Source organism: Rutidosis leptorrhynchoides, chromosome 3 (genome assembly GCF_046630445.1).
Source record: "Rutidosis leptorrhynchoides isolate AG116_Rl617_1_P2 chromosome 3, CSIRO_AGI_Rlap_v1, whole genome shotgun sequence".
Classification (NCBI taxonomy): domain Eukaryota; kingdom Viridiplantae; phylum Streptophyta; class Magnoliopsida; order Asterales; family Asteraceae; genus Rutidosis; species Rutidosis leptorrhynchoides.
Window position 1 is genome coordinate 598082689 of NC_092335.1, and position 72089 is coordinate 598154777.

Below are 72089 nucleotides of genomic sequence, written 5' to 3' on the forward strand. Positions count from 1 at the left end.
TCAGCTGTCCTCGTTAGTAACCTACAACTAGTTGTCCACAGTTAGATGTACAGAAATAAATCGATAAATATTATCTTGAATCAATCCACGACCCAGTGTATACGTATCTCAGTATTGATCACAACTCAAACTATACATATTTTGGAATCAACCTCAACCCTGTATAGCTAACTCCAACATTCACATATAGAGTGTCTATGGTTGTTCCGAAATATATATAGATGTGTCGACATGATAGGTCGAAACATTGTATACGTGTCTATGGTATCTCAAGATTACATAATATACAATACAAGTTGATTAAGTTATGGTTGGAATAGATTTGTTACCAATTTTCACGTAGCTAAAATGAGAAAAATTACCCAATCTTGTTTTACCCATAACTTCTTCATTTTAAATCCGTTTTGAGTGAATCAAATTGCTATGGTTTCATATTGAACTCTATTTTATGAATCTAAACAGAAAAAGTATAGGTTTATAGTCAGAAAAATAAGTTACAAGTCGTTTTTGTAAAGGTAGTCATTTCAGTCGAAAGAACGACGTCTAGATGACCATTTTAGAAAACATACTTCCACTTTGAGTTTAAACATAATTTTTGGATATAGTTTCATGTTCATAATAAAAATCATTTTCTAAGAATAAAAACTTTTAAATCAAAGTTTATCATAGTTTTTAATTAACTAACCCAAAACAGCCCGCGGTGTTACTACGACGGCGTAAATCCGATTTTACGGTGTTTTTCGTGTTTCCAGGTTTTAAATCATTAAGTTAGCATATCATATAGATATAGAACATGTGTTTAGTTGATTTTAAAAGTCAAGTTAGAAGGATTAACTCTTGTTTGCGAACAAGTTTAGAATTAACTAAACTATGTTCTAGTAATTACAAGTTTAAACCTTCGAATAAGATAGCTTTATATGTATGAATCGAATGATGTTATGAACATCATTACTACCTTAAGTTCCTTGGATAAACCTACTGGAAAAGAGAAAAATGGATCTAGCTTCAACGGATCCTTGGATGGCTCGAAGTTCTTGAAGCAGAATCATGACACGAAAACAAGTTCAAGTAAGATCATCACTTGAAATAAGATTGTTATAGTTATAGAAATTGAACCAAAGTTTGAATATGATTATTACCTTGTATTAGAATGATAACCTACTGTAAGAAACAAAGATTTCTTGAGGTTGGATGATCACCTTACAAGATTAGAAGTGAGCTAGCAAACTTGAAAGTATTCTTGATTTTATGTAACTAGAACTTGTAGAATATATGAAGAACACTTAGAACTTGAAGATAGAACTTGAGAGAGATCAATTAGATGAAGAAAATTGAAGAATGAAAGTGTTTGTAGGTGTTTTTGGTCGTTGGTGTATGGATTAGATATAAAGGATATGTAATTTTGTTTTCATGTAAATAAGTCATGAATGATTACTCATATTTTTGTAATTTTATGAGATATTTCATGCTAGTTGTCAAATGATGGTTCCCACATGTGTTAGGTGACTCACATGGGCTGCTAAGAGCTGATCATTGGAGTGTATATACCAATAGTACATACATCTAAAATCTGTGTATTGTACGAGTACGAATACGGATGCATACGAGTAGAATTGTTGATGAAACTGAACGAGGATGTAATTGTAAGCATTTTTGTTAAGTAGAAGTATTTTGATAAGTGTATTGAATTCTTTCAGAAGTGTATAAATACATATTAAAACACTACATTTATATACATTTTAACTGAGTCGTTAAGTCATCGTTAGTCGTTACATGTAAGTGTTGTTTTGAAACCTTTAGGTTAACGATCTTGTTAAATGTTGTTAACCCAATGTTTATAATATCAAATGAGATTTTAAATTATTATATTATCATGATATTATCATGTATGAATATCTCCTAATATGATATATATACATTAAATGTCTTTACAACGATAATCGTTACATATATGTCTCGTTTAAAAATCATTAAGTTAGTAGTCTTGTTTTTACATATGTAGTTCATTGTTAATATACTTAATGATATGTTTACTTATCATAGTATCATGTTAACTATATATATATCCATATATATGTCATCATATAGTTTTTACAAGTTTTAACGTTCGTGAATTACCGGTCAACTTGGGTGGTCAATTGTCTATATGAAACAAATTTCAATTAATCAAGTCTTAACAAGTTTGATTGATTAACATGTTGGAAACATTTAATCATGTAAATATCAATCTCAATTAATATATATAAACATGGAAAAGTTCGGGTCACTACAGTACCTACCCGTTAAATAAATTTCGTCCCGAAATTTTAAGCTGTTGAAGGTGTTGACGAATCTTATAGAAATAGATGCGGGTATTTCTTCTTCATCTGATCTTCACGCTCCCAGGTGAACTCGGGTCCTCTACGAGCATTCCATCGAACCTTAACAATTGGTATCTTGTTTTGCTTAAGTCTTTTAACCTCACGATCCATTATTTCAACGGGTTCTTCGATGAATTGGAGTTTTTCGTTGATTTGGATTTCATCTAACGGAATAGTGAGATCTTCTTTAGCAAAACATTTCTTCAAATTCGAGACGTAGAAAGTGTTATGTACAGCCACGAGTTGTTGAGGTAACTCAAGTCGGTAAGCTACTGGTCCAACACGATCAATAATCTTGAATGGTCCAATATACCTTGGATTTAATTTCCCTCGTTTACCAAATCGAACAACGCCTTTCCAAGGTGCAACTTTAAGCATGACCATCTCTCCAATTTCAAATTCTATATCTTTTCTTTTAATGTCAGCGTAGCTCTTTTGTATACTTTGGGCGGTTTTCAACCGTTGTTGAATTTGGATGATCTTCTCGGTAGTTTCTTGTATAATCTCCGGACCCGTAATCTGTCTATCCCCCACTTCACTCCAACAAATCGGAGACCTGCACTTTCTACCATAAAGTGCTTCAAACGGCGCCATCTCAATGCTTGAATGGTAGCTGTTGTTGTAGGAAAATTCTGCTAACGGTAGATGTCGATCCCAACTGTTTCCGAAATCAATAACACATGCTCGTAGCATGTCTTCAAGCGTTTGTATCGTCCTTTCACTCTGCCCATCAGTTTGTGAATGATAGGCAGTACTCATGTCTAGACGAGTTCCTAATGCTTGCTGTAATGTCTGCCAGAATCTTGAAATAAATCTGTCATCCCTATCAGAGATAATAGAGATTGGTATTCCATGTCTGGAGACGACTTCCTTCAAATACAGTCGTGCTAACTTCTCCATCTTGTCATCTTCTCTTATTGGCAGGAAGTGTGCTGATTTGGTGAGACGATCAACTATTACCCAAATAGTATCAAAACCACTTGCAGTCCTTGGCAATTTAGTGATGAAATCCATGGTAATGTTTTCCCATTTCCATTCCGGGATTTCGGGTTGTTGAAGTAGACCTGATGGTTTCTGATGCTCAGCTTTGACCTTAGAACACATCAAACATTCTCCTACGTATTTAGCAACATCGGCTTTCATACCCGGCCACCAAAAATGTTTCTTGAGATCCTTGTACATCTTCCCCGTTCCAGGATGTATTGAATATCTGGTTTTATGAGCTTCTCTAAGTACCATTTCTCTCATATCTCCAAATTTTGGTACCCAAATCCTTTCAGCCCTATACCGGGTTCCGTCTTCTCGAATATTAAGATGCTTCTCCGATCCTTTGGGTATTTCATCCTTTAAATTTCCCTCTTTTAAAACTCCTTGTTGCGCCTCCTTTATTTGAGTAGTAAGGTTATTATGAATCATTATATTCATAGATTTTACTCGAATGGGTTCTCTGTCCTTCCTGCTCAAGGCATCGGCTACCACATTTGCCTTCCCCGGGTGGTAACGAATCTCAAAGTCGTAATCATTCAACAATTCAATCCACCTACGCTGCCTCATATTCAGTTGTTTCTGATTAAATATGTGTTGAAGACTTTTGTGGTCGGTATATATAATACTTTTGACCCCATATAAGTAGTGCCTCCAAGTCTTTAATGCAAAAACAACCGCGCCTAATTCCAAATCATGCGTCGTATAATTTTGTTCGTGAATCTTCAATTGTCTAGACGCATAAGCAATCACCTTTGTTCGTTGCATTAATACACAACCGAGACCTTGCTTTGATGCGTCACAATAAATCACAAAATCATCATTCCCTTCAGGCAATGACAATATAGGTGCCGTAGTTAGCTTTTTCTTCAATAACTGAAACGCTTTCTCTTGTTCATCATTCCATTCAAATTTCTTCCCTTTATGCGTTAATGCAGTCAAGGGTTTTGCTATTCTGGAAAAGTCTTGGATGAACCTTCTGTAGTAAACAGCTAGTCCTAAAAACTGGCGTATGTGTTTTGGAGTTTTTAGGGTTTTCCACTTTTCAACAGTTTCTATCTTTGCCGGATCCACCTTAATACCTTCTTTGTTCACTATGTGACCGAGGAATTGAACTTCTTCCAACCAAAATGCACACTTTGAAAACTTAGCGTACAATTCTTCCTTCCTCAATACTTCTAACACCTTTCTCAAATGTTCACCGTGTTCTTGGTTATTCTTTGAGTAAATAAGTATGTCATCAATGAAAACAATGACAAACTTGTCAAGGTATGGTCCACACACTCGGTTCATAAGGTCCATGAACACAGCTGGTGCATTAGTTAAACCAAACGGCATGACCATAAACTCGTAATGACCATAACGTGTTCTGAAAGCAGTCTTTGGAATATCATCTTCTTTCACCCGCATTTGATGATACCCGGAACGTAAGTCAATCTTTGAATAAACAGACGAGCCTTGTAGTTGATCAAATAAGTCGTCGATTCTCGGTAGTGGGTAGCAGTTCTTGATGGTAAGTTTGTTCAACTCTCGGTAGTCGATACACAACTTGAATGTACCATCTTTCTTCTTGACAAACAAAACAGGAGCTCCCCACGGTGATGTGCTTGGTCGAATGAAACCACGCTCTAAAAGTTCTTGTAATTGGCTTTGCAGTTCTTTCATCTCGCTGGGTGCGAGTCTGTAAGGAGCACGAGCTATTGGTGCAACTCCTGGTACAAGATCTATTTGAAATTCAACGGATCGATGTGGGGGTAATCCCGGTAATTCTTTCAGAAATACATCGGGAAATTCTTTTGCAATGGGAACATCATTGATGCTCTTTTCTTCAGTTTGTACTTTCTCGACGTGTGCTAGAACAGCATAGCAACCTTTTCTTATTAGTTTTTGTGCCTTCAAATTACTAATAAGATGTAGCTTCGTGTTGCCCTTTTCTCCGTACACCATTAAGGGTTTTCCTTTTTCTCGTATAATGCAAATTGCATTTTTGTAACAAACGATCTCTGCTTTCACTTCTTTCAACCAGTCCATACCGATTATCACATCAAAACTCCCTAACTCTACTGGTATCAAATAAATCTTAAATGTTTCGCTAACCAGTTTAATTTCTCGATTCCGACATATATTATCTGCTGAAATTAATTTACCATTTGCAAATTCGAGTAAAAATTTACTATCCAAAAGCGTCAATGGACAACTTAATTTAGCACAAAAATCTCTACTCATATAGGTTCTATCCGCACCCGAATCAAATAAAACGTAAGCAGATTTATTGTCAATAAGAAACGTACCCGTAACAAGCTCCGGGTCTTCCTGTGCCTCTATCGCATTAATATTGAAAACTTTTCCGCGGCCTTGTCCATTCGTGTTCTCCTGGTTCGGGCAATTTCTAATAATGTGGCCCGGTTTTCCACATTTATAACAAACTACATTGGCATAACTTGCTCCGACACTACTTGCTCCGACACTACTTGCTCCGCCATTACTCGTTCCGACACCATTTGTTCCTTTCGTTCTATTAACCCCTGGTCCGTAGACCTCACACTTCGCCGCGCTATGACCATTTCTTTTACACTTGTTGCAAAATTTGGTGCAGAAGCCCGAGTGATACTTTTCACACCTTTGGCATAGCTGCTTCTGATTGTTGTTGTTGTTGCGGTTATTATTGTTATTGGGATGATTGTTGTAGTTGCTGTTGTTGTTGTTGTTGTTGTTGTTGTTGTTGTTGTTGTTGTTGTTGTTGTTGTTGTTGTTGTTGTTGGGCCGTTTGTTGTAGTTGCAATTGATGTTGCGATTGTTGGGATAATTTTTGCGATTATTGTTGTAATTGCTGTTGTTGTTGTATTGATGATTCTTATCACCATTTTCCTCCCACTTTCTTTTGACTTGCTTCACATTGGCCTCTTCAGCAGTCTGTTCTTTAATTCTTTCTTCAATCTGGTTCACTAGTTTGTGAGCCATTCTACATGCCTGTTGTATGGAGGCGGGCTCGTGTGAACTTATATCTTCTTGGATTCTTTCTGGTAATCCTTTCACAAACGCGTCGATCTTCTCTTCCTCATCTTCGAATGCTCCCGGACACAATAGGCACAATTCTGTGAATCGTCTTTCGTACGTGGTAATATCAAATCCTTGGGTTCGTAACCCTCTAAGTTCTGTCTTGAGCTTATTGACCTCGGTTCTGGGACAGTACTTCTCGTTCATCAAGTGCTTGAATGCTGACCACGGTAGTGCGTACGCATCGTCTTGTCCCACTTGCTCTAGATAGGTATTCCACCATGTTAACGCAGAACCTATGAAGGTATGCGTAGCGTACTTCACTTTGTCCTCTTCAGTACACTTACTTATGGCAAACACCGATTCGACCTTCTCGGTCCACCGTTTCAATCCGATCGGTCCTTCGGTTCCATCAAATTCCAAAGGTTTTCAGGCAGTGAATTCTTTGTAGGTGCATCCTACACGATTTCCTGTACTGCTGGATCCAAGGTTATTGTTGGTATGTAGCGCAGCCTGTACTGCGGCTATGTTTGAAGCTAGAAAAGTACGGAATTCCTCTTCATTCATATTCACGGTGTGTCGAGTAGTCGGTGCCATTTTCTTCAAAATAGTCAAATGGAACAAGTTAATCATACAGAATATTAAGAGTAGTTAATAGTATTTCGTAGCATAATATGAACTCATTTATAAAAGCTTTTTCTTCATATTAGCGTTTTATAAGTTTAAATTCTGGTAGTACCTACCCGTTAAGTTCATACTTAGTAGCTAATATACAATTCAACTACTACAATTCTATATGAAAAACTGATTATAATAATATTTCGCGTTCAAACTTTTACACAATATTTTACAAACTTACAATACCGCTTATTTTACATATAGCATGAAATATAGCACACAATAAATTTGATACAAGATGGTTGTGAAGATAATTCTAGCTAGTACACAAGTCGTTCAGCAAAGACAATAAAGACACGTAATTCATACGTCCAGAAACAAGTCATGCATTCTGGTTTTACTAGGATTACTTCCCATCCTTGATCTTTTGGAACATAACCGTTATGGTCGTTGATAAGACAGCGTGTTGTAACGTCGTCAAAGGGACGAGGGTTACGTAATGTCCAACAGTGCCGTAACAATCTAAAAACCTCATTTCTTACCCCAATTACCGACTCCGTCACTTGTGGGAACGTTTTGTTTAATAGTTGTAGCCCGATGTTCTTGTTCTCACTTTGGTGAGAAGCGAACATTACTAATCCGTAAGCATAACATGCTTCTTTATGTTGCATGTTAGCCGCTTTTTCTAAATCACGAAGTCCAATATTCGGATATATTGAGTCAAAATAATTTCTTAACCCATTGCGTAAAATAGCATTTGGGTTCCCCGCAATATATGCGTCAAAGTAAACACATCGTAACTTATGGATTTCCCAATGTGATATCCCCCATCTTTCGAACGAAAGCCTTTTATAAACCAAGGCATTCTTGGAACGTTCTTCAAATCTCTTACAAACTGATCTCGCCTTAAATAGTTGTGCCGAAGAATTCTGACCGACTCTAGACAAGATTTCATCAATCATGTTGTAGTGACCCGAACTTTTCCATGTTTATATATATTAAATGAGATTGATATTTACATGATTAAATGTTTCCAACATGTTAAGCAATCAAACTTGTTAAGACTTGATTAATTGAAATATGTTTCATATAGACAATTGACCACCCAAGTTGACCGGTGATTCACGAACGTTAAAACTTGTAAAAACTATATGATGACATATATATGGATATATATATAGTTAACATGATACTATGATAAGTAAACATATCATTAAGTATATTAACAATGAACTACATATGTAAAAACAAGACTACTAACTTAATGATTTTTAAACGAGACATATATGTAACGATTATCGTTGTAAAGACATTTAATGTATATATATCATATTAAGAGATATTCATACATGATAATATTATGATAATATAATAATTTAAAATCTCATTTGATATTATAAACATTGGGTTAACAACATTTAACAAGATCGTTAACCTAAAGGTTTCAAAACAACACTTACATGTAACGACTAACGATGACTTAACGACTCAGTTAAAATGTATATACATGTAGTGTTTTAATATGTATTTATACACTTTTGAAAGACTTCAATACACTTATCAAAATACTTCTACTTAACAAAAATGCTTACAATTACATCCTCGTTCAGTTTCATCAACAATTCTACTCGTATGCACCCGTATTCGTACTCGTACAATACACAGCTTTTAGATGTATGTACTATAGGTATATACACTCCAATAATCAGCTCTTAGCAGCCCATGTGAGTCACCTAACACATGTGGGAACCATCATTTGGCAACTAGCATGAAATATCTCATAAAATTATAAAAATATGAGTAATCATTCATGACTTATTTACATGAAAACAAAATTACATATCCTTTATATCTAATCCATACACCAACGACCAAAAACACCTACAAACACTTTCATTCTTCAATTTTCTTCATCTAATTGATCTCTCTCAAGTTCTATCTTCAAGTTCTAAGTGTTCTTCATAAATTCTACAAGTTCTAGTTACATAAAATCAAGAATACTTTCAAGTTTGCTAGCTCACTTCCAATCTTGTAAGGTGATCATCCAACCTCAAGAAATCTTTGTTTCTTACAGTAGGTTATCATTCTAATACAAGGTAATAATCATATTCAAACTTTGGTTCAATTTCTATAACTATAACAATCTTATTTCAAGTGATGATCTTACTTGAACTTGTTTTCGTGTCATGATTCTGCTTCAAGAACTTCGAGCCATCCAAGGATCCGTTGAAGCTAGATCCATTTTTCTCTTTTCCAGTAGGTTTATCCAAGGAATTAAGGTAGTAATGATGTTCATAACATCATTCGATTCATACATATAAAGCTATCTTATTCGAAGGTTTAAACTTGTAATCACTAGAACATAGTTTAGTTAATTCTAAACTTGTTCGCAAACAAAAGTTAATCCTTCTAACTTGACTTTTAAAATCAACTAAACACATGTTCTATATCTATATGATATGCTAACTTAATGATTTAAAACCTGGAAACACGAAAAACACCGTAAAACCGGATTTACGCCGTCGTAGTAACACCGCGGGCTGTTTTGGGTTAGTTAATTAAAAACTATGATAAACTTTGATTTAAAAGTTGTTATTCTGAGAAAATGATTTTTATTATGAACATGAAACTATATCCAAAAATTATGGTTAAACTCAAAGTGGAAGTATGTTTTCTAAAATGGTCATCTAGACGTCGTTCTTTCGACTGAAATGACTACCTTTACAAAAACGACTTGTAACTTATTTTTCCGACTATAAACCTATACTTTTTCTGTTTAGATTCATAAAATAGAGTTCAATATGAAACCATAGCAATTTGATTCACTCAAAACGGATTTAAAATGAAGAAGTTATGGGTCAAACAAGATTGGATAATTTTTCTCATTTTAGCTACGTGAAAATTGGTAACAAATCTATTCCAACCATAACTTAATCAACTTGTATTGTATATTATGTAATCTTGAGATACCATAGACACGTATACAATGTTTCGACCTATCATGTCGACACATCTATATATATTTCGGAACAACCATAGACACTCTATATGTGAATGTTGGAGTTAGCTATACAGGGTTGAGGTTGATTCCAAAATATATATAGTTTGAGTTGTGATCAATACTGAGATACGTATACACTGGGTCGTGGATTGATTCAAGATAATATTTATCGATTTATTTCTGTACATCTAACTGTGGACAACTAGTTGTAGGTTACTAACGAGGACAGCTGACTTAATAAACTTAAAACATCAAAATATATTAAAAGTGTTGCAAATATATTTTGAACATACTTTAATATATATGTATATATTGTTATAGGTTCGTGAATCAACAGTGGCCAAGTCTTACTTCTCGACGAAGTAAAAATCTGTGAAAGTGAGTTATAGTCCCACTTTTAAAATCTAATATTTTTGGGATGAGAATACATGCAGGTTTTATAAATGATTTACAAAATAGACACAAGTACGTGAAACTACATTCTATGGTTGAATTATCGAAATCGAATATGCCTCTTTTTATTAAGTCTGGTAATCTAAGAATTAGGGAACAGACACCCTAATTGACGCGAATCCTAAAGATAGATCTATTGGGCCTAACAAACCCCATCCAAAGTACCGGATGCTTTAGTACTTCGAAATTTATATCATATCCGAAGGGTGTCCCGGAATGATGGGGATATTCTTATATATGCATCTTGTTAATGTCGGTTACCAGGTGTTCATCATATGAATGATTTTTATCTCTATGTATAGGATGTGTATTGAAATATGAAATCTTGTGGTCTATTGTTACGATTTGATATATATAGGTTAAACCTATAACTCACCAACATTTTTGTTGACGTTTAAAGCATGTTTATTCTCAGGTGAATATTAAGAGCTTCCGCTGTTGCATACTAAAATAAGGACAAGATTTGGAGTCCATGTTTATATGATATTGTGTAAAAACTGCATTCAAGAAACTGATTTCGATGTAACATATTTGTATTGTAAACCATTATGTAATGGTCGTGTGTAAACAGGATATTTTAGATTATCATTATTTGATAATCTACGTAAAGCTTTTTAAACCTTTATTTATGAAATAAAGGTTATGGTTTGTTTTAAAAATGAATGCAGTCTTTGAAAAACGTCTCATATAGAGGTCAAAACCTCGCAACGAAATCAATTAATATGGAACGTTTTTAATCAATAAGAACGGGACATTTCAGTTGGTATGCGAGCGTTGGTCTTAGAGAACCAGAATTTTGCATTAGTGTGTCTTATCGAGTTTGTTAGGATGCATTAGTGAGTCTGGACTTCGATCGTGTTTACTTGAAAAATGATTGCTTAACAAATTTTGTTGGAAACTATATATTTTTAACATGTGAATATTATGTGATATATTAATCTCTTAACGCGTTTGATATTATGTGATAGATGTCTACCTCTAGAACAAGTCCCATTGACTCACCTAATAATAATGAAGAGTCAAATGTAAATTGGAATGATTCGTGGACTGATTCACAAGTTCCCGAAGAGGAACCGGAAGAAGAGTCGGAACCGGAAGAAGAATCGGAACAGGAAGAAGAATCGGAACCGGATGAAGAAATAGAATCGGTGGGGGAAATAATAAAACGGTTAAGTAAAAGAAAATCCTCAACCAACCGACCAAGGTTAATTATGGTCAATGGTGTTTCCGCCAAGGAAGCAAAATATTGGGAGGATTACCAATTCTCCGATGAATCGGATTCCGACGAGAATTCCGATGATGTTATAGAAATTACCCCAAATGAATTTAAAAATGCAAAAGAAAATAATAAGGGAAAGGACATAAAAATAGAGAAATCTAATTCCAACCCCGATGAACTTTATATGTATCGTCAACCCCCGAAGTCCTTAAGTTGTAACAATGACCCGGGAACCTCTAAACCACCAGGTTTTTTCTAAACCAATGTGGATAACGACGGCTCGTATTAGGGGAACATCATATATCCCTAGAAACTTGGCAAAACGAACCAAAACCGAAGAAGAAGAAACAAGCGAGTCGGAATAAGATAGTTGTATTCGTGTGGTGTAATATATGTAATATAGTGTGCTTATGCTTTATGACATATGTAAAAATTGCTTGTATTAATAAGTATTTTTTTTTATGAATCTAACTCTTGTCTATTTTACAGTATAAAAACACAAAATGGATAGACAACCCAATATTTTAAGAGACCTACCCGGAGACATGATTGATGAAATCTTGTTTAGAGTCGGTCAGAATTCTTCGGCACAACTATTTAAGGCGAGATCAGTTTGTAAGACATTCGAAGAACGTTCCAAGAATGCCTTGGTTTATAAAAGGATTTCGTTCAAAAGATGGGGGATATCACATTGAGAAATCCATAAGTTACGATGTGTTTACTTTGACGCATATATTCCGGGGAACCCAAATGCTATTTTACGCAATGGGTTAAGAAATTATTTTGACTCAATATATCCGAATATTGGACTTCGTGATTTAGAAAAAGCGGCTAACATGCAACATAAAGAAGCATGTTATGCTTACGGATTAGTAATGTTCGCTTCTCACCAAAGTGAGAACAAGAACATCGGCCTACAACTATTAAACAAAACATTCCCACAAGTGACGGAGTCGGTAATTGGGGTAAGAAATGATGTTTTTAGATTGTTACGGGACTGTTGGACATTACGTAACCCTCGTCCCTTTGACAACGTTACAACACGCTGTCTTATCAACGGCCATAACGGTTATGTTCCACAAGACCAAGGATGGGAAGTAATCCTAGTAAAACCAGAATGCATGACTTGTTTCTGGACGTATTAATTACGTGTCTTTATTGCCTTTGCTGAACGACTTGTGTACTAGCTAGAATTATCTTCACAACTATCTTGTATCAAAGTTATTGTGTGCTATATTTCATGCTTTATGTAAAATAAGCGGTATTGTAAGTTTGTAAAATATTGTATAAAAGTTTGAACCCGAAATATTATTATAATCAGTTTTTCATATAGAATTGTAGTAGTTGAATTGTATATTAGCTACTAAGTATGAACTTAACGGGTAGGTACTACCCGAATTTAAACTTATAAAACGCTAATATGAAGAAAAAGCTTTTATAAATGAGTTCATATTATGCTACGAAATACTATTAACTACTCTTAATATTCTGTATGATAAACTTGTTCCATTTGACTATTTTGAAGGAAATGGCACCGACTACTCGACACACCGTGAATATGAATGAAGAGGAATTCCGTACTTTTCTAGCTTCAAACATAGCCGCAGTACAGGCTGCGCTACATACCAACAATAACCTTGGATCTAGCAGTACAGGAAATCGTGTAAGATGCACCTACAAAGAATTCACTGCCTACAAACCTTTGGAATTTGATGGAACCGAAGGACCGATCGGATTAAAACGGTGGACTGAGAAGGTTGAATCGGTGTTTGCCATAAGTAAGTGTACTGAAGAGGACAAAGTAAAGTACGCTACGCATACCTTCACAGGTTCTGCGTTAACATGGTGGAATACCTATCTAGAGCAAGTGGGACAAGATGATGCGTACGCACTACCGTGGTCAGCATTCAAGCACTTGATGAACGAGAAGTACCGTCCCAGAACCGAGGTCAATAAGCTCAAGACAGAACTTAGAGGGTTACGAACCCAAGGATTTGATATTACCACGTACGAAAGACGATTCACAGAATTGTGCCTATTGTGTCCGAGAGCATTTGAAGATGAGGAAGAGAAGATCGACGCGTTTGTGAAAGGATTACCGGAAAGAATCCAAGAAGATATAAGTTCACACGAGCCCGCCTCCATACAACAGGCATGTAGAATGGCTCACAAACTAGTGAACCAGATTGAAGAAAGAATTAAAGAACAGACTGCTGAAGAGGCCAATGTGAAGCAAGTCAAAAGAAAGTGGGAGGAAAACGGTGATAAGAATCACCAATACAACAACAACAGCAATTACAACAATAATCGCAACAATTATCCCAACAATCGCAACATCAATCGCAACTACAACAAACGGCCCAACAACAACAACAACAACAACAACAACAACAGCAGCAACTACAACAATCATCCCAACAACAATAATAACCGCAACAACAACAACAACCAGAAGCAGCTATGCCAAAGGTGTAAAAAGTATCACTCGGGGTTCTGCACCAAATTTTGCAACAAGTGTAAAAGAAATGGTCATAGCGCGGCGGAGTGTGAGGTCTACGGACCAGGGGTTAATAGAACGAAAGGAACAAATGGTGTCGGAACGAGTAATGGCGGAGCAAGTAGTGTCGGAGCAAGTTATGCCAATGTAGTTTGTTATAAATGTGGAAAACCGGGCCACATTATTAGAAATTGCCCGAACCAGGAGAACACGAATGGACAAGGCCACGGAAGAGTTTTCAATATTAATGCGGCAGAGGCACAAGAAGACCCGGAGCTTGTTACGGGTACGTTTCTTATTGACAATAAATCTGCTTACGTTTTATTTGATTCGGGTGCGGATAGAAGCTATATGAGTAGAGATTTTTGTGCTAAATTAAGTTGTCCATTGACGCCTTTGGATAGTAAATTTTTACTCGAATTAGCAAATGGTAAATTAATTTCAGCAGATAATATATGTCGGAATCGAGAAATTAAACTGGTTAGCGAAACATTTAAGATTGATTTGATACCAGTAGAGTTAGGGAGTTTTGATGTGATAATCGGTATGGACTGGTTGAAAGAAGTGAAAGCAGAGATCGTTTGTTACAAAAATGCAATTCGCATTATACGAGAAAAAGGAAAACCCTTAATGGTGTACGGAGAAAAGGGCAACACGAAGTTACATATTATTAGTAATTTGAAGGCACAAAAACTAATAAGAAAAGATTGCTATGCTATTCTAGCACACGTCGAGAAAGTACAAACTGAAGAAAAGAGCATCAATGATGTTCCCATTGCAAAAGAATTTTCCGATGTATTTCCGAAAGAATTACCGGGATTACCCCCACATCGATCCGTTGAATTTCAAATAGATCTTGTACCAGGAGCTGCACCAATAGCTCGTGCTCCTTACAGACTCGCACCCAGCGAGATGAAGGAACTGCAAAGTCAATTACAAGAACTTTTAGAGCGTGGTTTCATTCGACCAAGCACATCACCGTGGGGAGCTCCTGTTTTGTTTGTCAAGAAGAAAGATGGTACATTCAGGTTGTGTATCGACTACCGAGAGTTGAACAAACTTACCATCAAGAACTGCTACCCACTACCGAGAATCGACGACTTATTTGATCAACTACAAGGCTCGTCTGTTTATTCAAAGATTGACTTACGTTCCGGGTATCATCAAATGCGGGTGAAAGAAGATGATATTCCAAAGACTGCTTTCAGAACACGTTACGGTCATTACGAGTTTATGGTCATGCCATTTGGTTTAACTAATGCACCAGCTGTGTTCATGGACCTTATGAACCGAGTGTGTGGACCATACCTTGACAAGTTTGTCATTGTTTTCATTGATGACATACTTATTTACTCAAAGAATGACCAAGAACACGGTGAACATTTGAGAAAGGTGTTAGAAGTATTGAGGAAGGAAGAATTGTACCCTAAGTTTTCAAAGTGTGCATTTTGGTTGGAAGAAGTTCAATTCCTCGGTCACATAGTGAACAAAGAAGGTATTAAGGTGGATCCGGTAAAGATAGAAACTGTTGAAAAGTGGGAAACCCCTAAAACTCCGAAACACATACGCCAGTTTTTAGGACTAGCTGGTTACTACAGAAGGTTCATCCAAGACTTTTCCAGAATAGCAAAACCCTTGACTGCATTAACGCATAAAGGAAAGAAATTTGAATGGAATGATGAACAAGAGAAAGCGTTTCAGTTATTGAAGAAAAAGCTAACTACGACACCTATATTGTCATTGCCTGAAGGGAATGATGATTTTGTGATTTATTGTGACGCATCAAAGCAAGGTCTCGGTTGTGTATTAATGCAACGAACGAAGGTGATTGCTTATGCGTCTAGAAAATTGAAGATTCACGAACAAAATTATACGATGCATGATTTGGAATTAGGCGCGGTTGTTTTTGCATTAAAGACTTGGAGGCACTACTTATATGGGGTCAAAAGTATTATATATACCGACCACAAAAGTCTTCAACACATATTTAATCAGAAACAACTGAATATGAGGCAGCGTAGGTGGATTGAATTGTTGAATGATTACGACTTTGAGATTCGTTACCACCCGGGAAAGGCAAATGTGGTAGCCGATGCCTTGAGCAGGAAGGACAGAGAACCCATTCGAGTAAAATCTATGAATATAATGATTCATAATAACCTTACTACTCAAATAAAGGAGGCGCAACAAGGAGTTTTAAAAGAGGGATATTTAAAGGATGAAATACCCAAGGGATCGGAGAAGCATCTTAATATTCGGGAAGACGGAACCCGGTATAGGGCTGAAAGGATTTGGGTACCAAAATTTGGAGATATGAGAGAAATGGTACTTAGAGAAGCTCTTAAAACCAGATACTCAATACATCCTGGAACGGGGAAGATGTACAAGGATCTCAAGAAACACTTTTGGTGGCCGGGTATGAAAGCCGATGTTGCTAAATACGTATGAGAATGTTTGACGTGTTCTAAGGTCAAAGCTGAGCATCAGAAACCATCAGGTCTACTTCAACAACCCAAAATCCCAGAATGGAAATGGGAAAACATTACCATGGATTTCATTACTAAATTGCCAAGGACTGCAAGTGGTTTTGATACTATTTGGGTAATAGTTGATCGTCTCACCAAATCAGCACACTTCCTGCCAATAAGAGAAGATGACAAGATGGAGAAGTTAGCACGACTGTATTTGAAGGAAGTCGTCTCCAGACATGGAATACCAATCTCTATTATCTCTGATAGGGATGGCAGATTTATTTCAAGATTCTGGCGGACATTACAGCAAGCATTAGGAACTCGTCTAGACATGAGTACTGCCTATCATCCACAAACTGATGGGCAGAGTGAAAGGACGATACAAACGCTTGAAGACATGCTACGAGCATGTGTTATTGATTTCGGAAACAGTTGGGATCGACATCTACCGTTAGCAGAATTTTCCTACAACAACAGCTACCATTCAAGCATTGAGATGGCGCCGTTTGAAGCACTTTATGGTAGAAAGTGCAGGTCTCCGATTTGTTGGAGTGAAGTGGGGGATAGACAAATTACGGGTCCGGAGATTATACAAGAAACTACCGAGAAGATCATCCAAATTCAACAACGGTTGAAAACTGCCCAAAGTCGACAAAAGAGCTACGCTGACATTAAAAGAAAAGATATAGAATTTGAAATTGGAGAGATGGTCATGCTTAAAGTTGCACCTTGGAAAGGCGTTGTTCGATTTGGTAAACGAGGGAAATTAAATCCAAGGTATATTGGACCATTCAAGATTATTGATCGTGTCGGACCAGTAGCTTACCGACTTGAGTTACCTCAACAACTCGCGGCTGTACATAACACTTTCCACGTCTCGAATTTGAAGAAATGTTTTGCTAAAGAAGATCTCACTATTCTGTTAGATGAAATCCAAATCAACGAAAAACTCCAATTCATCGAAGAACCCTTCGAAATAATGGATCGTGAGGTTAAAAGACTTAAGCAAAACAAGATACCAATTGTTAAGGTTCGATGGAATGCTCGTAGAGGACCCGAGTTCACCTAGGAGCGTGAAGATCAGATGAAGAAGAAATACCCGCATCTATTTCCAGAAGATTCGTCAACACCTTCAACAGCTTAAAATTTCGGGACGAAATTTATTTAACGGGTAGGTACTGTAGTGACCCGAACTTTTCCATGTTTATATATATTAATTGAGATTGATATTTACATGATTAAATGTTTCTAACATGTTAAGCAATCAAACTTGTTAAGACTTGATTAATTGAAATATGTTTCATATAGACAATTGACCACCCAAGTTGACCGGTGATTCACGAACGTTAAAACTTGTAAAAACTATATGATGACATATATATGGATATATATATATAGTTAACATGATACTATGATAAGTAAACATATCATTAAGTATATTAACAATGAACTACATATGTAAAAACAAGACTACTAACTTAATGATTTTTAAACGAGACATATATGTAACGATTATCGTTGTAAAGACATTTAATGTATATATATCATATTAAGAGATATTCATACATGATAATATCATGATAATATAATAATTTAAAATCTCATTTGATATTATAAACATTGGGTTAACAACATTTAACAAGATCGTTAACCTAAAGATTTCAAAACAACACTTACATGTAACGACTAACGATGACTTAACGACTCAGTTAAAATGTATATACATGTAGTGTTTTAATATGTATTTATACACTTTTGAAAGACTTCAATACACTTATCAAAATACTTCTACTTAACAAAAATGCTTACAATTACATCCTCGTTCAGTTTCATCAACAATTCTACTCGTATGCACCCGTATTCGTACTCGTACAATACACAGCTTTTAGATGTATGTACTATAGGTATATACACTCCAATAATCAGCTCTTAGCAGCCCATGTGAGTCACCTAACACATGTGGGAACCATCATTTGGCAACTAGCATGAAATATCTCATAAAATTACAAAAATATGAGTAATCATTCATGACTTATTTACATGAAAACAAAATTACATATCCTTTATATCTAATCCATACACCAACGACCAAAAACACCTACAAACACTTTCATTCTTCAATTTTCTTCATCTAATTGATCTCTCTCAAGTTCTATCTTCAAGTTCTAAGTGTTCTTCATAAATTCTACAAGTTCTAGTTACATAAAATCAAGAATACTTTCAAGTTTGCTAGCTCACTTCCAATCTTGTAAGGTGATCATCCAACCTCAATAAATCTTTGTTTCTTACAGTAGGTTATCATTCTAATACAAGGTAATAATCATATTCAAACTTTGGTTCAATTTCTATAACTATAACAATCTTATTTCAAGTGATGATCTTACTTGAACTTGTTTTCGTGTCATGATTCTGCTTCAAGAACTTCGAGCCATCCAAGGATCCGTTGAAGCTAGATCCATTTTTCTCTTTTCCAGTAGGTTTATCCAAGGAATTAAGGTAGTAATGATGTTCATAACATCATTCGATTCATACATATAAAGCTATCTTATTCGAAGGTTTAAACTTGTAATCACTAGAACATAGTTTAGTTAATTCTAAACTTGTTCGCAAACAAAAGTTAATCCTTCTAACTTGACTTTTAAAATCAACTAAACACATGTTCTATATCTATATGATATGCTAACTTAATGATTTAAAACCTGGAAACACGAAAAACACCGTAAAACCGGATTTACGCCGTCGTAGTAACACCGCGGGCTGTTTTGGGTTAGTTAATTAAAAACTATGATAAACTTTGATTTAAAAGTTGTTATTCTGAGAAAATGATTTTTATTATGAACATGAAACTATATCCAAAAATTATGGTTAAACTCAAAGTGGAAGTATGTTTTCTAAAATGGTCATCTAGACGTCGTTCTTTCGACTGAAATGACTACCTTTACAAAAACGACTTGTAACTTATTTTTCCGACTATAAACCTATACTTTTTCTATTTAGATTCATAAAATAGAGTTCAATATGAAACCATAGAAATTTGATTCACTCAAAACGGATTTAAAATGAAGAAGTTATGGGTAAAACAAGATTGGATAATTTTTCTCATTTTAGCTACGTGAAAATTGGTAACAAATCTATTCCAACCATAACTTAATCAACTTGTATTGTATATTATGTAATCTTGAGATACCATAGACACGTATACAATGTTTCGACCTATCATGTCGACACATCTATATATATTTCGGAACAACCATAGACACTCTATATGTGAATGTTGGAGTTAGCTATACAGGGTTGAGGTTGATTCCAAAATATATATAGTTTGAGTTGTGATCAATACTGAGATACGTATACACTGGGTCGTGGATTGATTCAAAATAATATTTATCGATTTATTTCTGTACATCTAACTGTGGACAACTAGTTGTAGGTTACTAACGAGGACAGCTGACTTAATAAACTTAAAACATCAAAATATATTAAAAGTGTTGTAAATATATTTTGAACATACTTTAATATATATGTATATATTGTTATAGGTTCGTGAATCAACAGTGGCCAAGTCTTACTTCTCGACGAAGTAAAAATCTGTGAAAGTGAGTTATAGTCCCACTTTTAAAATCTAATATTTTTGGGATGAGAATACATGTAGGTTTTATAAATGATTTACAAAATAGACACAAGTACGTGAAACTACATTCTATGGTTGAATTATCGAAATCGAATATGCCCTTTTTATTAAGTCTGGTAATCTAAGAATTAGGGAACAGACACCCTAATTGACGCGAATCCTAAAGATAGATCTATTGGGCCTAACAAACCCCATCCAAAGTACCGGATGCTTTAGTACTTCGAAATTTATATCATATCCGAAGGGTGTCCCGGAATGATGGGGATATTCTTATATATGCATCTTGTTAATGTCGGTTACCAGGTGTTCATCATATGAATGATTTTTATCTCTATGTATGGGATGTGTATTGAAATATGAAATCTTGTGGTCTATTGTTACGATTTGATATATATAGGTTAAACCTATAACTCACCAACATTTTTGTTAACGTTTAAAGCATGTTTATTCTCAGGTGAATATTAAGAGCTTCCGCTGTTGCATACTAAAATAAGGACAAGATTTGGAGTCCATGTTTATATGATATTGTGTAAAAACTGCATTCAAGAAAGTGATTTCGATGTAACATATTTGTATTGTAAACCATTATGTAATGGTCGTGTGTAAACAGGATATTTTAGATTATCATTATTTGATAATCTACGTAAAGCTTTTTAAACCTTTATTTATGAAATAAAGGTTATGGTTTGTTTTAAAAATGAATGCAGTCTTTGAAAAATGTCTCATATAGAGGTCAAAACCTCGCAACGAAATCAATTAATATGGAACGTTTTTAATCAATAAGAACGGGACATTTCACATGTCTCCGGGTAGGTCTCTTAAAATATTGGGTTGTCTATCCATTTTGTGTTTTTATACTGTAAAATAGACAAGAGTTAGATTCATAAAAAAAATACTTATTAATACAAGCAATTTTTACATATATCATAAAGCATAAGCACACTATATTACATATATTACACCACACGAATACAACTATCTTATTCCGACTCGTTTGTTTCTTCTTCTTCGATTTTGGTTCGTTTTGCCAAGTTTCTAGGGATATATGATGTTCCCCTAATACGAGCCGTCGTTTTTCACATTGGTTTAGAAAAACCTGGTGGTTTAGAGGTTCCCGGGTCATTGTTACAACTTAAGGACTTCGGGGGTTGACGATACATATAAAGTTCATCGGGGTTGGAATTAGATTTCTCTATTTTTATGCCCTTTCCCTTATTATTTTCTTTTGCCTTTTTAAATTCAGTTGGGGTAATTTCTATAACATCATCGGAATTCTCGTCGGAATCCGATTCATCGGAGAATTGGTAATCCTCCCAATATTTTGCTTCCTTGGCAGAAACACCATTGAGCATAATTAACCTTGGTCGGTTGGTTGAGGATTTTCTTTTACTTAACAGTTTTATTATTTCCCCTACCGGTTCTATTTCTTCATCCGGTTCCGATTCTTCTTCCGGTTCCGATTCTTCTTCCGGTTTCGACTCTTCTTCCGGTTCCTCTTCGGGAACTTGTGAATCAGTCCACGAATCATTCCAATTTACATTTGACTCTTCATTATTATTAGGTGAGTCAATGGGACTTGTTCTAGAGGTAGACATCTATCACATAATATCAAACGCGTTAAGAGATTAATATATCACATAATATTCACATGTTAAAAATATATAGTTTCCAACAAAATTTGTTAAGCAATCATTTTTCAAGTAAACACGGTCGAAGTCCAGACTCACTAATGCATCCTAACAAACTCGATAAGACACACTAATGCAAAATTCTAGTTCTCTAAGACCAACGCTCGGATACCAACTGAAATGTCCCGTTCTTATTTGAAAGGACCCGTCCTAATCCATCCGGACAAAGTCCATGTCGATTACAACCGATTCCCAATAGTTGGTTACATTGCGAGGTACTTGACATCTATATGATACATTTTACAAACATTGCATTCATTTTTAAAAGACAAACTTGCTTTATATCGAAAATTCATGACATGCAAATCATTTAATAATATATTCAACTATAATTGACTACATAATAATCTTGATGAACTCGACGACTTGAATGCAACGTCTTTTGAAATATGTCATGAATGACCCCAAGTAATATCTTTTAAATGAGCAATTGTACAGCGGAAGACTTCTTTCATACCTGAGAATAAACATGCTTTCAAGTGTCAACCAAAAGGTTGGTGAGTTCATTAGTTATCGTAAACAATCATTTCAAAATTTTAATAGACCACAAGATTTCATATTTCCATTTCTCATAAACATACGTCCCATGCACAGAGACAAAAATATCATTCATATGGATTGAACACCTGGTAACCGACATTCACAATATGCATATAAGAATATCCCCATCATTCCGGGATCCTCATTCGGACATGATATAAATTTCGAAGTACTAAAGCATCCGGTACTTTGGATGGGGCTTGTTGGGCCCGATAGATCTATCTTTAGAGTTCGCGTCAATTAGGGTGTCTGTTCCCTAATTCTTAGATTACCAGACTTAATAAAAAGGGCATATTCGGTTTAATAATCCAGCCATAGAATGTAGTTTTAATTACTTGTGTCTATTTCGTAAAACAGTTATAAAAGTAGCGCATGTATTCTCAGTCCCAAAAATATATATATTGCAAAAGCATTTAAAAAGGGATTAATGAAACTCACGCATATAAATATTGTAAAACAGTTAATAAAGTATTTGCATGTATTCTCAGCCCAAAAACGTAAAGAGTAAAAGGGAGCAAATGAAACTCACGCATATAAATATTATAGAACAGTTATTAAAACAGTGCATGCATTCTCAGTCCCAAAAATATAAAGAGTAAAAGAGATCAATTGAAACTCACGCATATAAATATTGTAAAACAGTTAATAAAGCATTTGCATGTATTCTCAGCCCAAAAATGTAAATAAAAATGGAATAATGAAACTCACGCATATAAATATTGTAAAACAGTTAATAAAGTATTTGCATGTATTCTCAGCCCAAAAACGTAAAGAGTAAAAGGGAGCAAATGAAACTCACGCATATAAATATTATAGAACAGTTATTAAAATAGTGCATGCATTCTCAGTCCCAAAAATATAAAGAGTAAAAGGGATCAATTGAAACTCACGCATATAAATATTGTAAAACATTTAATAAAGCATTTGCATGTATTCTCAGCCCAAAAATGTAAATAAAAAGGGAATAATGAAACTCACCTAATGTTTTTTGTAGTAAAAATACATATGACAACATTTAACAACTGAACAATGCAGGGTTGGCCTCGGATTCACGAACCTATATCATTCATATATATATATATATATATATATATATATATATATATATATATATATATATATATATATATATATATATATATATATATTAATACGTATACTTGTAATCGAACAAATATATATATATTATTATTAGTGATATCCTTTTTATATCAATACTTTATATATTTCATTATTTAATTAAATGCATTCATTTTATATGCATTAAATAAATAAAAATATTAACATTTTTAAGTTAGGTGTATTAATATATGTTTTTATATAAATAACATTGTTTGTTAAAAGTAGTAGAATATTATTAGCAATAGTAAAAATTATAATAATGATAATACTTAATATTACTAATAAAAATAATAATGTTAATAATTCTATTAATGATAATAATGATAATGATATTAATAATAATAATAATAATTGTAAAAGTATTAATTTTACTACTAACGATAATTATGATAATACTTATATATTAAAGATGATTCTCATGATAATATTAATAATAATGATACTTTAAATGATTTGCTAACCTTATTAGTAATGATAATAATAATAATAATAATAATAATAATAATAATAATAATAATAATAATAATAATAATAATAATAATAATAATAATAATAATAATAATAATATTAATATTAATATTAATAATAATAAAAATTTATACCCTTTAAGTTAACAAGTAGGCTTAAAGGTTCCATCATAATCCTTGCATGTCCAATAGCTAAACCCACTTAATCATGTCCAAGCCCAACAAGCCCACGACACAAAAAAAAATGTCTGCAGTCGCCTAGTCTCGAACCCACGACCTCTGGTTACTCTACACGTAACACAGATCATCTACTCTGCTCTGCCTTTCTGTTATAAATCGCAATTCGAATCTTTTATTATATTTTTCAGTTCTTTTTTCTTCACAAATTGAAATCTTCTAACATAGCTTGATCATGTACTATTATCATAATTATATCATCCTTATTTATTTATTATGCCATCATCATTGAACCATCACCTAATATCATTCATAGTCACGATCATAATCGTGATTATTATCACTTAACATCTTCTCTTCGTCATCATATCGTAATCATAATCATAATCATAATCATAATTATAACATAATCATAATCATAACATAATCATAATCATAACATAATTATAATCATAACCTTGATCATCATCGTTATCTTTGAACATCATCTCCTTAGCCTTTCATCATCTAATACCGTATCATCATGCATACATATCACCATACATCATGTTATATCATCATCATCGACTAGCTCACAGTCCAAATAAAATCACAATCATCATCATCATCATCATTAACGAATTTCATTATCATTCATCATCGTTATCATTCAGCATGTATATACTAGGAACCACTTATTTCTTGGCCCAACCAATAAGCTACACAGTCCAATTTCATAAATAACCTTGGCCTAAGATGCCTCGCAAGTCCACCTAGTGATTTTGGCCCAAGTAAATGAGATAACCTTATCTCCTAATGATCGACCCATTAACAGCTTTGCTGTGGTCATATTGTTGGCAGAAGCCAAAAGGAAAAAGTAGGAAACAAGAGTGGAACACAACTAGGGTCTCCATTTATAATATAAATTCACAAGAAAGGCAAGTGGTAGTAGGTATTTATGACCCCTCTCATCCTTATCATATTCGTTCCATCATCATTTAAAACAAACTAATCTCTCACCATTTTATTCGTCCCATTGAAACAGAAATAAAGAGGGCTGCAGTTGTAGGCGAAGATGAATGGTTGTTCATGATGGCTCGTTGGAAGAAAAAAATATTGGTGGAGTTGTGAGGGTCTCGATGGTAACAGTTTGATAAGAAGGGTGATTTTCTTCAAGTTGTTGCGAGTATGGGTTGAAACAGAAATAGTAAATAGCAGCAGCTGCAGGTACGTAGTTGCAGAGATTGTGGTTCATAAAAATAGCAGCCCTTCCCGAGCAGTAACAAGAAAAATCAATCCGGATACAAGATACATAATGTGATGGGTTTCATAATAAGATGTGATGACGACTTGGCCATCGGTGGTGATATGGTTTTAACAAGAAATATCAAATAGCACACACAAAGGATTTAGTGTTGATTCTAACAGTGATGAATGCTGTAAGTGTTTAAGAGATGTTGATCATGGTTCGTTAACCAGGAACCAGAAAAAGAGAAGAACTAAGGAGAAGTGGCGTCGACTTGTACCACTTAATCAATCAATATTAGAAAATAAAGAAAACTATTATTTGAGGATGATTGCATTTGTTCGTATACTATGGTAGGATTGATTAGGTATCCAATGTAGAGACAGAAATAAATATTATCTACAGTTCGATAGCAATGTGTAACAGCTTAGGATTCCATTCCATGATTTTAAAATTTCATATAGAAAAATTTATATTTATTAATTATATAAAGGGTAATTAAATTACTAATATTAATAATAAAATTATTAGTGAACATTAAAAATAATAATACAGGTAATGGAAGGGTAGATTCGTTGATATACATTTGTTTTTATTAAATATCATTAATAATGTATATATATATATATATATATTAATAATGATAATATTATTATTCTAATGGTAATAATATTAATTATTATAAAGGTATAGTAATAATATTATCGACAACAATAATACTGATTTTAATAGTAATAATTATTATTAATAATAACAATGATACTACTAATAACTATATCAAATCATATATATATAGATTCATTTTTAAATTACAACAATCATTTGTATCTTATTTTAATTCAAAAGGCTAAATGGTATTATATTTATTCAAATTAAAATATACCCTTATATTTATACTTACATATATATATTTATTTACATAATTATTTACACACAATTGTTCGTGAATCGTCGAGAATAGTCAAAGGTCAAATATATTCATGAACACAGTTTGCTTATGGTATTGAAATCATATAAAGATTAAGTTTAAATTTAGTCAGAAATTCCCGGGTCATCACATTATTGATTAAAAACTTTCCATATTAATTGATTTCGTTGCGAGGTTTTGACCTCTATATGAGACGTTTTTCAAAGACTGCATTCATTTTAAAACAAACCATAACCTTTATTTCATCAATAAAGGTTTAAAAAGCTTTACCTAGATTATCAAATAATGATAATCTAAAATATCCTGTTTACACACGACCATTACATAATGGTTTACAATACAAATATGTTACAACAAAATAAGTTTCTTGAATGCAGTTTTTACACAATATCATACAAGCATGGACTCCAAAGCTCGTCCTTATTTAAGTATGCGACAGCGGAAGCTCTTAATAATCACCTGAGAATAAACATGCTTAAAACGTCAACAAAAATGTTGGTGAGTTATAGGTTTAACCTATATATATCAAATCATAATAATAGACCACAAGATTTCATATTTCAATACACATCCCATACATAGAGATAAAAATCATTCATATGGTGAACACCTGGTAACCGACATTAACAAGATGCATATATAAGAATATCCCCATCATTCCGGGACACCCTTCGGATATGATATAAATTTCAAAGTACTAAAGCATCCGGTACTTTGGATGGGGTTTGTTAGGCCCAATAGATCTATCTTTAGGATTCGCGTCAATTAGGGTGTCTGTTCCCTAATTCTTAGATTACCAGACTTAATAAAAAGGGGCATATTCGATTTCGATAATTCAACCATAGAATGTAGTTTCACGTACTTGTGTCTATTTTGTAAATTATTTATAAAATCTGCATGTATTCTCATCCCAAAAATATTAGATTTTGAAAGTGGGACTATAACTCACTTTCACAGATTTTTACTTCGTCGGGAAGTAAGACTTGGCCACTGGTTGATTCACGAACCTATAACAATATATACATATATATCAAAGTATGTTCAAAATATATTTACAACACTTTTAATATATTTTGATGTTTTAAGTTTATTAAGTCAGTTGTCCTCGTTAGTAACCTACAACTAGTTGTCCACAGTTAGATGTACAGAAATAAATCGATAAATATTATCTTGAATCAATCCACGACCCAGTGTATACGTATCTCAGTATTGATCACAAATCAAACTATATATATTTTGGAATCAACCTCAACCCTGTATAGCTAACTCCAACATTCACATATAAAGTGTCTATGGTTATTCCGAAATATATATAGATGTGTCGACATGATAGGTCAAAACATTGTATACGTGTCTATGGTATCTCAAGATTACATAATATACAATACAAGTTGATTAAGTTATGGTTGGAATAGATTTGTTACCAATTTTCACGTAGCTAAAATGAGAAAAATTATCCAATCTTGTTTTACCCATAACTTCTTCATTTTAAATCCGTTTTGAGGGATTCAAATTGCTATGGTTTCATATTGAACCCTATTTTATGAATCTAAACAGAAAAAGTATAGGTTTATTGTCGGAAAAATAAGTTACAAGTCGTTTTTGTAAAGGTAGTCATTTCAGTCGAAAGAACGACGTCTAGATGACCATTTTAGAAAACATACTTCCACTTTGAGTTTAACCATAATTTTTGGATATAGTTTCATGTTCATAATAAAAATCATTTTCTCAGAATAACAACTTTTAAATCAAAGTTTATCATAGTTTTTAATTAACTAACCCAAAACAGCCCGCGGTGTTACTACGACGGCGTAAATCCGGTTTTACGGTGTTTTTTGTGTTTCCAGGTTTTAAATCATTAAGTTAGCATATCATATAGATATAGAACATGTGTTTAGTTGATTTTAAAAGTCAATTTAGAAGGATTAACTTTTGTTTGCGAACAAGATTAGAATTAACTAAACTATGTTCTAGTGATTACAAGTTTAAACCTTCGAATAAGATAGCTTTATATGTATGAATCGAATGATGTTATGAACATAATTACTACCTTAAGTTCCTTGGATAAACCTACTGGAAAAGAGAAAAATGGATCTAGCTTCAACGGATCCTTGGATGGCTCGAAGTTCTTGAAGCAGAATCATGACACGAAAACAAGTTCAAGTAAGATCATCACTTGAAATAAGATTGTTATAGTTATAGAAATTGAACCAAAGTTTGAATATGATTATTACCTTGTATTTGAATGATAACCTACTGTAAGAAACAAAGATTTCTTGAGGTTGGATGATCACCTTACAAGATTAGAAGTGAGCTAGCAAACTTGAAAGTATTCTTGATTTTATGTAACTAGAACTTGTAGAATATATGAAGAACACTTAGAACTTGAAGATAGAACTTGAGAGAGATCAATTAGATGAAGAAAATTGAAGAATGAAAGTGTTTGTAGGTGTTTTTGGTCGTTGGTGTATGGATTAGATATAAAGGATATGTAATTTTATTTTCATGTAAATAAGTCATGAATGATTACTCATATTTTTGTAATTTTATGAGATATTTCATGCTAGTTGCCAAATGATGGTCCCCACATGTGTTAGGTGACTCACATGGGCTGCTAAGATCTGATCATTGGAGTGTATATACCAATAGTACATACATCTAAAAGCTGTGTATTGTACGAGTACGAATACGGGTGCATACGAGTAGAATTGTTGATGAAACTGAACGAGGATGTAATTGTAAGCATTTTTGTTAAGTAGAAGTATTTTGATAAGTGTATTGAAGTCTTTCAAAAGTGTATAAATACATATTAAAACACTACATGTATATACATTTTAACTGAGTCGTTAAGTCATCGTTAGTCGTTACATGTAAGTGTTGTTTTGAAACCTTTAGGTTAACGATCTTGTTAAATGTTGTTAACCCAATGTTTATAATATCAAATGAGATTTTAAATTATTATATTATCATGATATTATCATGTATGAATATCTCTTAATATGATATATATACATTAAATGTCTTTACAACGATAATCGTTACATATATGTCTCGTTTAAAAATCATTAAGTTAGTAGTCTTGTTTTTACATATGTAGTTCATTGTTAATATACTTAATGATATGTTTACTTATCATAGTATCATGTTAACTATATATATATCCATATATATGTCATCATATAGTTTTTACAAGTTTTAACGTTCGTGAATCACCGGTCAACTTGGGTGGTCAATTGTCTATATGAAACATATTTCAATTAATCAAGTCTTAACAAGTTTGATTGATTAACATGTTGGAAACATTTAATCATGTAAATATCAATCTCAATTAATATATATAAACATGGAAAAGTTCGGGTCACTACACATAACAGTCCATCGGTCATAAATTTAAAGTGCGAGTGTCCTCGTCAAATTATCCTTATACCCGAGGTTAAATATTCCAACTAATTGAGGACTTAAACTGTAACAAGGTTTTATTACTTTGTTTAATAATTACACCAGGATATCGATTGCGTGTAACCCAAGGTTTTAATACTTTGTTAACAATTACGCCAAGAGTCCTTGTACATAATTTCACCCCTATTTTAATAATTCCACAGACTATTAATCCATTCCCGTTTCCGGTTAAATGAACGATTATTCGTGCATATAAATACCCCACCCATCGTGTCCGATCGAGTGTATATGGTTATTTATAGGTACGTCCAATTGTAAATCTTTATATTAAAATTAACAAACTATCATTTAGTTAAACAAATATAAAGCCCATTAATAGCCCATAGTCTAATTTCCACAAGTGTCGTTCTTTTGTCCAAACCCCAATTATGGTACAAAGCCCAATTACCCAATTTTAATATTTTTAGCCCAACATCATGATTACTTCGTCTTAAATAAGCATAATAATAACTTAAGTACGAGACATTAATTTAAAAAGGAGAACATAGCTTACATTGATTATTTATCGCGTAGTGTTACACGGACAGAGCTCCGACTTTAAAACCCGTAAAATAACCTTTGCATAACCCAAAACTAATCTAATATAAAACTAACCTATATTATATATATATATATATATATATATATATATATATATATATATATATATATATATATATATATATATATTACTAAATAGAGGGAGTAATATATATTTTTGTGTGTCTAAATTCGTTGCCCAAACTTGCAATTTATAGGAATGTGGCCAGAAAAAGTAGTCCATGCGATCGCATGAGATTTGTGCTTCCAGGCCATGCGATCGCATGGCCAGCTGGATCCAGCCACATTTGCTTGTTTTCTTCTTTGTCGACATAATATATAAATATATATAATATATATATATAATTTATATAATTATATATATATTATATTATATTCTTGTGCATAGTAGACTTGTAATTTTTGGTCCGTTGCGTCGGGCGTTGATAGTTGACTCTGGTCCCGGTTCCGGATTTTCGAACGTCCTTTCGTATAATTTAATATCTTGTACTTTGCATTCCGCAACTTGTACTCTTGTCATTTTTAGACGTTTCTCATCAATAATTTGAACCACTTGGATTGTATCTTGTACATTTGAGCTTTTTGGACATTTGCGTCTTCAAATCTTCGTTTTCGCCTTTTGTCTTCGCACTTATTTATTTAAACGATTACAACTTAAAAATAGAATAATTACAACTAAAAACTTTACATATTGGAAGGATATTGATACTAAATATATGTTCATTTGGTGCACTATCAATTTTCTCTAAATCCCTTGAATTTCGGAAATCAACCGGGACTACGTCACCAGTTAAGACGAACTTGCATTTATTCATTTCACTCTTTTGTGATAGCTTCACTCGTACTCTTCACAAAATCAAACTGTTTTATCTATATTACTCGATGATGATAAAACTCTAATTTTTAGCTTGTATGCGTCATGAAAACATACTTATTGTCAGCCATGACGATCTCAATCAAATTTCGGGACGAAATTTCTTTAACGGGTAGGTACTGTGACAACCCGAAAATTTCCGGCTAAATTTAAACTTGATCTTTATATGTTTCCGACAAGATAAGCAAAGTCTGTAATGTTGAAATCTTAAAAACTTTGAACTGTGTTCATGTAATCAATTACCCTTTGACTGTGCTCGACGATCACGAACATTTATGTGTATATGGATATGTATATATAATATAGTTATATTAATTGAAAACGTTAACAAAATATTAAATGTATAATACTTTACATAAACGTATTTGTTTCAATATATGTTTAATATATTTACCGACGGAATTAAAAGATAATATTAAATGATTGAATTATCAGATACATTGTGATATGATTACGGGTCTATGTTATGAGGTCCACTGTGATTTAAGAAATCTATTCTTTTTGACAACATTCGAAAAATGATAAAGTGATTTATAAGTAAGAACAAATGTGTCAATTAACGGGAACTAGACAAGGGTTAGTGGAAATTCCTGTTTAATTTCCAATTCATGTTTTATAATATTTTTCTCGTGACCTTGATAAGATAACTATGTTAACTTTCATTTTATTTAATGTGAAAGTAAGAACGTGGAGTGTAAATAACTTAGATGTTAGATATCGACAAGTTAAGTAACTCGACATTTTTCATTAAGATGATTTCATACGTTTATTTAACCTTTGGACTTTATCTCATGCTTCACCAACAGACTGTAATTTAAAAACTTGAAACCTATTATGAATATATAATTCTACTTTTCTAAAACGTTTTATGATATAACGATTTCCATTATTTTAACCTTTTAACAAAATGATTCTTAAATATATTTAGTTTTGAAAAATAAAATTATCATATTTATTTGATTTAGTTTCAAACGTATAAAAACGTTTTCAGTTTAAAAAGAACTTTATTATTAAAACGTATATAACTTTTATAAATATCTAGAACTACTTTTGACAACTCATTTCTTAACCAGTATGATAAAGATAACGATATTTATATTTTATTTTATTAAATATATATAACGATTTAAATTAATATTATATATATTTATACGCGTATTATACATACATAGTTTTATACTTTTACTATACTTTAACTTTATCTTTACTTTACTTTTACTTTACTTTTAATTTAATAATTCACTTTAATAATTCATACTTTAATAATTCATACTTTAATAATTTACTTTAATAATTCATACTTTAATAATTCACTTTAATAATTCATACTTTAATAATTCACTTTAATAATTCAAAAATCTATTATAAATAGAATTCAATATGTTTCATTATTTCATAGAAACTTGAAAAGATATTTCTCTAAACTCTCTCAATAGATTTACATATATATATTTACTCAGTATTATTTCAAGATATTATTAGTATACATAAAATACTACGACGGAGTTATGTTCAGGCGATTTCAAAATAAATTTTCAAACGGGATAGAGCTAAGGAAATTATGGGTTATAGCTATAGAGGTTATGGGTATTGTTCGAGGGTATTGCTCGTGAGGTCAACCTAACGTTTATCATTTTCGTTGTGTCTACGTACTTTCCTGCAATATTGAATCACAATATTGATACATGAGCATTCATATCTTATCTTTTATATATTAATAGTGTATCCCTGACTAGTGCTCGAGTATATATGATTATGCATGCTTGTATGCTTAGTTTTGTCGTTAAATAGTTTATGATAAATCATGAATTTAATACATATACTACTAAGATAAGGTATATGATATGCATGTCGTTGGAAAGCTGGCGAAAAATTAATAACTTTTCATTTAGAAAGCTTATGGTTTCCATGAACGGATTAAAAGATATGATCAACTGAATTATTATTAATTTTAGTATTATTATTATTATTATTAAAATGATTATTATTATTACTATCGTCGTTATTATCGTCGTTATTATTATTATTTAATAATAATAATAATTATTATTATTAATATCATTATCGTTATTAATATAAGTATTATTATTGTTATTGTTATTTCTATCGTTATTATCATTAAGGTTATTATTAATATTATCATTATTATTATTATTATTATTATTATTATTATTATTATAATTATTAGTATTATCATTAATATTATTATAATAGTTATTAGTATCATTATCATTAAAACTAATATTAGTATCATCTAATTATTATGATTACTATTATTATCATTATTATGAATACGATATAAAAGAGGATTAAAAGCTATTAAACAAGTCGATTAGAAAATAATGAGTATAAGTATCATGATTCAGTTAAAATATTGTTAAGAATATGATTTAGAAAAATATCGTTTTCATTATTTTTATCATTATTATTAATATTATTATGACATTAGTATTACTACAAAAGATTATTATTTGTTATTAAAATTATTATTATCATTAGTAAATATCAAAATTGTTATTATTATTATTATTATTATTATTATTATTATTATTATTATTATTATTATTATTATTATTATTATTATTATTATTATTATTATTAAAATAATTAATATTATTATTATTATAAAATAATACAACTTTTGGTTCATTATTATTATTATCAATATTATATTATTTAATCAAATAAATACTTGATACAAATATATATTTATGATACATATCACTACATTTTTATCATTAAAAAGATATTATGTGAACATTATACAAATTATAATACTTACTATATAAAAATATATTTTTACTATATATTAACATAAATTTTTATCATTAATACATTATAATAAATGATGAAATTAAAATATTGTAAGATACTGATTTAAATAAAAATATCGTTTTCATTATTTTTATCATTATTATTATTATTATTATTAAAAGTATCATTAATATTAAAAATATCATTCTATTAAAATTATCATTTTTATTAGAAATATCATTGTTATTATAAGATATCATTTTTAGTATCATTTTAGTATTATTATTATTAAAATTGTCATTTTAAATAAAATTATTATTTTTATATAAAATATTATTATTATTATTATAGTTAATATTAAAAAGTATCGTTATTATTAAAAGTATAATGATTAGAATTATCACTTTATTATAATTATTATCATCATTGGTAAATAAATATTGTTATTATTATTATTAGTAGAATAATAATAATAATTATTATTATTATAAAATAATACAACTTTTATTATCAATATTATTTTATCAAATAAATATGTGATACAAAGATATTTTTACCACACGTAATATAATTACATTAATAATACATATCGCTATATTTTTATGATATTAAATGAACTTTATAAATTTTATTACTTGAGATATATAAAAGTATATTTTTATCATATATAAGTTTTAATATAAATTTTAGTTATTGATAAATGACTTGTATTTTTATTCTAATAAAATCTGATAAATATATTTAAATATACACAACGACCATATTTAAGTTATATAATAAACATATATAGATTTTGGAAGTCATTTTTGGATTAGATGACTTTTGTGACTCTTGCATGATAATCTCGAGCATTAGGATTGTGATGCACTACGGTTTGACCTAAATTGTTAGACATTTATTTGACCAACATATACTAATATAGGTTCGTGAATCCGAGGTCAACCTAACACTTGTTCAATGCCGTCATATGTATTTTTACTACGAAATACAGTATCGTGAGTTTCATTTGCTCCCTTTTTAAATGTTTTTGCAATATATATTTTTGGGACTGAGAATACATGCGCTTTTATAAATGTTTGACGAAATAGACACAAGTAATCGAAACTACATTATATGGTTGGATTATCGAAATCGAATATCGCCCTTCAAGTCTGGTAACCTAAGAATTAGGGAAATGGCCTCTAATTGACGCGAATCCTAAAGATAGATCTATTGGGCCTAACAACCCCCATTCATGTCTATGGATGGCTTTAGTACTTCGAGATTATTATTATACAGACGTTGATGTCTGTGGGGATATTCTATGCATTATGGTTAATTTCGATTACCAGGTGTTCAATCCATATGAATGATTTTTATGCAGATGGCCATGCATGATGTTTATGAGAAATGAAAATATGAAATCTTGTGGTCTATTAAAATTATGGAAATGAATATTGATGATAAACTAATGAACTCACCAATCTTTTGGTTGACACTTTAAATCATGTTTATTCTCAGGATTGAAAGAAATCTTCCGCTGTGCATTTGCTCATATATTACTTGGAGTCATTCATGGCATTTTTCGAAAAACGTTGCATTCAAGTTGTCGAGTTCCGCTGTGTGTGTGTGTGTGTGTGTATATATGTGTATGTGTGTGTGTGTGTGTGTGTTTTTATCGTAAAATTATTTTGATTTCAGCGGGATTGACAGAGAAACCAAAATTGCGGCGAAAGAAAAAGATATATTCGATCAAAAAATTGGATGGATTTTAGTCCATGGGTATTATATTAACTTCAAATGTTACATTTTAGCCCCTCAAGCTATCATTCATACACAACTTTTACCTCTAAATACTTACAAGTTTTACCCCATACTAAGTCTCATTTTAAACTAAATTCTCCTAGCAAATACAACAACTATGAGCATATAATACGACCAACTTTTGGGTTACATGCATATATTACGACCAACCTTTTGGGTTACATTTTTTTCTACTATATAAGATAATGATATTGCTTTATTGATAAAAAGTTTTAACTTTGGTAGATACTAGTGAAATTACCCGTGAAATCACGAGTTTGGTTAAATGAAACACTTTAATGATATGTTTTAGGAATTAAGTCAATGTAAATGCTAAAGTCGTTTAGTTTAATGACCCGTAAAAATTACGGATTCTAACTAAGAAACTTGTCATTGTTTTTACAAACATATAGAGACATGTATTTTCACATACATATGTAACATAATTAATCCCTTATAGAGAATCCATATTTGAATATTAATATTATAATAATAATAATAAGTATAATAATAATAAAGTAGTTTAAAAATTGAGTATTTATATTTTTAATAATAATTATTACTAATAACAAATGCCTTTTGAAATTTTTTTAAAAATTAAAATACAATTATTATATGAATGTTGTACAATATGTTTTAAAATTTGTATATTTGTTCATTGAGTGTTTTGTATATGAACACAATATAAGTGCTAATTTTATCAAATTAAGAAACAACCAAAAGTTTAACATACAACAGTAAGCAACAAAATGTACAGATGCAAATACCTTCGTAATTGTTGAGTACCAAATAGGTTAACCTTGCTAATTTCCTTCAGCGATTTTCTTCAACAATTCAAAGATTCAGATGCAACTTTGATGGTCTTTTATTAAAGTTGAAACTTTTTTTTTAATAATTAGACACTCAATGGATGTACAATTAGAAACTTTGGTAGTTTTTCATCAAAGTTGAAACTTAAAAATTCATACTTTTTGGTACCTATACCTTCATACATACTTAAATGAAAAATAAATATAAAAACTCAATAAATTGAAGATACTAAACGAAACTTTAAATGCTAACCATGAACACAAACATCTCATTATACAGTCAATGTTATACTATTGCACATACATGTATATTCTGGATTCATAACCTTACGAAGAGCAACTCATGTTAACAAAAATCAAATTCATTCCTGTCATTTTATCGAACATGTGGTATGCATCCAAAAAATTAAGATAAGTAAAAAACTAAAAAAAAATAAAAAAAATATGATGAAATACATTTATCCAAATTCAAAAATATCATGAACCAATAAATGGTATGAGCCCTAAACTCATAACCAATAATTAAATAAAGATAATCTAATTGATAAATTCACCTTAAGAGATTTGTGATGAAGCTTAGAGTAGATGAAAAGATTCATTAAAAGATGGTGCAGAAGATGAATAAAACTATCTTTTGAGGAGATAAATTTGAATTCTTTGTAAAAGAGAGTATGTATATGGAGTACATCTTTTGTTAATTTATATCTTATCTTAATTATAATTATTGTAAAGATTAAATTTTAATTATAAATTAAATTGATTTATGATGTCATTCAAGTGGGTTAAATTTTTTTCTATTTTTTTTTTATTTTTTTCAATGAAGGAAAATGATTATTTATGATATCATTATTATAGCATTATAATTAGAGGGATGATTCTCACACACTGTTTTTTGATCCTCACACACCAATTTACTTGAACTCCTCCCTAATAATAGGGTAAAAGGGTGTGTGAGGATCAAAAAACAGTGTGTGAGAATCATCCCCTTGTAATTATAATAATATTTATATTTATTATAGGTAGAAGTAAAAATATTCAAAATGGTTAAAAATATACACTTAAAGTTTTATCAAAACCAGAAGAAGAAAGTGGAAGGGTTACGTAGTTGTATTTTTTCCATTATCATCCGACCCAATTTACAATCTGATTACAAAAAATACCAACAATTTGATCAACCATTTATTTAAGATTCAATCGGTCTTTTTAACCATTCATTGATCGACAATTTTATCAAGGATCCAATCGGTAAGTTTTCATTCTCCGTGTTCAATTTTATGTACTTTATCCCATCCTTTAATTCAGTTCTGAGATATATCCGTTTATTATCCTTTAGCTGTTACTGAAAGCTATGAATTTTTGTTATAAGTTATATATATTTAAATTTAATTGGCACATTATCTAATTATCATAAAAAATGGTAGTTTGTAGTATTTGTTAATTTAGTGTTTGAGGTAGAGAATTGTTAATTTAAAGCAACAGTTAGTACAATCTTTCACATCGATCTCCTTGTTCAATGGCATCGAGTTCTAACAGAGGTGGTGGTGGTTACTATGGTGCTGCTCCATATAGATCGAGGTAGTTATATTGTTGATGTTATCTGAACTTTGTTTTTTAATTGGTAGTTCAATAGTTAAATAAAACTTAATTGCCTCAAAAAATATAAATAAGTGAAATACAAAAAAATATATATATCTGTACATATCATGATGACGGTTGATGATGCTTATTTGCATATGTTTACAGAGAAGGTCTTAGCACCAGACAAGGCACAGGTTCTGATGAAATTCAACTGCGCATTGATCCAATGCATGCTGATCTAGATGATGAGATTAGTGGCCTCCGAAATCAAGTTAGAAAGTTAAAGAATGTAAGTAATAGTTTTTTAAATTGAGTCAGTTTTTTTTGCAAATTAATTTACAACCTGCATAGTCTTCTAATTATTTAGGGAAAGTAAGACCTTACTGTTTCGATTGCAAGACTATCTTATTTATAAAGTATTTCGAAAGGATTTCTTACTTGGTAACCTGAGAAAAGTTAGGCAATTCCGTATACTTAGACTCTTTCGGGTGTGATTGTATTGGTGACGTGTACTTCATATGATTAACTGTCGTTAGTTGTCCCAGTGTCATAATAGCAAACCAAAATGGCATCCTTTTTTTGTTCATTTGGGGTGTGTGCACTTTATAATTGATGAATTTGCGGTGTCAACATAAGAATGTAGTCATTATGAAGATTAGTCGGTTTGACAAACCACAAATTGTTGTTCATTAGTCTTGAATCTCCAATTAGGGGTGTAAACGGATGTTAAGCGGATTAAATACTCTTATTCATTATCAGTTTGAGATGTTAAAATCATATTCGCTTCCTTTTCTTATGTATAGTCAAAACAGATTATTGTGTGTGTGTGTGTGTCTCACGTATGACATCAAGATTTTGAGATTTTAGGACTTAATGCTACGATAAACTTTTACATTAGAAATATTAAACCAAGAAAAACTGAAAGTTGAAATGGTAAAAGACAAAATTTCATTCCTCGTCCCTGAACTTTACATCAAATTTGATTCCATGTCCTTTTTCTTTTTTTGTGCATTCCTCGTCCGTAATGTATCAAAAATCTACATCCCTCTTCCTCCCGTTTAGATTCTGTCAATTTCAGCCGTTTGTTCAGTCATGTGCAAAGCATGTGAGGGTACTTTGGTCTTTTTATTTTATTTCTTTTCTTTATTATTTAACTTATCTTTTCACCCTATCCTCATCATCTCATGTTCATCATTCCCAAATTAAAAACCCTAATTTTATACTACCTTATTGATGGCAAACGATTTAGTTGAATTGTCAATTTCATATAAATACATCAGTTTCATATCAAAACCCTAATCTTCAATATTCATCTTCACAAACCCACAAATCAAACTTATCAAACCTTATTGCACCAAACATTCGTTCAATTCAATCCAAATATTCCTAAAAAACTCTCTACTATCCATCCATACCATGTCTCCCATCACCGCCTGCAAAGTCGCCGTAATCGGCACCGGAGCAGCCGGACTCGCCGCAGCCCGCCACCTCCGTCGAGAGGGCCACTCCGTCGTCGTTTTCGAAAAAGATGGCCAAGTCGGAGGCACTTGGATATATACCAGCTGTACCGAATCCAATCCTCTTGGCCTGGACCCGACCCGACCGTTATCCTCTTGGGCTTGGTGAGTTGATTCGGTTTGAAACGGAGGTGAGTCGGGTTTAGCGAATTGAAAATGGAAAGTGGGAAGTTAATTCTTTACTTCTGAATTGAATATACCAGTTATCTTTACTAATGGGCATTATTCGGAGCCCCGAATTGCATATATACCAGGTATCTTTACTTTTGAATTGAATATGCGTATGCATTAATTAATTGATGCTGTCGTTGTTTGTATATGTTTATGGATTTGTATATATTCATATCTGTTAATCGGTGCACATTTGAATGGTGTTGGCTGACGAAGTTTGTGAATCTGGCTTTCTTATTTGGATTTGTTTTGATGATTTAATTTCGATTTTGTATCTGATGATAATGATAGATATTGGTGGATTATATGGAGATTACAAAATTAGGATTTTGCAGAATGAATTAGGGCAAGTCAAAAGAGAAGTAAAAAAGAGAAGGGATAAGACAAACTGACTAAAATACCCTCACATAATATGCACGTGATAAGAGGTAACGGTTGGTTTTGACAGAAAGTGGACGGGAGGACGAGAGATGTAGATTTTTGATACGTTAGGGACGAGGAATGCACAAAAAAAAAGAAAAAGGACATGGAGTCAAATTTGATGTAAAGTTCAGGGACGAGGAATGAAATTTTGTCTTGGTAAAAAGCTAACGTTTGACATAATATCACTATCAAACTAGAGGAACTATGTGCACGTGTCCCATCTTCAACAAGATGATATATCTTGGAAATATGTCTGCATGTGTTTATGAACTTCATTATGCATTTTTGGTTGTAGTTATGTATCAGTGAACTTGCATTTTCTTATATATATATATATATATATATATATATATATATATATATATATATATATATATATATATATATATATATATGAATTACTTTCAATTTCTAATTGTTAAATTAGGCCAAGCAATATAACTCTATGTGTTCTGCCGAACAATTATATTAGCTGATAAGTTCTTAACACAGAATTCTGATATTCGTTTATTTCTCTACAATTACTTATTCTGTGGTTGCATTACAGGTAGCGTCAGAGATTGAGTCAGAGGCCAAATATCAGAATGAATTTATTAATCAGCTGGTATGACATCATATCTATATCTATGCTTCTACGTTTAAAACTCATTTATATGGCGTTGTATAGTGATGATGCCTTCTCACTATAACCCTTGTGATTACTATACTTGGCAAACGGGTTAGGTTGGGTCGTTTTGGATAACGGGTCAAAATGGTTTTGGGTTAGAATGGGTTATGGGTCTAACGGGTAAAAAATTCAAACGGGTCAGGTTGGGTCGGTTTGGGTAACAGGTCGAAACGGTTAATGGGTCAAATGGGTCGAATTCAAACAGTTCATATACTTTTACATATGATTTTTTACATTTATTATATTGTTTTAGTTATTATTATTTATTATTAATATTATTTATTATATATAATAAGAAAAAATTAATATACATAATAATTGATATTACCGTTAATGTTTTCATAAATGATTAACGGATGAATCTTGTTATGCTCGACCCATTTGACCTATTCACAAGACCCAATAGACATGTCTATATTTATTGAATTTTAAGATTTGATACCCGTTTTGACTCGTTCTTTTATATTTTGTATAAGAGCCAATAAGTTGAAGAAAAACTCATTGGACCTTTTTTAAGTGTTGGGTTACATTGCTTGGCCTAATTTTTTTTAAGACCCAATTGACCCAAAAGCTTGACCCATTTAACCCAAAGTTGAGAGTATAGGTTTCAATTTCCAGGTATAGTGATAACTTATAAAGAGTCTTTGAATTATAGCTGCACCAGTGTGGTATAGACCACTTGACTTATAGCTGCACCATGTTTGGGTATTTGGGTAGTGTTTCATCTCAAATGGGTTGAACAAGTTGATGCTTGCCCAAAATCTATATGTAATGCGTATAACTTCCTAAATTGCATTGCTATTCTAATTTTAATTATAAAAAAACTATAATTAGTGCATTAATTGAAATGACCCATCTCAACCTGAATTGTTTTGAACCATAACCATTCCGTCTAGCTAGCTCTAATTGTAGTGTTCCTAATGCAAATCTAAGAAAAATGGTTGAAAGAGGTTGATGAGTGCGTGTTATTTTGAAATTTACAGCAAATGACACTTATAAAAGCTCAAGCAGGAGTGAAGAACAACATGAGGAAGTTGAACAAGAGTATCATCCAGTCTGGTTCAAGCCACGTTTTGCATGTCGTCCTCTTTGCACTGTTTTGTTTATTTCTTGTTTATTTGTGGTCCAAGTTTTCAAGAAGATGATAAGGAAAGTTATATTTCGTAAGCGAAAAAAAGATGTAGTTGAAGAGAGAAAAGGTTCATCAGATGCTAACAAATACTATCTTACAAAGTGTTTAATTTTGCATGTAAAGATTACAATTTGTGAAACAATACAATTTTAATTGTCTTGTTTAGTCTATGCTTTAATTTTACAATAATGTTTGCAGCTAGTTTCACATGTTCGTGCGGAACCAAGCTCAGGCTCCCTTAGTTCAAGTAGGAATGACAATGGATCGGATATGGATCGGATGATGTCAGATCCATATTCATATTCATTTAAATTCTGTTCATCCATATCCATATCCATATTCATTTAGTTTTAAACCATCCATATCCATATCCGTTAGATTAAACGGGTTACCGGGTTTTCATCCATATCCGTATAAGTTTATTTATTTTATACAACAAAAACAGTCCCCAGTTTGTACGATCAAAATTAGTTGTTTATACAACCAAAACTCATAGTTTTGACTAACCTGCACAATCAAAAGTTCATAGATTGTTTGTTGAATTTTTAAAAATACTGATCGCATATTACTTGCTCATTTTGTTTTTAGGATATGAGAAATAATATATTCAAGTAAATATATCACAACCAGATATTTTAAAGATCTTAAGGCGTTAAAAACAAAATTTTATGAATAAATATCACTTTCTTAAGATAGACATACATTCAATGAAAAAGTATTTAAGACTGAGACTACTTTTAATGAAATATTTATATTTATATATTATACACTTATATATTTAAGTATTTCGGGTGAACTCGGATTCATTCATGGATGAAACTTTTCATCCATATCAATATCTATTTCCATTTCGGTTCGTCGATATTCATATTCATATCCATTTAGGTTCGTCAATATCCACTATTAGTCGGGTGGACCGGATGGATATCCACTGGATCAGGTGATCATTGACACCCCTTAGCTCAAGGCTCAACTAATCTTGCTTGACTCGTGAAAACAATGTAGGGTTTGACTATGAAATGATAAAGATTTATATGTTTCTTAAGTTTTATATTTTGAAATAACCAAATGCCAACCCAACATTATAAAATAAAAGTTTTAAGCATGATGATGATAAAAATAATCGATTTGATCATCATATATTCCACGAATATACAATCACCACAAATACAATAAAATACCTGAGTAAAAAATGGACAAACGGTGGTTGAAATAAGAAACAATTTGTGTTTATACTGAGAGTACTGGACTAACATTGAGATCTATATTATTAACACGTCTAAATCAAAACATCAGAGTGATGGATGACATGTTGACAAACAACTACTGTACAACATTTTTACTGTGCTCTGGTTGATTAGAAAGATGATGTGAATGTTCATTGTTTTCGCTCCCAAAGGACAGGATGGTGTTTTAGCAATCAAGTTCTAATCTTTGCTATTAATATTTTTTATTCCTTAAGTGTTAAGTTATTTCTGAATGTTGGCAAAAGTTAAATGTTAATGCATGCAAAGTGTATAGCACAGCACGAATTTGAGTTCAAGTCCAAGGGTGAAGAATATATGTATATGTGCTTGAAAAAAGCTTCAACTTGATCATTTATAAACAAGAATTAATGTTATAATTAGAAACAGATTGTAATAATATAGTGAAAAGTTGGGTGTAGTTAGTTGATGATTAACATATCCAAAGACTGCTAACAAATGCTTAGTATGAAGACATCGAGTACTAGAATAGTAGTCATGTTTAAATATGTAAACATTACAAAAATGAATGTATAGGTAGCAGATCGTCGAGCTGGCTGTCTCAATTTCATGACTAAGGAAAAAGAAGACATGGTTAAGAAATGATTACAGCTCTGTTGCATTTTCCTGGACTTGGATAAATTGTAATGCATCAAATACTCAAACTTGAGAAACATGTTCATGCATGATCAATGTAGTACATTAAGCCTATGAACATTAAAATTTTATTCATAACTTCTGCTACAATTTCCAGATTTATAAGCTGAAAAAAACCAGTCAGGAAGAAAAAGTAAGCAAACACATAGCATTCATTTGCCCAGAAAACCAATCTACATAAATCATCATTCATTACTCTCTTCATCTACTCATTATATTTACATTCACTATACACCAACTTCTCGCCATCTCTTGACGCTTTGTTAGGCATCTAATGTTACATCACGGGTATCAAGGGTCAACGTCAATTCTAATACTGAAAACCAGATTGAGTCAAAGTCAAAGTCAACGGTCAACATGCTTTGCAAAGGTTATTAGATGTGACGTTAGAAGAACACTGCTCTCGGATCGGACTAGTACATAGCCGGCTTCTTTTGGGTTCAGATATTCTCACATGAGAAATTGCAACTGTAAGTGCATCAACCAAACCGGAATCATCGTGTTCCTCTGTATCATCGTGACCTGAACTTCGAGATATTGACAATGGAGATGAGTATTTGATTACTGAAGTAGTACCATCAATGGTCAACTTTTTGGTCAACTCGAGTACAGATGTAGCAGCTAGTGTTTCTGAAGATGGTCCCGCTTGATGTTTTGACTTTGACTTGAATGATAATGATTTTAATGTGCGTTCTGTGTAGAATATAATCCATGGATGGCCTGAAATAAAAGGTTTTACATTGTCAATAAAGTGAAGTAGCACAAGCATAAAGAGAATTATAGTACCAGACTACCAGTTCTCAATCTAGAGAGCAAAAACACATAAAATTTAGTTAAAGTTGATGTTATCTCCTTGTGTCTATATTCCAGTTAATGTTTATCTTCATAAAGGTGTGTTATCTCCAAGGTTCTATTATTAAGATTGGATTAATAACTTTAAGATAATTAGTTTGTAAGGGTTAGATATAAACCATCATCTTAATCTTATCTTATTACGCATGATAATAAGATCATAATTGCTCACAATTGCTTACTTAATTAAACACATTCTCCAATTTCCATGATCAATATTTTACTTAGAACTCTATCAGCATAGTATTTGCTTGCATAACGTTACTTTAAAAAATTAGTATGGCTTTTTAATACAACTAATCTCACTCAACGCTTGTGTGACTACTGAAATATTTGGGCCACTAAATTAGTCAGAGTTACTAGGTTCAACAAACTCCTCGATTATAATCAGAAATCCGAAAACTTTATATTAGCAAGAGTTCTGCCAGTTTCCATAAGTATATGCTAAACTTGACTAGTTTGAAGATATACTTATCGTTGTAAAGGTCAGTTGACTCGGCTGACACGTCGGTAGCCGCGTTGGTTTGGGAGTTGGCCTGTCACATTTTGCCCAAAAACGCCAAAAGTGTCGAGTCAAAGTCGGGCTGAGTCTGTCTAAGTTGGACAAAGTTTGGTCAAAATATTTAATATTTTAAAAAATTTGATCTTGGGCCCTTGATCTATGTTTTATGTTTGATATATTTATGTGTAAAGGTCAGCGTTAGTCAACAACCGATTCGTCCACGTCTCGTCCCGACTCAACCGACTAGTCCCTCCAAGGTTCTGATCGATTTGTCCCCAACTCGCGACTTTTACAACCTTGGATATACTACATGAGAGTTTGTTCCAGCTCAACTTTGCATCCCTGTGCTAGAACTAGGTGAACTAGACAGGTTGCTTTTTACATGCAGGTAATTGTTCTTTTATAGTACCGACTTTTGAAGTAATATCGGTTCATTGCACCTGTTACCGATATGTTTTGTCATACAGTTCACTCTCCCAAAAATATGTTAGAACGGTCTCGTTTGCAAACTCCACACCAGGTCCACAAGTTGACATAATTTTATCAGGCTGTTTATTAATTACAAACGGGGCCGAACATAAAGACAACAACTCGAAGCATATTTGGACATGTATACACAAATGAATGACTAGAAAACGCCTAGATTTTCCTCTGCATTTCTTTTTGCACACATTTAGGAGCGAGCAGTAGCTCGTGAGCAGATGTGTCAAACTAGGTGGGCTGGGCAGGTTAGGAAACGAGCATAATGAGTTTTGGATCAAAAGCGGTAACGTAGATATTGTTTTGAAAGTAATTGAGGTTGAGATATTAAATATTAGTAGGATATAGGAAAACCTAAAAACGTAAATATTAGTAGTTATTATATATTAATACATCAATTTTTAGAAGACTGAAAACATTCATATAATTTATGGTCAGCTTTCAAAACGAACATACTTTTGATAGTTGACATTACTCAATTAGCTAGGCTATTAACTTCTGCTTATTTAAACCTCTAAAGCTAACCATAAATCAAATTTACCCATTTTTTGGGTAACGGGACCAAAATTAGATCCTTACAATTTTAGAAGCAGAATAGTAAGTAGTACATGTTGATTCATTCAAAATTAAAAAGGAACTTACTTAATACTTCCTCAGCTGTTATTCTAGAGTCAGCATTCTTTGTGAGGATACGTTCGAGCAAATCACGTGCAGGTTTGGAGACGGACTCCCATATTCCAGTGTGGAAATTGAGATCAACGGTCTTGATCGCCTCAAAAACATCCTCTAACGAGTCTCCTTGAAATGGCAACACGCCAACTAAAAGAGCATGTAGAAGAATACCAGCACTCCATACATCCACTTTCTCCGTATAGTTTCCGGTTAGAACTTCTGGTGCCACATAAGCCGGACTTCCAGCCAAACCAGCCAAGCTCTGACCTGTTCAGACAACCCAAAAATAAAGGGCCAGAAAGAAAAAGGATGTCAATTGAAAATGACCAAAAAAAAAATTCAAAACTAACTGGGTTACGTTAAACATATAATCATTCCGACATCCTGTGAGTGACAGCAAGATACTCTCAACACAACGATTAGTCTTCTAAAATGGATTCATCAGAAAGCTAATGATCTACGTACAGCAACCTCTATGGCTAATGCACTAAATTAAGAATAAATCCCAATGACCCGGTACTAGCATGTTGTTATTGAACTACACATTCACTCGCCGGCCTCAAATTCGTTGGTTACAAATCATAGTTATGTTGTAAAGTGTCATCCAACAGAACTTCATTAGCGGCAAGTAGGTTAGGGTGATGTAATCCTTTAATACTTTTGGTACGTGCAATGATCCCACATCAACCTTGAAAAAAATAGTTGGTGGCTTATAAGTCTAGGTGTCCCCTCCGGCTTCAAACTAGCTTTTGGGAGTGAGTTCTACACTTATGGCTTGGATATAAACCTCTACGGGATAGGTTTATAACTAATGTGACTTTGATATAGCTTAGTATGGGATGGGATATCTTCATTACGGTAAGAGTAGACAAGCCTATAATTATTTCACCCCAATTGGAGCTTATTTATGGCTAATTATTACTCCCGCCGTCCCAAAATAACTATATCCCGTTTTGACTTCTGAAAGTCTTTCTTTTCTTAACTTCAGCTTTAAATATTTGTGTTATATAATATTTGATGAAATTCATACGATGTACTAGGTTCAAACATGTTCTCGTCGGCATAATTATTATCATCAAGTATTATATAGCACAATCAAAAATATATAGAGTTAAAGCTGAAAAGTAAGTTTTTAAAAAGTCCAAAGTAGGACAATTATTTTGGGACGGAGGGAATAATTTATTTATTTTTTGAACATGTTTCTTTCAATGACTGATATACCCTGATGGCCTGATACATTAACATCTATTAGATCTTCGATTGCGAATGGGCAATTTAACTGAGAGACCAGCATGAAAAATGGTTATTGATGAAATTAAAGTATTAGCATGATAACTGACAAGAAGCACAGTTTAATGCTATTAATATCCATCATAGACTCATCAAGAGCATTAAGGTGTGGTAAGCAAACCTGCCATCTAATAAAGAACATAATATGGTGCCAATGCAATCCATATAGGACCATGTATGCAAAGGACAATTTCATAATCAATACGCATGAACATACAGGCAACTTATGAGAGGTGGCAACAATATGATTCCATGTTCCTGACATTGATATGTACAGTCAATGAATGGCCGAAGACACATAATTCATAAGGTCATAAAAGCAATGCCATTCACAACTACCGACAAAGAACTTAGAAAGTAAGCCTTAGATCACCAAAACATTTGAGTAACTGAAACGTCAATTGTCGTGTGAAATATTCATTAGTTAAACATTTTCTTGAAAGTCAAACGGCAAAGAGGTTCCATAGTAACGTTAAGTTGTATTTTGAACGAATGCTCATGTACAACTGGATGGCAATAGTAATATCATTAACGATTATGATTATCTAACAGTTCAAGTACAATTGTTATCGCTAAAGAGTTAAAATGCATTCAAAATAAAATATGCAAAATGAGATGTATAGGGGCTTCCAGTCGTTCAAATCTTACTTTTTGATTTATCGGAAGCATTAGAACTGGTAGCAGGTTATCAGACTGAAGAAAAGTAAAAAATCATAAAAGACAATAAAGTATGATGGGGTCCACAGATGACATACTATTAATCAACCGATTAATGGATCTTGTGAAGTACTGGATTAATTTAAATAAACTTTCTATTTTATGTCCATTGAACTCGTTGAAGAAACCATGAATCCAGTTCTGCTCAAATTTGATAATATATGTCCATTAATGATATTTAGGCAAGAAACTTATCTATTTTAATACTAAACTGCAACAAAAGCCTTGGAACTTTTGAATTGGTCATTACCAGGTTATTCGCAGATTCAAATAATTACATTTTCAGCCCAGACTGATCTGTTTTTAGTTAACTTTGTTACGTTTAATTAATCAACACTCCACTATAACCCAAGGATTATTGGCTTAAGGGACTTTTTTATAGAACACAAACTGATATTTTCTCAATCATATTGAGACTTCTATAGAAAGCATTGAATATCTTGAAACGTTCTCATAGTGATTATTTCTAAGACATAAACTGGTGACCACAATGCACGAGTACCACGACTGATACAACATTATTAGCAACTCCTAAATGAAATGCATGCAAGATAAACAAGTAAAAACCAGTAATTGAGAACCAAAAGGGAAAAACAAAAGTGTACCATTTGTGATCCTCACTGCCAAGCCAAAATCTGCAAGCTTTATCTTCCCTGTACTCGTTAAAAGAATATTTTCAGGCTTAACATCACGATGAACCACACCCATATCATGACAATACTTAATCACCATCATCAACTCCTTAAAAATATTCGCAGCCCGTTGCTCAGAATATCGACCTTCCTTAGTCATCTGATCAATCAACCTACCACCCGAACACAACTCCATCACTAAATGAAACGACTCCAAATCTTCATAAACCGCCTTCAATGTCACAACCCCAAAATGCCCCGACAAATGTTGCATAATCTCAACTTCCCTATGAACAGTTTCCTCCCCTTTCACCAACGTTTTACACGCAAACTCTACACCAGTAACCCTACACCTACACAACCAAACAGATCCAAATTTCCCTTTCCCGATCGTCTCACCCCTAATATAATCTTCAACAATTTTATTCTTCCGACCCATTTGCGTCGCTACATCGATGCACCCAATCTTCCTCTTAATCCCTCTACCCGATAAAACTAACGACGATGTAGCGCACGGTGGTGCAGTCGCTGCAATACCAGCACGCCTACTCCTACACGATCCGTTATCATCATCACTACTAAAAACCACATCTTCCTTACAACACCTTCTTTTTAACCTAACATAATCTTCTAAAGAGTAATGACACTTAAGATTCGAAATCAACGACTCCGAATCACCGGTCGACTCCAACAATTCTTTTTTCTTGTTACTATTATTATTGTTATTGTTATCAGTAGCCAATAGGTCACTTCCTTTTCTCTTCTTCCTCATCAAAAAATATCTATTTTAAAAAAATTCAATAAAACCTAAATAACCCTAATTTCACTTGATCATACAGACCTTAATAAGATAAACATAAAAAGGCAATTGGTATTAGTAAGATTTAATAAGAGAAACTGAGAATTAAAAAACATAATAAAATGTTAAAAGATTGGGAGAAATACGAACCCTAGAAGTAGCGACGAATGCAGATTGAAGGAGAAAAGGAGAGATAAAAGGGGGATTTAAACGAGTGTGTGACGAAATAGAAGGATGAAAAAAAGCCCTAAAAATCATGTACGATGCGAAATGGATTTTGATTGATTGATTGATTGATTGATGAAGATCTGAAAAATTGGAGGGGGTTTTAGGTATGGTATTAGTTGTGTGTGTATGGAATGACGTGTATCTATTTGCTAACGACCCGGATGCGTTTTTTTTTTTTTTTTTTTTACCGATGTTTTCTTTATCTCCTTAACTTAAAATTTAATTAATTCAATTTACGTGAATTTAATTTAATTTAATTTAATTCAATTCAATTCTTCAATTTAATTTAACTCAATTTGTTACAATTTAATTTAATTATAAGTTATAGTATAATCCTTTTACTCATGTTACCAAATTGTCTTGCCGTTCAACGCGCTTTAGTGTATAGAAGGATATGTTCTTCGAATGCGACATATCCTGTTTATGGTGTGTGGATACAGATGAAATGGTCGAACACTTATTTTCGATATCCTCAATCTTTTTAGGTTTAATCTTTGTTACTTAAGTGGTGAAATTTTAACTAGATCGTCACGTCTTCTTTACAAGAATTTTTTAACGAATGGCATTCGGGTATAGGCATTGGAGATCATAAGCTTCGGAAAATTATCGGTCCTAGTACATTGTGTAACGACCCGCCAAAATCGCCATTGACTGGTTCGTTAACTTAGGTCCCGTTACGTGGTCATAGTCCCTAAATGAGACACGTTTGACCAAAATTATGTCGCATTCATTTGAAACGTGTAAGACTTGTAAAGTTTAAGTTACCAAACGGTTCGACAACAAGTTTAAGTTTACAAAAGTTGTAAAGTATAAATGAAATAACTTGCGACATAATATAAGTTGAAAATTACGAATGCTATCAATAGCGTATGCATGTAAACATTAAGTTTGAATCCAAAGGTGCTATCACTAACGTATGCATGTATGCTTGCCCCAAGCAAGTAATCAGAGTGTGCGGAAGCATGTATCAAGTAGCCAATTATGAACCTGAGAAACATATAGAAAACTGTCAACGAAAAACGTTGGTGAAATCATAGGTGTATTTGTAAACGTTGTTTTTGAACCACAAGCAAGTATAAAGTTGATTATCTAAATCGTTTGCATTCCAAAAGTTGTTGTTTGTATCACGAGCACCCAATTATCAAGGCTTAACTGAATGGTACCTCTGAATCTAGTGTTAGAACCTACACAATAACCGAAAATACGTTTCATCCGTCCGGATGAGGGTTCGTCAAACCCGTATGGCCACACAACATAAGTTCTCGCTTACACCCTGCAAGTGTAACTAATGATAATTGAATTGAGGCTTTTTGTTCTAACTCGTACGTGGAATGTTTATTTTCGTACTTGTGTTCAAGTATAAAAGTATGAAAGTATAAAATGTATACAATGTATATGTTTCTCAGCCCACGATTTAAAAGAAATAAAAGTTGTTGAAAAGGTGGGACTATGATCTCACCGTAGTTGCATGCCAAAGTACTTGTAATTAAACGTTGTGCACGAAAGTTGCTTAGCCTTGACCTAAACAAATAAGTTGTATCAAAATATGGAAAGACACAAACAAGGTCGGTCGAAATGTGTTCAATTAGTCCTATGGCTCGTTACGACTCGATTATATAGCATGTGAATCACGTTGTCAAGTTTCATGCAAGAATTAAGTATAAAAGCATGTTAGAACGATTGCATAAGTGTTTGGTTAAGTTTGACTAAAAGTAAAACTTGGTCAAAGTCAAAGTCGACTGGGTTGGGTCGGGTATCCGACTATTGCACATATAAACGTAGTCATATATAAGCATGTTGGCAAAATTTCATGTTAAACGGAGTTGCGAGTAAGCAGGAACGAAACTTGAAAAATCAAAAAAAAATTGGGACAGAAATATTCTCGCTATAGCGAGATTTTGTGCACACAGGGCTCGCTATAGCGAGGCCCCTGGTTTCATGTGACGCCCCGTACAAAACCATCGTGTACGGTTCATCAACAACATGATCATTACAAGGTCAAACACTATATGCTGTTTGAAAACCAGTTTTGCATTCATAAAAAGATAGCGTTTTACAAAAGATAACGTGCTTCCTATGAATAGAAGCGTTAACATAAGTACGTGACCCAAAGGTCGTTACAAAGCCATTGTTTGAAAAATAACGTAAGTTACGAATGCAAAAGAAAAGTTTCATGATTGAGACATCTCTAAGTAATGCAGCAGAAATCTAACACAGCAGGTGAAATGTCCCGTTCTTATTGATTAAAAACGTTCCATATTAATTGATTTCGTTGCGAGGTTTTGACCTCTATATGAGACGTTTTTCAAAGACTGCATTCATTTTTAAAACAAACCATAACCTTTATTTCATAAATAAAGGTTTAAAAAGCTTTACGTAGATTATCAAATAATGATAATCTAAAATATCCTGTTTACACACGACCATTACATAATGGTTTACAATACAAATATGTTACATCGAAATCAGTTTCTTGAATGCAGTTTTTACACAATATCATACAAACATGGACTCCAAATCTTGTCCTTATTTTAGTATGCAACAGCGGAAGCTCTTAATATTCACCTGAGAATAAACATGCTTTAAACGTCAACAAAAATGTTGGTGAGTTATAGGTTTAACCTATATATATCAAATCGTAACAATAGACCACAAGATTTCATATTTCAATACACATCCCATACATAGAGATAAAAATCATTCATATGGTGAACACCTGGTAACCGACAATAACAAGATGCATATATAAGAATATCCCCATCATTCCGGGACACCCTTCGGATATGATATAAATTTCGAAGTACTAAAGCATCCGGTACTTTGGATGGGGTTTGTTAGGCCCAATAGATCTATCTTTAGGATTCGCGTCAATTAGGGTGTCTGTTCCCTAATTCTTAGATTACCAGACTTAATAAAAAGGGGCATATTCGATTTCGATAATTCAACCATAGAATGTAGTTTCACGTACTTGTGTCTATTTTGTAAATCATTTATAAAACCTGCATGTATTCTCATCCCAAAAATATTAGATTTTAAAAGTGGGACTATAACTCACTTTCACAGATTTTTACTTCGTCGGGAAGTAAGACTTGGCCACTGTTGATTCACGAACCTATAACAATATATACATATATATTAAAGTATGTTCAAAATATATTTACAACACTTTTAATATATTTTGATGTTTTAAGTTTATTAAGTCAGCTGTCCTCGTTAGTAACCTATAACTAGTTGTCCACAGTTAGATGTACAGAAATAAATCGATAAATATTATCTTGAATCAATCCACGACCCAGTGTATACGTATCTCAGTATTGATCACAACTCAAACTATATATATTTTGGAATCAACCTCAACCCTGTATAGCTAACTCCAACATTCACATATAGAGTGTCTATGGTTGTTCCGAAATATATATAGATGTGTCGACATGATAGGTCGAAACATTGTATACGTGTCTATGGTATCTCAAGATTACATAATATACAATACAAGTTGATTAAGTTATGGTTGGAATAGATTTGTTACCAATTTTCACGTAGCTAAAATGAGAAAAATTATCCAATCTTGTTTTACCCATAACTTCTTCATTTTAAATCCGTTTTGAGTGAATCAAATTGCTATGATTTCATATTGAACTCTATTTTATGAATCTAAACAGAAAAAGTATAGGTTTATAGTCGGAAAAATAAGTTACAAGTCGTTTTTGTAAAGGTAGTCATTTCAGTCGAAAGAACGACGTCTAGATGACCATTTTAGAAAACATACTTCCACTTTGAGTTTAACCATAATTTTTGGATATAGTTTCATGTTCATAATAAAAATCATTTTCTCAGAATAACAACTTTTAAATCAAAGTTTATCATAGTTTTTAATTAACTAACCCAAAACAGCCCGCGGTGTTACTACGACGGCGTAAATCCGGTTTTACGGTGTTTTTCGTGTTTCCAGGTTTTAAATCATTAAGTTAGCATATCATATAGATATAGAACATGTGTTTAGTTGATTTTAAAAGTCAAGTTAGAAGGATTAACTTTTGTTTGCGAACAAGTTTAGAATTAACTAAACTATGTTCTAGTGATTACAAGTTTAAACCTTCGAATAAGATAGCTTTATATGTATGAATCGAATGATGTTATGAACATCATTACTACCTTAATTTCCTTGGATAAACCTACTGGAAAAGAGAAAAATGGATCTAGCTTCAATGGATCCTTGGATGGCTCGAAGTTCTTGAAGCAGAATCATGACACGAAAACAAGTTCAAGTAAGATCATCACTTGAAATAAGATTGTTATAGTTATAGAAATTGAACCAAAGTTTGAATATGATTATTACCTTGTATTAGAATGATAACCTAATGTAAGAAACAAAGATTTCTTGAGGTTGGATGATCACCTTACAAGATTGGAAGTGAGCTAGCAAACTTGAAAGTATTCTTGATTTTATGAAACTAGAACTTTTGGAATTTATGAAGAACACTTAGAACTTGAAGATAGAACTTGAGAGAGATCAATTAGATGAAGAAAATTGAAGAATGAAAGTGTTTGTAGGTGTTTTTGGTCGTTGGTGTATGGATTAGATATAAAGGATATGTAATTTTGTTTTCATGTAAATAAGTCATGAATGATTACTCATATTTTTGTAATTTTATGAGATATTTCTTGCTAGTTGCCAAATGATGGTTCCCACATGTGTTAGGTGACTCACATGGGCTGCTAATAGCTGATCATTGGAGTGTATATACCAATAGTACATACATCTAAAAGCTGTGTATTGTACGAGTACGAATACGGGTGCATACGAGTAGAATTGTTGATGAAACTGAACGAGGATGTAATTGTAAGCATTTTTGTTAAGTAGAAGTATTTTGATAAGTGTATTGAAGTCTTTCAAAAGTGTATAAATACATATTAAAACACTACATGTATGTACATTTTAACTGAGTCGTTAAGTCATCGTTAGTCGTTACATGTAAGTGTTGTTTTGAAACCTTTAGGTTAACGATCTTGTTAAATGTTGTTAACCCAATGTTTATAATATCAAATGAGATTTTAAATTATTATATTATCATGATATTATCATGTATGAATATCTCTTAATATGATATATATACATTAAATGTCTTTACAACGATAATCGTTACATATATGTCTCGTTTAAAAATCATTAAGTTAGTAGTCTTGTTTTTACATATGTAGTTCATTGTTAATATACTTTATGATATGTTTTCTTATCATAGTATCATGTTAACTATATATATATATATCCATATATATGTCATCATATAGTTTTTACAAGTTTTAACGTTCGTGAATCACCGATCAACTTGGGTGGTCAATTGTCTATATGAAACATATTTCAATTAATCAAGTCTTAACAAGTTTGATTGCTTAACATGTTGGAAACATTTAATCATGTAAATATCAATCTCAATTAATATATATAAACATGGAAAAGTTCGGGTCACTACAGTACCTACCCGTTAAATAAATTTCGTCCCGAAATTTTAAGCTGTTGAAGGTGTTGACGAATCTTCTGGAAATAGATGCGGGTATTTCTTCTTCATCTGATCTTCACGCTCCCAGGTGAACTCGGGTCCTCTACGAGCATTCCATCGAACCTTAACAATTGGTATCTTGTTTTGCTTAAGTCTTTTAACCTCACGATCCATTATTTCGACGGGTTCTTCGATGAATTGAAGTTTTTCGTTGATTTGGATTTCATCTAACGGAATAGTGAGATCTTCTTTAGCAAAACATTTCTTTAAATTCGAGACGTGGAAAGTGTTATGTACAGCCGCGAGTTGTTGAGGTAACTCAAGTCGGTAAGCTACTGGTCCGACACGATCAATAATCTTGAATGGTCCAATATACCTTGGATTTAATTTCCCTCGTTTACCAAATCGAACAACGCCTTTCCAAGGTGCAACTTTAAGCATGACCATCTCTCCAATTTCAAATTCTATATCTTTTCTTTTAATGTCAGCGTAGCTCTTTTGTCGACTTTGGGCGGTTTTCAACCGTTATTGAATTTGGATGATCTTCTCGGTAGTTTCTTGTATAATCTCCGGACCCGTAATCTGTCTATCCCCCACTTCACTCCAACAAATCAGAGACCTGCACTTTCTACCATAAAGTGCTTCAAACGGCGCCATCTCAATGCTTGAATGGTAGCTGTTGTTGTAGGAAAATTCTGCTAACGGTAGATGTCGATCCCAACTGTTTCCGAAATCAATAACACATGCTCGTAGCATGTCTTCAAGCGTTTGTATCGTCCTTTCGCTCTGCCCATCAGTTTGTGGATGATAGGCAGTACTCATGTCTAGACGAGTTCCTAATGCTTGCTGTAATGTCTGCCAGAATCTTGAAATAAATCTGCCATCCCTATCAGAGATAATAGAGATTGGTATTCCATGTCTGGAGACGACTTCCTTCAAATACAGTCGTGCTAACTTCTCCATCTTGTCATCTTCTCTTATTGGTAGGAAGTGTGCTGATTTGGTGAGACGATCAACTATTACCCAAATAGTATCAAAACCACTTGCAGTCCTTGGCAATTTAGTGATGAAATCCATGGTAATGTTTTCCCATTTCCATTCCGGGATTTCGGGTTGTTGAAGTAGACCTGATGGTTTCTGATGCTCAGCTTTGACCTTAGAACACGTCAAACATTCTCCTACGTATTTAGCAACATCGGCTTTCATACCCGGCCACCAAAAATGTTTCTTGAGATCCTTGTACATCTTCCCCGTTCCAGGATGTATTGAGTATCTGGTTTTATGAGCTTCTCTAAGTACCATTTCTCTCATATCTCCAAATTTTGGTACCCAAATCCTTTCAGCCCTATACCGGGTTCCGTCTTCCCGAATATTAAGATGCTTCTCCGATCCTTTGGGTATTTCATCCTTTAAATTTCCCTCTTTTAAAACTCCTTGTTGCGCCTCCTTTATTTGAGTAGTAATGTTATTATGAATCATTATATTCATAGATTTTACTCGAATGGGTTCTCTGTCCTTCCTGCTCAAGGCATCGGCTACCACATTTGCCTTCCCCGGGTGGTAACGAATCTCAAAGTCATAATCATTCAATAATTCAATCCACCTACGTTGCCTCATATTCAGTTGTTTCTGATTAAATATGTGTTGAAGACTTTTGTGGTCGGTATATATAATACTTTTGACCCCATATAAGTAGTGTCTCCAAGTCTTTAATGCAAAAACAACCGCGCCTAATTCCAAATCATGCGTCGTATAATTTTGTTCGTGAATCTTCAATTGTCTAGATGCATAAGCAATCACCTTCGTTCGTTGCATTAATATACAACCGAGACCTTGCTTTGATGCGTCACAATAAATCACAAAATCATCATTCCCTTCAGGCAATGACAATATAGGTGCCGTAGTTAGCTTTTTCTTCAATAACTGAAACGCTTTCTCGTGTTCATCATTCCATTCAAATTTCTTCCCTTTATGCGTTAATGCAGTCAAGGGTTTTGCTATTCTGGAAAAGTCTTGGATGAACCTTCTGTAGTAACCAGCTAGTCCTAAAAACTGGCGTATGTGTTTCGGAGTTTTCGGGGTTTCCCACTTTTCAACAGTTTCTATCTTTGCCGGATCCACCTTAATACCTTCTTTGTTCACTATGTGACCGAGGAATTGAACTTCTTCCAACCAAAATGCACACTTTGAAAACTTAGCGTACAATTTTTCCTTCCTCAATACTTCTAACACCTTTCTCAAATGTTCACCGTGTTCTTGGTCATTCTTTGAGTAAATAAGTATGTCATCAATGAAAACAATGACAAACTTGTCAAGGTATGGTCCACACACTCGGTTCATAAGGTCCATGAACACAGCTGGTGCATTAGTTAAACCAAACGGCATGACCATAAACTCGTAATGACCGTAACGTGTTCTGAAAGCAGTCTTTGGAATATCATCTTCTTTCACCCGCATTTGATGATACCCGGAACGTAAGTCAATCTTTGAATAAATAGACGAGCCTTGTAGTTGATCAAATAAGTCGTCGATTCTCGGTAGTGGGTAGCGGTTCTTGATGGTAAGTTTGTTCAACTCTCGGTAGTCGATACACAACCTGAATGTACCATCTTTCTTCTTGACAAACAAAACAGGAGCTCCCCACGGTGATGTGCTTGGTCGAATGAAACCACGCTCTAAAAGTTCTTGTAATTGGCTTTGCAGTTCTTTCATCTCGCTGGGTGCGAGTCTGTAAGGAGCACGAGCTATTGGTGCAGCTCCTGGTACAAGATCTATTTGAAATTCAACGGATCGATGTGGGGGTAATCCCGGTAATTCTTTCGGAAATACATCGGGAAATTCTTTTGCAATGGGAACATCATTGATTCTCTTTTCTTCAGTTTGTACTTTCTCGACGTGTGCTAGAACAGCATAGCAACCTTTTCTTATTAGTTTTTGTGCCTTCAAATTACTAATAAGATGTAGCTTCGTGTTGCCCTTTTCTCCGTACACCATTAAGGGTTTTCCTTTTTCTCGTATAATGCGAATTGCATTTTTGTAACAAACGATCTCCGCTTTCACTTCTTTCAACTAGTCCATACCGATTATCACATCAAAACTCCCTAACTCTACTGGTATCAAATCAATCTTAAATGTTTCGCTAACCAGTTTAATTTCTCGATTCCGACATATATTATCTGCTGAAATTAATTTACCATTTGCTAATTCGAGTAAAAATTTACTATCCAAAGGCGTCAATGGACAACTTAATTTAGCACAAAAATCTCTACTCATATAGCTTCTATCCGCACCCGAATCAAATAAAACGTAAGCAGATTTATTGTCAATAAGAAACGTACCCGTAACAAGCTCCGGGTCTTCCTGTGCCTCTACCGCATTAATATTGAAAACTCTTCCACGGCCTTGTCCATTCGTATTCTCCTGGTTCGGGCAATTTCTAATAATGTGGCCTGGTTTTCCACATTTATAACAAACTACATTGGCATAACTTGCTCCGACACTACTTGCTCCGCCATTACTCGTTCCGACACCATTTGTTCCTTTCGTTCTATTAACCCCTGGTCCGTAGACCTCACACTTCGCCGCGCTATGACCATTTCTTTTACACTTGTTGCAAAATTTGGTGCAGAACCCCGAGTGATTCTTTTCACACCTTTGGCATAGCTGCTTCTGATTGTTGTTGTTGTTGCGGTTATTATTGTTGTTGGGATGATTGTTGTAGTTGCTGTTGTTGTTGTTGTTGTTGTTGTTGGGCCGTTTGTTGTAGTTGCGATTGATGTTGCGATTATTGGGATAATTGTTGCGATTATTGTTGTAATTGCTGTTGTTGTTGTATTGGTGATTCTTATCACCGTTTTCCTCCCACTTTCTTTTGACTTGCTTCACATTGGCCTCTTCAGCAGTCTGTTCTTTAATTCTTTCTTCAATCTGGTTCACTAGTTTGTGAGCCATTCTACATGCCTGTTGTATGGAGGCGGGCTCGTGTGAACTTATATCTTCTTGGATTCTTTCCGGTAATCCTTTCACAAACGCGTCGATCTTCTCTTCCTCATCTTCGAATGCTCCCGGACACAATAGGCACAATTCTGTGAATCGTCTTTCGTACGTGGTAATATCAAATCCTTGGGTTCGTAACCCTCTAAGTTCTGTCTTGAGCTTATTGACCTCGGTTCTGGGACGGTACTTCTCGTTCATCAAGTGCTTGAATGCTGACCACGGTAGTGCGTACGCATCGTCTTGTCCCACTTGCTCTAGATAGGTATTCCACCATGTTAACGCAGAACCTGTGAAGGTATGCGTAGCGTACTTCACTTTGTCCTCTTCAGTACACTTACTTATGGCAAACACCGATTCGACCTTCTCGGTCCACCGTTTCAATCCGATTGGTCCTTCGGTTCCATCAAATTCCAAAGGTTTGCAGGCAGTGAATTCTTTGTAGGTGCATCCTACACGATTTTCTGTACTGCTAGATCCAAGGTTATTGTTGGTATGTAGCGCAGCCTGTACTGCGGCTATGTTTGAAGCTAGAAAAGTACGGAATTCCTCTTCATTCATATTCACGGTGTGTCGAGTAGTCGGTGCCATTTCCTTCAAAATAGTCAAATGGAACAAGTTAATCATACAGAATATTAAGAGTAGTTAATAGTATTTCGTAGCATAATATGAACTCATTTATAAAAGCTTTTTCTTCATATTAGCGTTTTATAAGTTTAAATTCGGGTAGTACCTACCCGTTAAGTTCATACTTAGTAGCTAATATACAATTCAACTACTACAATTCTATATGAAAAACTGATTATAATAATATTTCGCGTTCAAACTTTTATACAATATTTTACAAACTTACAATACCGCTTATTTTACATAAAGCATGAAATATAGCACACAATAACTTTGATACAAGATAGTTGTGAAGATAATTCTAGCTAGTACACAAGTCGTTCAGCAAAGGCAATAAAGACACGTAATTCATACGTCCAGAAACAAGTCATGCATTCTGGTTTTACTAGGACTACTTCCCATCCTTGGTCTTGTGGAACATAACCGTTATGGCCGTTGATAAGACAGCGTGTTGTAACGTCATCAAAGGGACGAGGGTTACGTAATGTCCAACAGTCCCGTAATAATCTAAAAACCTCATTTCTTACCCCAATTACCGACTCCGTCACTTGTGGAAACGTTTTGTTTAATAGTTGTAGCCCGATGTTCTTGTTCTCACTTTGGTGAGAAGCGAACATTACTAATCCATAAGCATAACATGCTTCTTTATGTTGCATGTTAGCCGCTTTTTCTAAATCATGAAGTCCAATATTCGGATATATTGAGTCAAAATAATTTCTTAACCCGTTGCGTAAAATAGCATTTGGGTTCCCCGCAATATATGCGTCAAAGTAAACACATCGTAACTTATGGGTTTCCCAATGTGATATCCCCCATCTTTCAAACGAAAGTCTCTTATAAACCAAGACATTCTTGGAACGTTCTTCGAATGTCTTACAAACTGATCTCGCCTTAAATAGTTGTGCCGAAGAATTCTGGCCGACTCTAGACAAGATTTCATCAATCATGTCTCCGGGTAGGTCTCTTAAAATATTGGGTTGTCTATCCATTTTGTGTTTTTAAACTGTAAAATAGACAAGAGTTAGTTTCATAAAAAAATACTTATTAATACAAGCAATTTTTACATATATCATAAAGCATAAGAACACTATATTACATATATTACACCACACGAATACAACTATCTTATTCCGACTCGCTCGTTTCTTCTTCTTCGGTTTTGGTTCGTTTTGCCAAGTTTCTAGGGATATATGATGTTCCCCTAATACGATCCGTCGTTGTCCACATTGGTTTAGAAAAACCTGGTGGTTTAGAGGTTCCCGGGTCATTGTTACAACTTAAGAACTTCGGGGGTTGACGATACATATAAAGTTCATCGGGGTTGGAATTAGATTTCTCTATTTTTATGCCCTTTCCCTTATTATTTTCTTTTGCCTTTTTAAATTCAGTTGGGGTAATTTCTATAACATCATTGGAATTCTCGTCGGAATCCGATTCATCGGAGAATTGGTAATCCTCCCAATATTTTGCTTCCTTGGCGGAAACACCATTGACCATAATTAACCTTGGTCGGTTGGTTGAGGATTCTCTTTTACTTAACCGTTTTATTATTTCCCCCATCGGTTCCGATTCTTCTTCCGGTTCCGATTCTTCGTCCGGTTCCGATTCTTCTTCCGGTTCCGACTCTTCTTCCGGTTCCTCTTCGGGAACTTGTGAATCAGTCCATGAATCATTCCAATTTACATTTGACTCTTCATTATTATTAGGTGAGTCAATGGGACTTGTTCTAGAGGTAGACATCTATCACATAATATCAAACACGTTAAGAGATTAATATATCACATAATATTCATATGTTAAAAATATATAGTTTCCAACAAAAATGTTAAGCAATCATTTTTAAAGAAAACACGGTCGAAGTCCAGAATCACTAATGCATCCTAACAAACTCGATAAGACACACTAATGCAAATTTTCTGGTTCTCTAAGACCAACGCTCGGATACCAACTGAAATGTCCCGTTCTTATTGATTAAAAACGTTCCATATTAATTGATTTCGTTGCGAGGTTTTGACCTCTATATGAGACGTTTTTCAAAGACTGCATTCATTTTTAAAACAAACCATAACCTTTATTTCATAAATAAAGGTTTAAAAAGCTTTACGTAGATTATCAAATAATGATAATCTAAAATATCCTGTTTACACACGACCATTACATAATGGTTTACAATACAAATATGTTACATCGAAATCAGTTTCTTGAATGCAGTTTTTACACAATATCATACAAACATGGACTCCAAATCTTGTCCTTATTTTAGTATGCAACAGCGGAAGCTCTTAATATTCACCTGAGAATAAACATGCTTTAAACGTCAACAAAAATGTTGGTGAGTTATAGGTTTAACCTATATATATCAAATCGTAACAATAGACCACAAGATTTCATATTTCAATACACATCCCATACATAGAGATAAAAATCATTCATATGGTGAACACCTGGTAACCGACAATAACAAGATGCATATATAAGAATATCCCCATCATTCCGGGACACCCTTCGGATATGATATAAATTTCGAAGTACTAAAGCATCCGGTACTTTGGATGGGGTTTGTTAGGCCCAATAGATCTATCTTTAGGATTCGCGTCAATTAGGGTGTCTGTTCCCTAATTCTTAGATTACCAGACTTAATAAAAAGGGGCATATTCGATTTCGATAATTCAACCATAGAATGTAGTTTCACGTACTTGTGTCTATTTTGTAAATCATTTATAAAACCTGCATGTATTCTCATCCCAAAAATATTAGATTTTAAAAGTGGGACTATAACTCACTTTCACAGATTTTTACTTCGTCGGGAAGTAAGACTTGGCCACTGTTGATTCACGAACCTATAACAATATATACATATATATTAAAGTATGTTCAAAATATATTTACAACACTTTTAATATATTTTGATGTTTTAAGTTTATTAAGTCAGCTGTCCTCGTTAGTAACCTATAACTAGTTGTCCACAGTTAGATGTACAGAAATAAATCGATAAATATTATCTTGAATCAATCCACGACCCAGTGTATACGTATCTCAGTATTGATCACAACTCAAACTATATATATTTTGGAATCAACCTCAACCCTGTATAGCTAACTCCAACATTCACATATAGAGTGTCTATGGTTGTTCCGAAATATATATAGATGTGTCGACATGATAGGTCGAAACATTGTATACGTGTCTATGGTATCTCAAGATTACATAATATACAATACAAGTTGATTAAGTTATGGTTGGAATAGATTTGTTACCAATTTTCACGTAGCTAAAATGAGAAAAATTATCCAATCTTGTTTTACCCATAACTTCTTCATTTTAAATCCGTTTTGAGTGAATCAAATTGCTATGATTTCATATTGAACTCTATTTTATGAATATAAACAGAAAAAGTATAGGTTTATAGTCGGAAAAATAAGTTACAAGTCGTTTTTGTAAAGGTAGTCATTTCAGTCGAAAGAACGACGTCTAGATGACCATTTTAGAAAACATACTTCCACTTTGAGTTTAACCATAATTTTTGGATATAGTTTCATGTTCATAATAAAAATAATTTTCTCAGAATAACAACTTTTAAATCAAAGTTTATCATAGTTTTTAATTAACTAACCCAAAACAGCCCGCGGTGTTACTACGACGGCGTAAATCCGGTTTTACGGTGTTTTTCGTGTTTCCAGGTTTTAAATCATTAAGTTAGCATATCATATAGATATAGAACATGTGTTTAGTTGATTTTAAAAGTCAAGTTAGAAGGATTAACTTTTGTTTGCGAACAAGTTTAGAATTAACTAAACTATGTTCTAGTGATTACAAGTTTAAACCTTCGAATAAGATAGCTTTATATGTATGAATCGAATGATGTTATGAACATCATTACTACCTTAATTTCCTTGGATAAACCTACTGGAAAATATAAAAATGGATCTAGCTTCAATGGATCCTTGGATGGCTCGAAGTTCTTGAAGCAGAATCATGACACGAAAACAAGTTCAAGTAAGATCATCACTTGAAATAAGATTGTTATAGTTATAGAAATTGAACCAAAGTTTGAATATTATTATTACCTTGTATTAGAATGATAACCTACTGTAAGAAACAAAGATTTCTTGAGGTTGGATGATCACCTTACAAGATTGGAAGTGAGCTAGCAAACTTGAAAGTATTCTTGATTTTATGAAACTAGAACTTTTGGAATTTATGAAGAACACTTAGAACTTGAAGATAGAACTTGAGAGAGATCAATTAGATGAAGAAAATTGAAGAATGAAAGTGTTTGTAGGTGTTTTTGGTCGTTGGTGTATGGATTAGATATAAAGGATATGTAATTTTGTTTTCATGTAAATAAGTCATGAATGATTACTCATATTTTTGTAATTTTATGAGATATTTCTTGCTAGTTGCCAAATGATGGTTCCCACATGTGTTAGGTGACTCACATGGGCTGCTAAGAGCTGATCATTGGAGTGTATATACCAATAGTACATACATCTAAAAGCTGTGTATTGTACGAGTACGAATACGGGTGCATACGAGTAGAATTGTTGATGAAACTGAACGAGGATGTAATTGTAAGCATTTTTGTTAAGTAGAAGTATTTTGATAAGTGTATTGAAGTCTTTCAAAAGTGTATAAATACATATTAAAACACTACATGTATGTACATTTTAACTGAGTCGTTAAGTCATCGTTAGTCGTTACATGTAAGTGTTGTTTTGAAACCTTTAGGTTAACGATCTTGTTAAATGTTGTTAACCCAATGTTTATAATATCAAATGAGATTTTAAATTATTATATTATCATGATATTATCATGTATGAATATCTCTTAATATGATATATATACATTAAATGTCTTTACAACGATAATCGTTACATATATGTCTCGTTTAAAAATCATTAAGTTAGTAGTCTTGTTTTTACATATGTAGTTCATTGTTAATATACTTTATGATATGTTTTCTTATCATAGTATCATGTTAACTATATATATATATATCCATATATATGTCATCATATAGTTTTTACAAGTTTTAACGTTCGTGAATCACCGATCAACTTGGGTGGTCAATTGTCTATATGAAACATATTTCAATTAATCAAGTCTTAACAAGTTTGATTGCTTAACATGTTGGAAACATTTAATCATGTAAATATCAATCTCAATTAATATATATAAACATGGAAAAGTTCGGGTCACTACAGTACCTACCCGTTAAATAAATTTCGTCCCGAAATTTTAAGCTGTTGAAGGTGTTGACGAATCTTCTGGAAATAGATGCGGGTATTTCTTCTTCATCTGATCTTCACGCTCCCAGGTGAACTCGGGTCCTCTACGAGCATTCCATCGAACCTTAACAATTGGTATCTTGTTTTGCTTAAGTCTTTTAACCTCACGATCCATTATTTCGACGGGTTCTTCGATGAATTGAAGTTTTTCGTTGATTTGGATTTCATCTAACGGAATAGTGAGATCTTCTTTAGCAAAACATTTCTTTAAATTCGAGACGTGGAAAGTGTTATGTACAGCCGCGAGTTATTGAGGTAACTCAAGTCGGTAAGCTACTGGTCCGACACGATCAATAATCTTGAATGGTCCAATATACCTTGGATTTAATTTTCCTCGTTTACCAAATCGAACAACGCCTTTCCAAGGTGCAACTTTAAGCATGACCATCTCTCCAATTTCAAATTCTATATCTTTTCTTTTAATGTCAGCGTAGCTCTTTTGTCGACTTTGGGCGGTTTTCAACCGTTGTTGAATTTGGATGATCTTCTCGGTAGTTTCTTGTATAATCTCCGGACCCGTAATCTGTCTATCCCCCACTTCACTCCAACAAATCGGAGACCTGCACTTTCTACCATAAAGTGCTTCAAACGGCGCCATCTCAATGCTTGAATGGTAGCTGTTGTTGTAGGAAAATTCTGCTAACGGTAGATGTCGATCCCAACTGTTTCCGAAATCAATAACACATGCTCGTAGCATGTCTTCAAGCGTTTGTATCGTCCTTTCGCTCTGCCCATCAGTTTGTGGATGATAGGCAGTACTCATGTCTAGACGAGTTCCTAATGCTTGCTGTAATGTCTGCCAGAATCTTGAAATAAATCTGCCATCCCTATCAGAGATAATAGAGATTGGTATTCCATGTCTGGAGACGACTTCCTTCAAATACAGTCGTGCTAACTTCTCCATCTTGTCATCTTCTCTTATTGGTAGGAAGTGTGCTGATTTGGTGAGACGATCAACTATTACCCAAATAGTATCAAAACCACTTGCAGTCCTTGGCAATTTAGTGATGAAATCCATGGTAATGTTTTCCCATTTCCATTCCGGGATTTCGGGTTGTTGAAGTAGACCTGATGGTTTCTGATGCTCAGCTTTGACCTTAGAACACGTCAAACATTCTCCTACGTATTTAGCAACATCGGCTTTCATACCCGGCCACCAAAAATGTTTCTTGAGATCCTTGTACATCTTCCCCGTTCCAGGATGTATTGAGTATCTGGTTTTATGAGCTTCTCTAAGTACCATTTCTCTCATATCTCCAAATTTTGGTACCCAAATCTTTTCAGCCCTATACCGGGTTCCGTCTTCCCGAATATTAAGATGCTTCTCCGATCCTTTGGGTATTTCATCCTTTAAATTTCCCTCTTTTAAAACTCCTTGTTGCGCCTCCTTTATTTGAGTAGTAATGTTATTATGAATCATTATATTCATAGATTTTACTCGAATGGGTTCTCTGTCCTTCCTGCTCAAGGCATCGGCTACCACATTTGCCTTCCCCGGGTGGTAACGAATCTCAAAGTCATAATCATTCAATAATTCAATCCACCTACGTTGCCTCATATTCAGTTGTTTCTGATTAAATATGTGTTGAAGACTTTTGTGGTCGGTATATATAATACTTTTGACCCCATATAAGTAGTGTCTCCAAGTCTTTAATGCAAAAACAACCGCGCCTAATTCCAAATCATGCGTCGTATAATTTTGTTCGTGAATCTTCAATTGTCTAGATGCATAAGCAATCACCTTCATTCGTTGCATTAATACACAACCGAGACCTTGCTTTGATGCGTCACAATAAATCACAAAATCATCATTCCCTTCAGGCAATGACAATATAGGTGCCGTAGTTAGCTTTTTCTTCAATAACTGAAACGCTTTCTCTTGTTCATCATTCCATTCAAATTTCTTCCCTTTATGCGTTAATGCAGTCAAGGGTTTTGCTATTCTGGAAAAGTCTTGGATGAACCTTCTGTAGTAACCAGCTAGTCCTAAAAACTGGCGTATGTGTTTCGGAGTTTTCGGGGTTTCCCACTTTTCAACAGTTTCTATCTTTGCCGGATCCACCTTAATACCTTCTTTGTTCACTATGTGACCGAGGAATTGAACTTCTTCCAACCAAAATGCACACTTTGAAAACTTAGCGTACAATTTTTCCTTCCTCAATACTTCTAACACCTTTCTCAAATGTTCACCGTGTTCTTGGTCATTCTTTGAGTAAATAAGTATGTCATCAATGAAAACAATGACAAACTTGTCAAGGTATGGTCCACACACTCGGTTCATAAGGTCCATGAACACAGCTGGTGCATTAGTTAAACCAAACGGCATGACCATAAACTCGTAATGACCGTAACGTGTTCTGAAAGCAGTCTTTGGAATATCATCTTCTTTCACCCGCATTTGATGATACCCGGAACGTAAGTCAATCTTTGAATAAATAGACGAGCCTTGTAGTTGATCAAATAAGTCGTCGATTCTCGGTAGTGGGTAGCGGTTCTTGATGGTAAGTTTGTTCAACTCTCGGTAGTCGATACACAACCTGAATGTACCATCTTTCTTCTTGACAAACAAAACAGGAGCTCCCCACGGTGATGTGCTTGGTCGAATGAAACCACGCTCTAAAAGTTCTTGTAATTGGCTTTGCAGTTCTTTCATCTCGCTGGGTGCGAGTCTGTAAGGAGCACGAGCTATTGGTGCAGCTCCTGGTACAAGATCTATTTGAAATTCAACGGATCGATGTGGGGGTAATCCCGGTAATTCTTTCGGAAATACATCGGGAAATTCTTTTGCAATGGGAACATCATTGATGCTCTTTTCTTCAGTTTGTACTTTCTCGACGTGTGCTAGAACAGCATAGCAACCTTTTCTTATTAGTTTTTGTGCCTTCAAATTACTAATAAGATGTAGCTTCGTGTTGCCCTTTTCTCCGTACACCATTAAGGGTTTTCCTTTTTCTCGTATAATGCGAATTGCATTTTTGTAACAAACGATCTCCGCTTTCACTTCTTTCAACTAGTCCATACCGATTATCACATCAAAACTCCCTAACTCTACTGGTATCAAATCAATCTTAAATGTTTCGCTAACCAGTTTAATTTCTCGATTCCGACATATATTATCTGCTGAAATTAATTTACCATTTGCTAATTCGAGTAAAAATTTACTATCCAAAGGCGTCAATGGACAACTTAATTTAGCACAAAAATCTCTACTCATATAGCTTCTATCCGTACCCGAATCAAATAAAACGTAAGCAGATTTATTGTCAATAAGAAACGTACCCGTAACAAGCTCCGGGTCTTCCTGTGCCTCTACCGCATTAATATTTAAAACTCTTCCACGGCCTTGTCCATTCGTGTTCTCCTGGTTCGGGCAATTTCTAATAATGTGGCCTGGTTTTCCACATTTATAACAAACTACATTGGCATAACTTGCTCCGACACTACTTGCTCCGCCATTACTCGTTCCGACACCATTTGTTCCTTTCGTTCTATTAACCCCTGGTCAGTAGACCTCACACTTCGCCGCGCTATGACCATTTCTTTTACACTTGTTGCAAAATTTGGTGCAGAACCCCGAGTGATTCTTTTCACACCTTTGGCATAGCTGCTTCTGATTGTTGTTGTTGTTGCGGTTATTATTGTTGTTGGGATGATTGTTGTAGTTGCTGTTGTTGTTGTTGTTGTTGTTGTTGGGCCGTTTGTTGTAGTTGCGATTGATGTTGCGATTGTTGGGATAATTGTTGCGATTATTGTTGTAATTGCTGTTGTTGTTGTATTGGTGATTCTTATCACCGTTTTCCTCCCACTTTCTTTTGACTTGCTTCACATTGGCCTCTTCAGCAGTCTGTTCTTTAATTCTTTCTTCAATCTGGTTCACTAGTTTGTGAGCCATTCTACATGCCTGTTGTATGGAGGCGGGCTCGTGTGAACTTATATCTTCTTGGATTCTTTCCGGTAATCCTTTCACAAACGCGTCGATCTTCTCTTCCTCATCTTCGAATGCTCCCGGACACAATAGGCACAATTCTGTGAATCGTCTTTCGTACGTGGTAATATCAAATCCTTGGGTTCGTAACCCTCTAAGTTCTGTCTTGAGCTTATTGACCTCGGTTCTGGGACGGTACTTCTCGTTCATCAAGTGCTTGAATGCTGACCACGGTAGTGCGTACGCATCGTCTTGTCCCACTTGCTCTAGATAGGTATTCCACCATGTTAACGCAGAACCTGTGAAGGTATGCGTAGCGTACTTCACTTTGTCCTCTTCAGTACACTTACTTATGGCAAACACCGATTCGACCTTCTCGGTCCACCGTTTCAATCCGATTGGTCCTTCGGTTCCATCAAATTCCAAAGGTTTGCAAGCAGTGAATTCTTTGTAGGTGCATCCTACACGATTTCCTGTACTGCTAGATCCAAGGTTATTGTTGGTATGTAGCGCAGCCTGTACTGCGGCTATGTTTGAAGTTAGAAAAGTACGGAATTCCTCTTCATTCATATTCACGGTGTGTCGAGTAGTCGGTGCCATTTCCTTCAAAATAGTCAAATGGAACAAGTTAATCATACAGAATATTAAGAGTAGTTAATAGTATTTCGTAGCATAATATGAACTCATTTATAAAAGCTTTTTCTTCATATTAGCGTTTTATAAGTTTAAATTCGGGTAGTACCAACCCGTTAAGTTCATACTTAGTAGCTAATATACAATTCAACTACTACAATTCTATATGAAAAACTGATTATAATAATATTTCGCGTTCAAACTTTTATACAATATTTTACAAACTTACAATACCGCTTATTTTACATAAAGCATGAAATATAGCACACAATAACTTTGATACAAGATAGTTGTGAAGATAATTCTAGCTAGTACACAAGTCGTTCAGCAAAGGCAATAAAGACACGTAATTCATACGTCCAGAAACAAGTCATGCATTCTGGTTTTACTAGGACTACTTCCCATCCTTGGTCTTGTGGAACATAACCGTTATGGCCGTTGATAAGACAGCGTGTTGTAACGTCATCAAAGGGACGAGGGTTACGTAATGTCCAACAGTCCCGTAATAATCTAAAAACCTCATTTCTTACCCCAATTACCGACTCCGTCACTTGTGGAAACGTTTTGTTTAATAGTTGTAGCCCGATGTTCTTGTTCTCACTTTGGTGAGAAGCGAACATTACTAATCCGTAAGCATAACATGCTTCTTTATGTTGCATGTTAGCCGCTTTTTCTAAATCACGAAGTCCAATATTCGGATATATTGAGTCAAAATAATTTCTTAACCCGTTGCGTAAAATAGCATTTGGGTTCCCCGCAATATATGCGTCAAAGTAAACACATCGTAACTTATGGGTTTCCCAATGTGATATCCCCCATCTTTCAAACGAAAGTCTCTTATAAACCAAGACATTCTTGGAACGTTCTTCGAATGTCTTACAAACTGATCTCGCCTTAAATAGTTGTGCCGAAGAATTCTGGCCGACTCTAGACAAGATTTCATCAATCATGTCTCCGGGTAGGTCTCTTAAAATATTGGGTTGTCTATCCATTTTGTGTTTTTAAACTGTAAAATAGACAAGAGTTAGTTTCATAAAAAAATACTTATTAATACAAGCAATTTTTACATATATCATAAAGCATAAGAACACTATATTACATATATTACACCACACGAATACAACTATCTTATTCCGACTCGCTCGTTTCTTCTTCTTCGGTTTTGGTTCGTTTTGCCAAGTTTCTAGGGATATATGATGTTCCCCTAATACGATCCGTCGTTGTCCACATTGGTTTAGAAAAACCTGGTGGTTTAGAGGTTCCCGGGTCATTGTTACAACTTAAGAACTTCGGGGGTTGACGATACATATAAAGTTCATCGGGGTTGGAATTAGATTTCTCTATTTTTATGCCCTTTCCCTTATTATTTTCTTTTGCCTTTTTAAATTCAGTTGGGGTAATTTCTATAACATCATTGGAATTCTCGTCGGAATCCGATTCATCGGAGAATTGGTAATCCTCCCAATATTTTGCTTCCTTGGCGGAAACACCATTGACCATAATTAACCTTGGTCGGTTGGTTGAGGATTCTCTTTTACTTAACCGTTTTATTATTTCCCCCACCGGTTCCGATTCTTCTTCCGGTTCCGATTCTTCGTCCGGTTCCGATTCTTCTTCCGGTTCCGACTCTTCTTCCGGTTCCTCTTCGGGAACTTGTGAATCAGTCCATGAATCATTCCAATTTACATTTGACTCTTCATTATTATTAGGTGAGTCAATGGGACTTGTTCTAGAGGTAGACATCTATCACATAATATCAAACACGTTAAGAGATTAATATATCACATAATATTCATATGTTAAAAATATATAGTTTCCAACAAAAATGTTAAGCAATCATTTTTAAAGAAAACACGGTCGAAGTCCAGAATCACTAATGCATCCTAACAAACTCGATAAGACACACTAATGCAAATTTTCTGGTTCTCTAAGACCAACGCTCGGATACCAACTGAAATGTCCCGT

The 72089-nt window shown here is 33.6% G+C and overlaps 2 protein-coding genes across 6 annotated transcripts; one reads left to right on the top strand and one right to left on the bottom strand.

Annotated features, from left to right (window-relative positions):
• Window positions 1-37696: 37696 nt before the first annotated feature.
• On the top strand, window positions 37697-42321 carry LOC139898798 (bet1-like protein At4g14600). Of its 4 annotated transcripts, none has more exons than XM_071881583.1 (5): window positions 37697-37841; window positions 38018-38171; window positions 38340-38463; window positions 40833-40889; window positions 41936-42321. In XM_071881583.1, the coding sequence occupies exons 2-5, from the start codon at window positions 38110-38112 to the stop codon at window positions 42095-42097; spliced, it is 405 nt and encodes a 134-aa protein (XP_071737684.1). In that variant the 5' UTR covers window positions 37697-37841; window positions 38018-38109; the 3' UTR covers window positions 42098-42321. The 4 variants fall into 4 exon arrangements, with proteins under 4 accessions (XP_071737684.1, XP_071737685.1, XP_071737686.1 ...); XM_071881584.1 differs by having other exon boundaries at window positions 38130-38171; XM_071881585.1 differs by lacking the exon at window positions 38018-38171.
• A 1711-nt stretch (window positions 42322-44032) lies between these two features.
• Window positions 44033-50255, bottom strand: LOC139898800 (serine/threonine-protein kinase PEPKR2). 2 transcript variants are annotated; one of them, XM_071881587.1, is made up of 4 exons: window positions 50080-50255; window positions 49104-49912; window positions 46462-46758; window positions 44033-44705 (listed from the first exon to the last, which is right to left on the bottom strand). In XM_071881587.1, the coding sequence occupies exons 2-4, from the start codon at window positions 49900-49902 to the stop codon at window positions 44338-44340; spliced, it is 1464 nt and encodes a 487-aa protein (XP_071737688.1). In that variant the 5' UTR covers window positions 49903-49912; window positions 50080-50255; the 3' UTR covers window positions 44033-44337. The 2 variants fall into 2 exon arrangements, with proteins under 2 accessions (XP_071737688.1, XP_071737687.1); XM_071881586.1 differs by having other exon boundaries at window positions 49104-49971.
• Between the last annotated feature and the right edge of the window lie 21834 nt (window positions 50256-72089).

What these genes read in the sequence shown, in the direction of transcription:
- LOC139898798 (XM_071881583.1), top strand. Translation starts at nt 38,110, where the DNA reads ATGGCATCGAGTTCTAACAGAGGTGGTGGTGGTTACTATGGTGCTGCT. An exon ending in GCTGCTCCATATAGATCGAG is followed by an intron (nt 38,172 to 38,339) that starts GTAGTTATATTG and finishes ATATGTTTACAG; the next exon opens with AGAAGGTCTTAGCACCAGAC. An exon ending in AAGTTAGAAAGTTAAAGAAT is followed by an intron (nt 38,464 to 40,832) that starts GTAAGTAATAGT and finishes GTTGCATTACAG; the next exon opens with GTAGCGTCAGAGATTGAGTC.
- LOC139898800 (XM_071881587.1), bottom strand. Translation starts at nt 49,902, where the DNA reads ATGAGGAAGAAGAGAAAAGGAAGTGACCTATTGGCTACTGATAACAAT. An exon ending in GGCAGTGAGGATCACAAATG is followed by an intron (nt 46,759 to 49,103) that starts GTACACTTTTGT and finishes TTGTCTGAACAG; the next exon opens with GTCAGAGCTTGGCTGGTTTG. An exon ending in AACAGCTGAGGAAGTATTAA is followed by an intron (nt 44,706 to 46,461) that starts GTAAGTTCCTTT and finishes CTTTTATTTCAG; the next exon opens with GCCATCCATGGATTATATTC.